Below are 72,089 nucleotides of genomic sequence, written 5' to 3' on the forward strand. Positions count from 1 at the left end.
AGTGTGTCAAAAATCTATCTCAGAGAGCAACATTCCTTAAAAATCCAAAATGGCAGAAAGTGAATTTTGGAGCATAGGTATGGCTAAGTCCACCCACTGGTGTGCCTAATCTCTCTTAACATGCCCTTCTCCAGCCCTCTCCTTATCTAATCAGGGGGGCACCTGGTTGTCTGGGTTTGCAGGAAATGGGGGAGGTCCTGAGCTGCTCCAAATGTCCTTCACTCCTTTGAAGATCAGTTTGGCTGCTCTCCCCCATCCTGTTTTACCATCTGCTGAGGCATATCTCCTCCCCCAGGCACTTCCTTTGTCTTCAGCCCAGGCCACTTCACAACTCATCAAGGCAGCCTCACCAGGCTCCCAGAGTCTGGCCTATCAGAAAAGGGCACTACAGAACTGATGTTGTCAACTTTCAGGTAGCGTTCTAAAACTCTTTCCCTGACCTAGTTATATTAAATCCAACAAAGACAAGTTGCTGGATTTATTATAACAATAAGTATGATACCAAACTTGATATATCTAGGTCCCTTGGAGACTTTATTAATTAAAATAAAGTATCCCCATTTTAGCCTATGGAGCCTATTCACTACAATGAGGGGAAAACTATTTTGCATTTGTTTCCTCACCAGGGTTTAAAAAACAATTTTATAAGGTCCCTACTTATAGTTACATAGCACATAGCCCTATGGGAACTTAGGGTACACCTTAGGGGTGACTTATATGTAAAAATAAGGTAGTTTAAGACTTTAGAAGTACTTTTAATTCCAAAGCCGTATTTGCATATACCTTTAGTTTTAAAGCAGCCAGCAAGGCGGGCATGCCTTTAAAATGACACTGGGCACCTCACCAGTGCATCTATGGGTGCACCGCCTATGCTGGGGTCCCTAAACCTACATGCCCGACCATATAGTAGGGGGACTTATAGGTAGGTTGACATAGCCAATTACAATTAGCCTAATTTTCATACTCTTTTACCCAGAGCACAACAGTACCCATAGAACCATCAGAGCCAGGAAAACACCAGCAAAAGGTGACAAATGGGGGCAAAAAGTTAGGGGCCTCTGCAATTAGCCCAGTTTACTCACAAGACTGATCAGGATAGTTGGTCAAGATATTACGACTATGGGTTTTCACTGCTGAAAGGAGCTAATTTCCACAGAATTGTGTTCTTTAAAGGCTGTAGGTGTTATTATACCTCAGACAGGCTTAACAAAAAGTTCAGAACTATCAACAAAAAATGTTCTAGATGCAATGAGCTACGAGATTGGGAACAAACATTTTGTCCATACGGGGCAGTCACCGAATACTGGGTAGAAGTTTTTGGACAGATCTCACTAAAAGTGGGGTACACTGATAAGTTTGGAAACAGTAATGCAAAGGTCGCTCGATCCATTATTGCACAACATTGGAAATGATCAGTTTACCCTGCTCTGGGGAATAGTTTAGCAAGATAAAGAAGGTTAGCATGAGAGAAAATTGGTATCATGCTCCAGTTAACTATAGCACAGAGTTATAGGGAACTATGGGGAAATTCTGCAATGGAAGCAATCCCATAGGAGGAAGGGTCATCCTCGTACTCTACTCCAGTAGTACCAGTAGGAGACATTGGCACTGTTTAACCTTGGTTGATGTTGAGCAATACGCACTTTTAACGCACAGTCACTTTGGTAGTATTTAGTGGGATAGTCTATGATTTTGTATGTAAATATTACTTTATAATGATATATAAAGTAAGAACTATAAATGAATGGTTGTAATTAAAGCATTGCAAGAAATTAGGATATTGCTTAGAATAAATTATGCATACCTAACAGCAGGAGCAGCTCACAGTACTAAAAATGGCCAGGGCAGCACTTGTGTGGGTGGGTGTGGGGAGGAGCGTGGGGGGAAATTAATACAAAAAAATAAACTTGACTGTGCCTCCGCCGTCACCAGCAGTGTTAGGATTGGCTGGGAGCACCCAGCCAGGGTGCTCCCAGGCAGAGTGTGAGACTGTGCTTGCTCTCTCCAGCCCGTCATCTGTGTTGCTGGGATGGAGAGAGCCTACTGCGCATGTGTATTTGGCCAGCCCGAGACAGAGGGCCAAACATATATTTATAGTGAGGGGAAGTACCGTCTACTCCCCCTCAGTGCTAGTCACAGCCTGTGGCCTCGCCCTTTTTGCCCAAAAATGATAATAAAAATGGTTTATTATTGTTTTTTGGTAAAAGGTTTGCAGCTGCTGCTGCTGGTTGGGGGGAGGGAAGACGCTCCTCCATTCCAGCGGAGGAGCCGCGCCTGCCTAACAGCACTTGTATTTTTGGAAGGTAAGCTTCTTATTTGAGACTTAAGGTCGCACGGAATATAGGCACATATTTGCACTTTAGGGAATAAGCAACGGGCCAACGAACAATTGTTTAATTTGCTGTTTTCTCTTTTGTATTGTACTATGGCAGGAAAAATATGTATGAAATTAAATACATTTACGATGTATCCAAAGAATACCAAACAAATAAGATGTTTACATAATGTCTTGGTGGTGAGTTCATAGAAGAACTTTATGTTCCTATTACAAGAGCAGGTGACATGCTTCATAATATCTTTGGTAAGTAAGTACAATGTTAATTTTGTTTCATTGGAAGTAGAAAACAGGATGTACTTCAGGATGTACTTCATTTGAAGTGTGTTTTTTCAGCTGTAATAGAAAACGGGATGTGCTTCATTGAAAAGGAGAGTTTTATAACACGTGTTTGTTAGAACATGTGCTGCATATAGTTGATTCAACTGCAAACTCAGGTTAAAAGCCATTTTCATTTAATGTAAAATAATTACATTTCACATTTTATTTAGTATCGTTTAGACGACCCTGGAGGTACATATATTGATACGCTTGAGAATTAAGCTATTGAGATTTGCTATTTGTTTTATTAATACAATTTATGGAGCAGTTCTTTGACCCCAAAAAGCTGCCAGAAGTTCTACAATTCAGTTATGCCTGCAGGTTTTTGGAAACAAATGAAAATTAAAAAAAATTGTAACAAAATAGCTGCATTCTGAAAATGGTTGCACAAAATCAATCCGGGTCTGTTTAAAAAAATCATACAACATAAAAATCATAAGCAAAATAAATCCATTTTCAAAGGAGTTTTTCAAAAATCTAAAAGCACTCCTTTTTAAAGGAGTTCTTGAACCGCGTTTGCAGCTGTTGAAAAGGCATGCCTAGAGTATTTAGAATGTTTATTTCTTTTAATCTCTAATTGAAATTAAACAAAATTCTCACCATGTGGTGTGCCACCCAGCACCTATGCATCAATCCCGTACACGCGCCCATGCACTCCTCGCCTGACAAATGGGATAAACTAAGGGGATCAGCAGCGCCTGAGCTCAATCCCTACCACTCAGCTCGGAGTACTCCTGGTGTACGTCTGTGACCGCTATCCTGCACCGCATGCGCTGCCGAAAGTGAGTGCCAATGACGTTCCTATGGCGTAAACCAGCACAGCAGCCTCGACAGACGCATTCAAGCGTTCACGCGCACAAACTCCTTCCCTAAGTGAGAAGCACAGGTCATTATTAGTCATTCAGGTAAATTGCACAACATACCTGCTACATGAAGCAACAGGGAAACAAGCAAGAAGTAATGTAGACCTGTATGACCTGTATGACACGCAACTGCATAAAACATAAGAAGCTGTGACCAGCCTGCGACAAATAGGTACCATCCAACATAACCTCTTCAAACCGGAGCAATTATGGATGAAATTAACAAAGGGAGAAGACCCTACAGGCAGCTCAGAGCCGATATTAATCATGTGAAATCCACAATGAACACTCTGCCACCCTTCAGCAAAGTAGCTCGCACTAGCAACATCTCCACCACGTTTGAGTATTTATGTTGATGTCCAGTTGTTTCAAATCGTCCTTAAAGATTAACAGTGGAGTGAAACACTCCTTGTTTCTGCGCTGCACCATGTAAGAACGTTTCAAGCTGTGTCAAAACCTTTTCAACACAAAAGGAGAACAAGACTATGATAGGGCACCAACCGCACTATAAACTCACGTCAATCCAAACAAAACCATGATTAGGAGAAAGTTAGATTAAGACAAGTTTAGCAACCAAAACACAAACCCATTGACTGCTTCTACATCAAACCTCGCGTGCACACAAGATGACCCAAGGAAAGAGGTCTGTTCAAAACGTATTCAAGGTTGTACTTCGTCGGTACTGTGAAACCTGATACAAAGGCAAGCAAGATGACGTTAAATACTGATACTTGGAAGGTTCCATGAGTTATCATATGTCCGAGCTGATCAAGTGGTATGCACACTTGCAAAGATGTCCATAAAAGCGGGGCCAGTTGAACCCGAAGCCATAAAATCTGAAACCAATAAAGCTATAAAAAACAGATTTCACAGAGGCAATACACAAACTCAAAACTGTTATTAAAAAGACAATTACAACTTTAAATTTTATTGTACAGAACTCAAAATTAATGACTAACAAAAGCTAAAACATTTTGCAAATGTGGCAAGTCAAACTACTTTATGAGAGTCTGTTGCGGAGGATAAAGAGGTCAAAACACTCAAATGCTGTCGTCGGTACCAAATTCTCCGCCTATCACAGCCAATGCCTACCACCGACCCTGAGGATGACAATAAAGAGAACGTAGTCCTCATACCTTTCTCAGATCTAATGTCAAAGACAAGGTGACCACAACCATAGTGCAGAAATTCACATATAAGTTCTACCCAAAACAATTTTAATTGGCAAAGGGCCATGCATGAAGTTTATGGATGAAAAGAAGTTCTAAGAGTTAAAATCTCCTATCAAACTATGACACACATTTATGTCAAGCGATGCTGACACCTCTCCCTCTACAGGCACCTTTATATTCAAAATTAGTAATTGGATGACATCAACATATTGATAACTGAAACTGGGCCAGGCACACTAATCAGAAGTACAGGACTCCACACAGAAATCACCACTTAACTTCCAAAGAGACTCCAGATGTTACACCTTTATATTCAAAATTACTAATTGGATGACATCAACATATTCATAACTGAAACTGGCATAGGCACACTGATCAGAAGTACAAGACTCTACACAGAAATCTCCTCTCAACTTCCGAAGAGACTCCAGATGTTACAGAACTCAGCTGTTAGACTCATCCTTAACCTCCCTAAACAGACCCACATCACCCCCACCCACCTCAAGAACCTCCACTGGCTTCCCGTCCAGAAAAGATGCCAATTCAAAATGCTGCTGGGACAAAGGATCATCATATATCAACCACTGCCTGAACTTCCACAAATCTTCCAGACACCTGAGCTCTGTCTCCCTTGCCCTCATGCCCACTCCCTGTATCCAGTAAAGAAACAACTGGAGGACTCTTCTTCCTCACCATCAAGTCCTGGAATGACCTTCCCCTTCTCCTCTGAACCTCACTCTCTCTCCAAGAATTCAGAGACGGACTCAAGACTTTGCTTTTCAACCTTCAGCAGTAGGAGACAAGCACCTGGATACCCTCATGGATGATTAGCCGCGCTCTACAAATCTTGACTGATTGACCGATTAATACGACGTCCTGAAAGAATCCAACTAGCTATTTCAAGGACTTGGGTGACTCAGGGCTCAACCCTTCAGACTGCATATTGAGCATACTGTCAAGTCTGCTGTCCTGAGGCACGGAAGAGAACCTTTTCATCTGAGATACGGTGTTATAGCCTATCTACAAAACCCAGGAGCATTTGAATTATGGTGTCTGGACCCACACCAAAAGTGTCACTAATGGGTCTCACACTAAATGCCAATCAACTTGGTGAAATATAAATCTGAACTGGCAAACAGTTGATTAATAAAGCCATTAAGAGGGAGAAACACCTCGCCCCCATGAAAGACAATATCCTGACAGATTGGAGTAGGGAGAAAAGGCTTTCAAAGCTAAACCTAAATTCAGAAAACCTCCACCAACAAGGAATTTTCCAAATGAAAAATGTATTAATGCAGAACACTGTTTTGAAGTATTTTGATCTTAGCTTGCAATCTGAACTGGCTATCGATTCCAGCCACATGGGTCTATGTGTAGTACCTTTGAGGCATAACAGAAGAATGCCTTAGTGCCTGTGGCAGTCATGAGCAGAGTCTTGCCGAGACAGAGGCCATATATTTGCAGAACAAAATGAAATTGTTTGCCATCAAATTGAAGAATTCAATATGGTTAATGAACAAAAATCACAGATATAGCTATTTTCAGGGTTTCCCTCAGCCCTGTCAAACATTGGGAAATAGGCACTGCAACTTCACATAAACAGGTTAATGATGCAACTACTTGTTAGGGCTGAATCCAGAAAACAGTTTCATCCTCAAACAAATTCCCCAGCTTACAGCCCACAAATTGAAAACAACACAACCAGCAAACTGCTTTAACACACAGGTAAGCTAAGAAGGGCTAATGTATGGTTCAGTGTGCATTATATATTTATGTACTTGAATATATATATCAGTTATGGCCCACAATAATACTAAGACCATGTTGGGATGGAAAAGTTCTGTAAATGGTAATATACCTGGACTCCTGTCCTGAGTGCCCAACTGTACTAATGTCTGGATCCCTAATGATGACTTTTGTTGTCGTAGGCAAACATGGATCATGCACATATACCGTGACTTAGGCCTGTCTCACAAACTGTGGTCTTGTTAGACCGGAGAGGCATCTGAAGTACTACCCTCTATTTGGGGAAGGTGACTAGCTTCACCAGAAGTTAAGCAGCACAAGCACAGTGGCGGCAGCATACTGTATAGTTCTAAGTAGAGAGATCAGGTCCTTTGTAACCTGTCTCATTGGAGTCAGGCCTACAAGCTCAAATTCTGCTTTTGTGTGCTTAATTCATCCTTGGCCTACATCAGGTTGGTGTGAAGTGCTGCAAGCACTGAAGTGGTGTATCTGCACTGGGTGTATGTGTGCCTTAGAAAGGTATAATACAGGGATAATGCAGTGCATGGCAGTGTGTGCGTGGTGTGTGCATGGGCTGGATGTGCCTGTGTCTTTGAATGGCATAGTACCTGAAGGATGTAGGGCTGTGCAGTGCATTCCAAATAAATGCATGTGCTGGGTGCATGTGTTCCTGTGAGCAGTGCAATACATGAAGGGCACAGGGCATGCATGTTGAATGCATACTCTTGATGTATGTGTGCCTCTGAGTGGTGCAGTATATAAAGGATACAGTACTGAGCAGTGCATGCATGCTGTGTACATGCACTTGTTGTATGTGTGTCTGTGGATGGTGCAATACATGGAAGGTCCTGGATTCCATTTTGGGAGCCCCAGGCCTGCATGGTGTAACATGGAGAAAGAGATCCACAGATAGTGTTGTGTAATCCTGTAAGCTATGTAGGACCCACACTCAGGAGGGGAGGACAAGGTCTCTCCTGTACACTCAAAAGGGTGTTCTGTGATTCAGTGAGAGGTTAAAGGTAAAGGGCCAGGACACATATCAGGAAGGCAATAAGGCTGATTAGATATTCATAAAGAGTAAGGCTGCTGTGCTAAGTTAACCTTTTGATGCACCTATCACTGTGGCTGACATACGGGTGAGAGCTCTAGTCACCCAAAAGGCATATGTTATTGGATTATCAGCTTTGGCGACACATCTGCTGTGACAGACTGTTTCCAAGAGGAAGAGGGAGAAGAGCAGTGGGTATTTCAAAAGAAACAGAACCCCAAACATAAAACTTCAAAGTCTCAGACCCTAAATCACATTTGATGTCCGGAAAAGGAGTATAAGAAGGGGAGGATAAGACCCCAAAAATTGTCTTCTGCCAAGCAGATAGATATGCTGAATGAGGAGGGGAAGCTCTGCAAAACTTCAGCCTTTCACACAGAGAATGGAAGATCACCTGCCCTGGAGCCTGGATTCACCAGCTCCTGCCTTCTTGCCAAGACCAGCATGCCCTGTGGGGAAGAGGAGAACATTGGAGGGAGTGAGGTCCAGTGTGGAGCCCTTTTGAGTCGACTCATTGTGTGTGGTGCGAAGAAATGGCTGCTGCACTAATTGGATTGCTGCCTGTGTGAAGGACAGAGTGAGCTACCCCCGTGTGCCAGAAGAGAGTTGCTATGAACATAGTGTGAAGTGCTGCACCAATCAGGCTGGAGCCCATGCATGGTAGCAGAGTGCTGACAATGTATGCAAGGATGAGGAGCTGGAGAAAGACTGCTGTGCAGAAAGGGGCATAGCCCTGTGCGGTAGCGGAGCAGTAAACCCATTTGTCAGGAGGGCCATTGGAGAAAGACTAACACTTGGAAAAGGGCCATAGCCCTGTGTGATAGTGAAGCAGTGACTGGTGTATGCCTAGAGGGATCACCATGGAGAGGATCACTTTGTTCATTAGGCCAAAGAACTTAAACCATGAGTTGCAGTGACTGGTAGCAGCAGGAACTGTGACCTATTCTGCCCTGCTGGAGGAAGTGAGGATGCTGTGGGTGCACCGTCACCCAGATGAGAACCCTGGACAGAATTGTCATAGCCACTCTGATCAAACACTTATCTGACAGGAGGAGCCGTAGGAAACCTTCAGAAGGAGCCCACGAATGAGAGATTCTGTACCTGCTGGATGCAGCCACCGGTTTGGATAGCCAAATTTCCTAGAGTTGGCTACAGCTACTGTGAGTGCCTGTGGATGAGGCACACGTACGAACTCTAAACTCTTCACTCTTGCTGATGTAGGTAACACTGGTTTGGGGCCAGGAACCTGATGCTAGTAGCACTGTGGCACTAGAACACTGCTGACTTAAATTTAAAGTTAAAGAGAATTCTTGAGAATTGGATTCCTAGTATGCCATATCCTGGGTGGTACCAATAGTAAATGTGGAATAACCACTATTGCTAACTTTGGGAGGGAGTGGGAATGGGAATAGCCATTGAAACACTAGAGCCTCAACCTCCAGAGTGAATATGTAGTTGTTTGTGTATGTTATACATTCCCTTTGTGTGTGTGGCGTCAGAAAAAAAAAATCTTTGTTATATTGAAAGTGAGCATTTAGCTGGACAGAGATTTATTGCTGCTGTTTTGTGTATTTTAAGTTGTGAGCATGTGTTCACTCCCCTGTATCCACACCTCTGCCCTCCCTTGAGGGAGCCTTCAACTGTTCAGACCATGCTTACCCTGACAGTTAAGTGCAGAAGAGATACTTAGCCCAGTTACTCAGAATCCATAGTAGGTCAGGCTCCGGGACATCAGTCGTAAAGGCCTCAGGGCCCATGGTTATTCTCAGTAGCCCCTGTGTTTCCTGTAGCCATCTGAAAGGGGTTTTGACAGATCATATTATGCAGTGGTAAGGGATGGGATGATAACAACAATGCCCATTCCAATAGATCTCTACACTTCTCTCTCCTTAAAACCATGCAAGCTCAGGACCACAGCTAAACACAAAATCACAAATTGGACAACCCAGCGCAGTAACCAGCTAAGTAGGCTATATCATAAGAAATTCCAAAGCGGGACCTGTAGAGCTGTTCAATGCTACCAGAATACTGAAAACCATAAAACTGCGCACATGTCTCCAAAACCTCATCATACACCACATCGCTACATGCTGCATCCCAAAAAACAAGAACCACACCTCAGTTGCCATCATGCACAACATGGAAACACTTCCAACTTAGGATTAAAACGAAGACAATATCCTTCCAACCATACAACCTAAAGGTTATAGAGTGATACTTATGTAGGCAAGCACTTCCATGTCCCATGGGGTTAGTAAGCACTATATAAAGTAAGCGCTATTCAAATTCTGGAATACAAAAGAATACAATGTTGTCTAACTCTCAAGTGTACGACAAAACGTACCTGTGTGTAAAGTGGATTATTGGTAAGGACAGGTAAGTACCTACACTTAGCAATGGGCCACTAACACCCACGAGGTTCAGTTAGGTCTCAATAAATTAACCCCAGCTCAACCCTTGGTAGCTTGGTAACGAGTGACAAAGCTTAACTTAGGAGACAAAGTGTAAAGTATTCAAGTATTCAAGTATCACAAAACAGTAATTAAATAAAACACAGGAAAGAGGTTAAAAATACAAAACCATTTTATAAAAATAGGAAATATTTTTAGCTTTAAAATGAGACCACAACAAAATTGGATAAAGGAAACCGGAGATATGAATTTTTAAAGAATGAGTCCCTCATTACAACCCTGGCAGTCAAAGACCGCCAGGGTTGAAGTGGCGATTGTACCGCCAACAGACTGGTGGTACAATTCGCCATATTTTGACCGTGGCGCTGCCCTGGGGATTTTGACTCCCCTTCCCGCCAGCCTGCTGCACCCACCGAACCGCCACATTGCCGCCGGCTCCATTAGGAGCTGGCTGCAATGTTACGGCTAACATCCCCACTGGGCCGGCAGGTGGAAACTCTGTTTCCGCCCGCCTGCCCAGCAGGGATGTCCAAATGCGGCTGGCGGGTTTCCTGCCGCATGGGCGGCCGTCTGGTGGTACAACCTTGGCGGTCAGCCACGTCCGACTGCCAAGGTTGTAATGACGCTCTTAGTGTTTTTTAGTGCTTAAAATGAATAGCGCCAATCTGGTCATCTGCTCACACTTTGACCGGGGCGGAGTCAAAGTTTAAGGATGACCGCAATGGAGCCCTGCTCGGCTACAGCAAGAGGGAGGCTACGGTCAAAAGTGTATCTTCGGACTTAGTTGTTTTCTTGAATATTTTCCTTCAGCGGTACGAAGTCGGCAGTCCAATCCAACCTCCCTTGAGCTCTTCCTCGGATATGCATCACGGGAGCCCTCAGTGAAGATTTCTACATTCGGACTTAGGTGACTTTTTGAGATGAAACTCCTTCGACTGGGGCAAACTTGAATCCTTTTCCGACGTCCCTGGAGCCCTCTTCGGATACACTGTGCGGGAGGTACCGATCAACTTCTACATTCGGAATGAGTCACTTTTTAGAGATTTTCTTTAGCGAGACGAACCTGCAAGTCAGGCCAGGTAGTGGTTGAGGCAAGCCGGCTAGAGTTGCCGTGGCAGGTCTGTCCCTTTATGGAGCTTTATCTAAAACGTTCTCCAATCTTCTCCAAACATCTGGATCTTCGTCCAGAAGTTCTTTTAAGGTTCTTTTGGAGTCCAAAGCTCTCTCCAAGGTTCCAGAAGCTCTAAACTGCTCCTTGAGGGTGTGGACTACAACTCCCAGAATGCACCTGGCCTGGCTCAAACTCCAAATTGGCCACTGGACAGTGATCAGCTGGTCAGTTTCTTCAGCATCTGAGAGAGGGGACTCTGGTTAGCAATTATTTACCTGGTTAGCAATTTTTCACCTGTAGAAAACTGGGAGTCCCTCCTTGAACCAGTTGAAGCCAGGCAAAGTCCTTCTTGTGGTGAAGCCCAAGTGTGCAGCTGGTGTAGTCCTTCAAAGTGCAGTGTCCAGGTGCAGGTCAGGGGTCCAGCAGGGCAGTCCTTCTTCTCCTGATGTTCTTTCTTGGAGGGATCTGAGGTGTGGGTGCAGCTCTGCCATATTTATCCTTGCTCATGGGTGAAAAACAAGGGGGTCCTGGTTCTCCAATCAGATGCAGGGCCCTTCCCCCTCTGATGACCACTTCCTGGGAAGTGTGGCAAAAATCAATCCAAGGGAGCAACATTCTTCAAAAATCCATCATGGCTGAAACTGATTTTTGGAAGCTACATATGGCTGAGACCACCCACTTGTGTAGCTAAAATCCTAAACACTCCCCTCTCCTAATCTAATCAAGAGGGCACCTAATTGTCTCAGGTTGCAGGGTATGAGGGAGGTGCTGGGTTGCTTCAAATGTCCCTCCTTGCCCCTGAGACCAGCTTGGCAGCCCTCCTCCTTCCTGGGTCCCCATCTGCTGCAGTAGTTCTCCTCCCCCAGGCACATCCTTTGTGTTCAGCCCAGGCCACTTCACACCTCATCAAGGTAGTGTGGCCAGGCTGCCAGGGGCTGGCCAATCAGAGAAGGGCACTACAGAGCTGAAGTTGGCAACATTTTAGGTACAGTTTAAAACTCTTTACCTGAACTAGTTGTATTAAATCTAACAATTGTAAGTTGTGGGATTTTTATGACAATTAATTTGATTCCAAACTCAAGGCATCTGACACTTAAGGGGACTTTGTTAATTAAAAGAAAGTCTCCCCATTTTTGCCTATGGAGGCCATTCACTATAATGAGGGAAAAATTAATTTGGCTGTTTTACCTCACCAGGGTTTTATAAAACTATTTTTATAAGGTCCCTGCTTATAGGTACATGGCACCCAGCCCTAGGGGCACATAGGACACACCTTAGGGGAGACGTATATGTAATAAATAAGATAGTTTACGACTTTGGAGGTACTTTTAATTCCAAAGTCAAATTTACATATAACTTTAGCTCAAAAGCAGCCAGCAAGGCAGGTTAAATGACACTGGGCACCTCAGTAGTGCACCTATGGGTGCACTATGCCTATACTGGGGTCTCTAAACCTACATGCCCTACCATATAGTAGGGACTTATAGGTAGGTTAATACTGCCAATTATATTAGCCTAATTTGCATTTCCACTTTACACAGAGCACTAGCCCTGGGACTGGTAAGCAGTACCCAGGGCACAGCCAAGAGGCAGTAACCATCAGTATCTGTCCAAAATGTTTTGGGGGGACGACCAAGGCAAAAAGGAGGACTTTCCTACACTGCCCCCCCAGATGAAAGATGATGGGTACTAACCTACACCCTGGTAGTCCTCATCAGCTAAGTGGGAAAATCTGGAAAGGTCATCTGGTTAGCATGGGCACTCCCAGGTCTATGTTCCACTGTGAAGTCCATCCACTGTAGGGAAATGAACCACCTTAACAGTTTTGGGTCCTCCCCCCTCAATTGCATCAACCATTTCAGATGTCTGTGGTCATTTTGCACATGGAAGTAAGTGTCAAACAGGTATGGCCTCAAATTCTTCAAGGACCAGACCACAGTAAAGGCCTCCCTCTCAATTAATTCCATGTTTTCTCTCTAAGGAGTAGTCACCTGTTAAAGAAGGCAAATGGCTGATCTTGGCCCTCTTCATTAACTTGTGCTAACACTGCCCCAATCCCTTCTTTGGAAGTATCTGTTTGCACTATAAACTCTTTGATATAATCAGGGGCCAGTAACACTGGTGCTGAACACATAGCCTGCTTCAGAGTATCAAAGGCATTTGACACCCTGGTGTCCAAATGACTTCCTTGGGCTGTTTCCTTGAGGTGAGTTCTGTCAGAGGAGCCACTATGGTCCCATAATTTTGAACAAACCTCCTGTAATACCAGTCAGGCCAAGAAAGTTCCTGACCTGACTCTGGGTTTTAGGGGCCTCCCAATCCAGGATGGGTTGGGCTGGAGATGCTGTACATGGCATCCACCAACAAGGAGGCATAGGTATACAACTGAACTTTGCCCTATCTGGCACTTGCTTCCCTTGATAGTCAGGCTTGCTTGAAGCAGGGCCTGAAGATCTTCCTTCAGGTGGACCAGGTAGTCCTCCCAGGAATACAGCTATATCACCCAGATAAGCTGCACTGAAAGATTCCAACCCAGACAGGACTCTATTCACCAACAGTTGGAAGGTGGCAGGAGCATGTTTCAGGACAAAGGGCATCACTTTGAACTGGAAGTAGCCCTCTGGTATGGAAAATGCTGTTCTCTCCTTAGCTCCTGGACTTAAGGCAATCTGCCAGTATCCTGAGGTCAGATCAAATGTGCTTAGGAATTTGGCAGCCCTCAACCTATCAATGAGCTCATCAGCTCTAGGTATTGGGTGCACATCTGTCTTAGTGACTGCATTTAGGCCTCTGTAGTCTACACAGAATCCTAATTCCTTTTTCACACCATGGGGAGTGGGTTTGGGTACTATTACCACTGGACTGACCCAGCCCAGGGACTATCAGAGGGCTCAATTACCTTTAGGTCCAACATCTTAGCCACTTCAGCTTTGATGTTGGCCTTGACCTGGTCAGACAGCCTGTACTGCTTGTTCTTGACAGGTAAGCTGTCACCAGTGTCAATATCATGGACACACCAATTGATGAGTACAGGCGTCAAAGAAAACAGACCATCAAACTGCTCCAATGCGTGTTTGCAGTCTTTCTGCTGCTGGCCTGTCAACTTAGGAGATAGGACCACTCCCTCCATGGACTTACTTTGTGCATTTGTGGAAAGGAGGTCTGGCAGAGGTTCACTCTCTTCCTCCTTCCCTCCATCTGTGACCATCAGCATGGTCATGTCGGCCCTGTCCCGGTGGGGTTTCAGTCTGTTTATATGTAGGTTCCCGTGGGGATTCCTGGGGGTGCCAAGGTCCACCAGGTAGGTGACTTCACCCTTTTTATCTAAAATTGGATAGGGCCCTGTCCTTTTGGCCTGAAGTGCTCTAGAAGCCAAAGACTCCAAAACCCACACAAGCTGACCTGGGTGATACTCAGGTATGGTAGACTCCTGGTCATGCCAGAGCTTCATGAGCTCTTGGCTGGCCTCCAGGTTGCTGCTTGCCTTCTTCATTTACTCTGCCATGCGCGACCGCAGGCTCAGAACATATCTAGCACATTTTCCTTGTCTTCTTTCAGAGGCTTCTCCCAGGACTCTCTCACCAAGCATAATTACCCTCTTACAGGGTGCCCAAACAGTAACTCAAAGGGGATGAATCCAACCCCTTTCTGTGGCACTTCTCTGTATGCAAACAGCAGGCATGGGAGGAGAACATCCCATCTCCTCCTGAGTTTGTCAGACAAACCCATGATCACGCCCTTCAGGGTCTTATTAAATCTTTCCACCAGACCATTGGTCAGGGGATGATAGGGGTGGTGAATTTATAAGTAACACCACATTCATCCCACATTGCTTTCAGATAGGCTGACATAAAACTTGTGCCCCTATCTGAGACCACCTCCTTTGGAACTCCCACTCTGGTAAACACATCAAGTAGAGCCCTATCTACTGTGGGAGCAGTGACTGTTCTGAAAGGTATTGGCTCTGGGTACCTGATGACATTGTCCACAACCACCAAAATATACCTGTTGCCTGAGGCAGTTAGTGGGTCTAGGGTATCACCAATGTCAATCCTCGCCCTCTCAAAGTGAGTCCCAACCACTGGCAGTGGTATCAAGGGAGCCTTTGGCTTGCCCCCTGCCTTGCCACTGGCCTGGCAGGTGACACGGGGGCTGCAAAACTCCTTGACTTTCTCTGACATGTGGGGGCAGTAGAAATGACTGACCAGCCTGTTCCAGGTCTTGGTCTGCCCCAAATGTCCAGCTAAGGGAATATCATGGCTCTATGTAAGGAGGAATTCTCTATACTTCTGGGGGACCACCACTCTCCTGGTTGCCCCTGGTTTGGGGTCTCTGGCCTCCATGTAGAGAACTCCATCCTCCCAATAAACCTTGTGGGTCCCACTTGTACCCCCTAGTTCTTGCCTGGCAGCAGTCTGCTTTAGGCCCTCAAGAGTGGGACACTCTCTTTGTCCCTAGCACAATTCTCCTCTGGTTGGCCCACCTGTCCCTTGCAGTTCTGACAAGTCCAGCAGAGCATGCAGGGGAAGGGGCCCTCCCTCAGAGGTCAGATCCTCCCCCTCAGGTTTGGGTTCCTTGTGACTCTCTGTACTTGTTGGGACTGGCAAGTCAGACCCTGTGCCCTTCCTGTTCTTCCTGGAGGCTTGGCCCATTGTTCCAAGGTTCAAGTGTACAGCACTTCCCTGTTGTGCTGCCTGTGACCTGGTTACAGCACACGCCCATTCAGGGAGGTCCATCATCTGTGCATGGACCCTTCTTTCCACCTCTGACCATTCAGATGCTTCCAGATCATTTTCCAGCAGACATTCTACTGAGAGGGCAGGAGCTACAGCTACCTTCTTAGGGCCAGTCACAGCTCCCCATTCCATGCTCACCATGACCATGGGATGGAGTTTGGTTCTGTTATCTGCGTTTGTTACTTGGTGGAATATACCAGGTAAGACCTGCTTTGGAGAAAACAGCTTCTCTGTGACCATTTTCACACTGGCTCCTGTATCTCTCTGAGCTTCCACCTTCAACTGGGGCAAACCTGAATCTTGATCCAACGTCTCTGGAGCCCTATTTGGATACACTGTGCGGAAGGACCAGGTCAACTTTCTACATTCGGACTTAGTCACTTTTTTGTAGATTTTCTTCCGCATGACGAAGCTGTAAGCCAGGCTGGGTCGCGGTTAAAGCAAGCCGGCTAGAGTTGCCGTGGCGGGTCGGTCCCTTTATGGAGCTTTTTCAAAAAAGTTCTCCAATCTTCTCCAAACTTTTGGATCTTCTTCCAGAAGGTCTTTTAAGGTCCTTTTGGAGCCCACAACTCACCCCAAGTTCCCAGAAACTCTGAGTTGTTCCTTGAAGGTGTGCACTACAACTCGCAGAATGCACCTGGCTCAAACTCTAAATTGGCAACTGGGCAGTGATCAGCTGGTCAGTTTCTTCAGGATCTGATACAGGGGACTCTGATTAGCAGCAATTTTTCACCTATAGGAAACAGGGAGTCCCTCCTTGAACCAGTTGAATCCAGGCAAAGTCCTTCTTGTGGTGAAGCCTAAGTATGCAGCTGGTACAGTCCTTCAGTGCGCAGTGTCCTGGTGCAAGTCGGGGTTCCAGCAGGGTAGTTCTTCTTTTCCTGATATTCTTCTTTGTAGGGATCTGAAATGTGGGTGCAGCTCTGCCATATTTACCCTTGCTCCTGGGTAAAAAACAGGGGGGGGGGGGGCTGGTTCTCCAATCAGATGCAAGATCCTCCCCCCTGTGATGACCACTTCCTGGGAAGTGCGGCAAAAATAAATCCCAGGGAGCAACATTCTTCAAACATCTATCATGGAGGTTACATGTGGCTGAGCCCACCCACTGGTGTGGCTAAAAATCCTAAACACACCCCTCTCCTGCCCTCTTCTAATCTAATTAAGAGAGCACCTAATGGTCTGGAGTTGCAGGATGTGAGGGAGCTGCTGGGTTGCTCCAAATGTCCTTCCATGCCTCTGAAGACCAGTTTGGCAGCACTCCCACCTCCTGCTTCCCCATCTGCTGGGGTAGTTCTCCTCCCCAGGCAATCCTTTGTTTTCAGCCCAGGCCACTTCATACCTCACCAAGGCAGCATGGCCAGGCTGCCAGAGGCTGACCAATCAGAGAAGGGCACTACAGAGCTGAAGTTAGCAACATTTTAGGTAGAGTTTAAAACTCTTTACCTGAACTAGTTATATTAAATCCAACAAATGTAAGTTGTGGGTTTTATGATAACAATTTATCTGATACCAAGAGGTATACCAGAGGTATCTGACACTTAAGGGGACTTTGTTAATTAAAATAAAGTCTCCCCATTTTAGCCTATGGAGGCCATTCACTACAGTGAGGGAAAAGCGAATTTGGCTATTTTACCTCACCAGGGCTTATAAAACAATTTTTATAACGTCCCTGCTTATAGTTACATGGCACCAGGCCCTAGGGGAACATAGGGCACACGTTAGAGGTGACATATGTAAAAATAAGGGAGTTTAAAACTTTGAAAGTACATTTAATTCCAAAGTCGAATTTGTGTATAACTTTAGTTTAAAAACAATCAATAGGCAGGCAGGCCTTTAACTGGTAGGGTGCCTGGGATGAGACCAGCTCCTCCGGCACCCAGCCCCATTGGCCTCCCTCCCACACCCCCAGTTGGGGATGGAAGGGGAATCGCCTCCCCTTCCACCTCTGACCCCACCGATCCCTCCCAAGTGACGTCTGATTACATCAGCACGCGATTGGGTGCTGACCTCTTTAGAGGTAACCTCCCGCGGAAGAGAAATGCTCAGCATTTCTCTTTCACTCGGGAGGAGGGGGCAGGCAGAGGCATGAAAGGAAAGAAAAGGCCTTTTCTTTCCTTTCTTGTCTCTGCAAACATTTCTGCGATGCGATCGGGCAGCAGAAATGCCCACTAGACACCAGGGATTTTTATTTTTGTGTGTCAATTTCACGTAAGGTGAGTGACCCCTTAGGCAAGGGTACTTCCCTAGGGGGCAAATTTATTTTAGGCCATTTCTGACCCCCTTTGGGGCAGATCGGCCTATTTTTATGTTTGTCAGAAACCACTAGACACCTGGGAATTCTTTTTATTTTTATACTTACGCATAAGGGGAGCGGCCCCTTGGGCAAGGGCTGCTCCCCAGGAGGGCAAAATATTTTTAGGCTTTTTCTGCCCCCCGAGGGCAGATCGGCCTATTATAATTAGGCTGATCTGCCCCCAGCAAGGTAAGGATCGCTCCCCTGGGGGAGCAAATTTATTTTAGGCCATTTCTGCTCCCCTTGGGGGCAGATCGCCCTATTTCTATTGGGCCGATCTGCCCCCGGGGAGGCATAAACCACTTAGGCACCAGGGAGTGGTGTGTGTATGTGTGGCTCACCAGAGACCAGGGAAGATTTTTTTTTTCTTCAAAAGAAGAGGGTGGGTGTATGGCCATATACCCATCAATGACACCCCACCACTATTCTCTAGCGAAACCTCTACCTACGCTAATCGCTCTAACTTGCCCTGCACGTCAAATAAATGGGGCCAAAGTTTTCCTGCCCACCAGTAGGCAGATGGGGCAATTACCCTCGATCCACACCCGGGGGGGGCAGAAAGTCTACTAGATGCCAGGGAATAAAAAAAATAAAAAAATTTGTGGTGGTGGCTACTAACCAGTATGGGCATGGTTATGCCCCCACCCCAACTGAAGGGGGTAACTGTCTTTCAGCTCTCCCCCCACCCACTAAAACATGTTATCCCACAGCAAGCAAGAGGATATTTGATTATTTTGGGTTTTAGATTTATATTTGGGCCATGAGAGCTTGGTTAACTCTCAAAATCGTCCCACTTGGAATGGTGAGGGCTGAACGTTTTGGACTTTGGGAAGCTGCCATGTAGAAAAATCCACAAGACCTAGACACATCTGAAAACTAAACAGCTGCATGAGACCAGGGTGGTGTGCTTCACATGCACCTGCACCATTTTCTAACCCACAATGCCCTGCAAACCTCCAACTTTGCTGGAAATCACACATTTTTTCCACATGTTTGTGATGGTACCTTCCAGAATGTGCAGGAATCCGCAAAATTACTACCACCCAGCATTGTCTCATCTATACCGATAAAAATGTAGCTCCACTTGTCAGCCTAAATATGTTTTTTTTTCAAACTGCCCTTTTGGACCCGCTTTGGTTCCCCCTCAATTTCGACATGTTTTTGGCTCTTCCCTGTCACAGGCACTCGGCCCACTTATACAAGTGAGGTACGATTTTTACCAGGAGACTGAGGGGAACGTTGGGTGGTACGAAATTTGTCACGGTGCGGTGATCCCACACAGAAATGTGGGAAAAAATTCGATTTTTTAGCTAAATTTAGGGTTTGCTGAGGATTCAGGGTAAGAACACATTAGGGGATCCATGCAAGTCACACCTCACTGGATCCCCTCGGGTTTCTGGTTTTCAGAAATGTTTGGGTTTGGTAGGTCCGACTCTATGGCTTCTGAGCCCAGGACCAAAAACGCAGGTCCAATGCCCCTGCAAAAACAGGCAGTTTAGTATTTGATCATTTTGATGTGTCACATAGTGTTTTGGGGCATTTCCTTTCACAGGCACTAGGCCTACCCACACAAGTGAGTTACCTTTTTCATCGGGAGACTTGGGGGAATGCTGGGTTGAAGGAAATTTGTGGCTCCTCTCAGATTCCAGAACTTTCTGTCACCGAAATATGAGGAAAAAGTATTTTTGGGGCAAATTTTAAGGTTTGCAAAGGATTCTGGGTAACAGAATCTGTTGAGATCCCCACAACTCACCCCAAATTGGATTCCCCTAGGTGTCTACTTTTAAAAAATGAACAGGTTTGGTAGGTTTCCCTAGGTGCCGGCTGAGCTAGAGGCCAAAATCCACAGCTTGGCACTGTGCAGAAAATAGCCCTGTTTTCTTTGGGAAAATGTGATGTGCCCACATTGTGTTTTGGGGCATTTCCTGTCACGGGCGCTAGGCCTACCCACACAAGTGAGGTACCATTTTTATCGGGAGACTTAGGGGAACCCTGGCTGTAAGGACATTTGTGGCTCCTCTAGGATTCCAGAACGTTCTGTTACCGAAATGTGAGGAAAAAGTTTTTTCGTGGCTAAATTTTGAGGTTTGCAAAGGATTCTGGGTAACAGAACCTGGTGAGATCCCCACAAGTTACACTATCTTGGATTCCCCTAGGATTCTAGTTTTCAAAAATGTGCAGGTTTGATAGGTTTCCCTAGTTGCCGGCTGAGCTAGGGGCCAAAATCCACAGCTGGGCTCTTTGCAAAAAACAGGTCTGTTTCCTTTGGGAAAATGTGATGTGTCCACGTTGTATTTTGGGGCATTTCCTGTCGCGGGCACTAGGCCTACGCACACAAGTGAGGTACCATTTTTATTGGGAGACTAGGAGAAACCCTGGGTAGAAGGAAATTTGTGACTCCTCTCCGATTCCAGAACTTTCTGTCACCGAAATGTGAGGAAAAAGTGTTTTTTTGGGGCAGATTTTGAGGTTTGCAAAGGATTCTGGGTAACAGAACCTGGTGGAAGCCCTACACGTCACCCCATCCTGGATTCCCCTAGGTGTGTAGTTTTCAAAATGCACAGGTTTGGTAGATTTACCTAGGTGCCAGCTGAGCTAGAGATCAAAATCCACAGCTAGGCGCTTTCCAAAAAACACGTCAGTTTTCAATGTAAAAATGTAATGTGTCCATGTTGCATTTCGTGTTGCGGGCTTTAGGCCTACCTGCGCAAGTGAGGTACTATTTTTATTGGGAGACTTGGGGGAACACAGAATAGCAGCACAGGTGTTATTGTCCCTTGTCTTTCTCTGCATTTGTTCCTTCCAAATGTTACACAGTGTAAAAAAAAGATGTCTATTTGACAAATGCCCTGTAATTCACATGCTAGTATGGGGAGCCCGGGATTCAGAGATGTGCAAATAACCACTGCTTCTCAACACCTTATCTTGTGCCCATTTTGGAAATACAAAAGGTTTCCTTGATACCTATTTTTCAGTCTTTATATTTCACCTAATGAATTATTGTATATCCGGTATAGAATGAAAACCCATTGCAAGGTGCAGCTCATTTATTGGCTCTGGGTATCTAGGGGTCTTGATGAACCTACAAGCCCTATATATACCGCAACCAGAAGAGTCCAGCAGATGTAACAGTATATTGCTTTCAAGAATCTGACATCGCAGGAAAAAGTTACAGAGTAAAACGTGGAGAAAAATTGCTGTTTTTTTACCTCAATTTCAATATGTTTTTTATTTCAGCTGTTATTTTCTGTAGGAAACTCTTGTAGGATTTACACAAATTACCCCTTGCTGAATTCATAATGTTGTCTACTTTTCAGAAATGTTTAGCCTTCTGGGATGTAGCATTGGTTTCACACCCATTTCTGTCACTAACTGGAAGGAGTCTGAAAGCACAAAAAAATAGTAAAAATGGGGTATGTCCCAGTAAAATGCCAACACTGTGTTGAAAAATGTGGTTTTCTGATTCAAGTCTGCCTGTTCCTGAAGATGGTGATTTTAGCACCACAAACCCTTTGCTGATGCCATTTTCAAGGAAAAAACTACAAGCCTTGTTCTACAGCCCTTTTTTCCCATGTTGTTTAAAAAAATGAAATTTTCTATGTATTTTGGCTAATTTCTTGGTCTCCTTCAGGCGAACCCACAAACTCTGGGTACCTGTAGAATCCCTAGGATGTTGGAATAAAGGGCACATATTTGGTATGGGTAGCTTATGTGGACAAAAAGTTATGAGGGCCTAAGTGCGAACTGCCCCAAATAGCCAAAACAAGGCTTGGCACCTGAGGGGGAAAAGGCCTGGCAGTGAATGGGTTAAAATGACACTGGGCACCTCAGCAGTGCACCTATGGGTGTACTACCTATGCTGGGGTCCTAAAACCTACATGCCCTACCATATACTAGGTAGGTTATTACTGCCAATTATAATTAACCTATTTGGCAAATTCACATTACACAGAGCACTGGCCCTGGGCCTGGTAAGCAGTACCCAGGGCACAGCCAAGAGTCAGTAACCACCAGTATCTGTCCAAAAAGTTTGGGGGTGACCAAGGCAAAAAGGTGGACTTTCCTACACTGTGCAACTTTGCTATTCAAAACACTAGTAAATAATGTCATGTTGGCCGAACCTTAATAGGCCCTAGAATATCCAGATGTTTTCCTCAGTAGAGATTGGCTAAGAGCAATAAATATGTTAATCATTGGATGAGAGAGAGACCTAATCATAGCAAGATAGGAGAAAAGTGTGGGTCTGAGACTGACAATCTGGTGAAAATTTAGAACACTGGGGCATATTTATGAGAGGCTTGCACTGGTGTTGTGCCAAACCTTTTGATGCTACAGCAGCACATGCAGTGCTCCATATGTATGAGACAACATGTTTGCCCAAATGAATCATGTTTGAAGACTTGCATCAGGAAACAGCTGCACCCAAACCAGCTGTGCCACACAAATTAAAATATGCAAGGTAGGTCTTCTCCTGCAAAATCACCTGCAAATCTAAAACAGTGGGTTTGGCACTGTGTGGCGATTCATTTGAATGCTGCGCACACAGCCAGAAATGTGCCAAAAAATCTGTGCATTAGTAATCCAGGCATCTGAAATGACACTGTGGGTGTAGTATAAAAACCTGGACATTCAAAAACACTTTGGCATGCTCAACTACACTATGGAGATTACGATCGTGCAGCTCTGAGTCACAAGGAGACTACTACTACCACATAGTCAGTGATGGAGGAGGAAGCATGTGTTTCGGCAGCGCATCACTCACACTGATCACAGGGAGGATGAGGTGATCAAATTCTACAGACTTAGGATGGAGTCTATCATAAAATTGCTCCACAACATTGGGCCACGTCTCCTGCTACCAACTGCCAGGATCATTAACATTCCTCCACAGGTCAGACTGATGCTTGCATCTGGTTCCTTCGAGGTCACAACAGCCACAGTGGCAGGGCTATCACAGGCATCATTTTCCGACTTCATACTCTCTGTTCTGGATGCTATCATCTAGCCCAAACTCCATGACCTCCTCTTTCCCAAGACCCACCAACACCAGCTGGAGACCAAGCAAGTTTTCTATGCCATTGCAGAATTTTCCCATCTGTTATGTGCCATGGATTGCACAAATTTGCAATTGGTTCTCCCACCTGAAACATGTCAGCTGTACAGGAACTGGAAGCACACCTACTCTTTCAATGCCCAGGCCATTGTGGACCATCTAGAGATTTTCATCAATGGGCTGACCAAATACCCTTAAAGTGTGCATGATGCCTACATCTTCTGGCACAATATAATCAACAAGCACTTCCTGGCTGATATGGGAACGGCCTAATTGTTGATAAGTAAATCTGAAGTACACAAAATACCAACAAAAATGTAGAAATGCATGACATATAGACATCTTTGTATCTATTGATGGAGCTGGGGGCGTAGGTAGGAGAGAGGTGTGCCTCATACGTGCACCATGCATTTTGGTACATGTGTGATGCAAACCCTTAAGTCAGATATTTGAAAACATGCAAAGCCACTTTGTGTGGCTTGGTTTGGTGTCCAAAAATCCAGAGAAATGCAACACAGTACCAAATGCTGAGTTGCATTACTGTGTGTAAGAGGTGGTCCACGGATGTTCTGTGGGTATATCCATGCGTAGTTGATGATGCATGTCATGCATACAAAATTTGATAAACATGGGAATACATAAAACATTCTTCCCAGGTGATGCATAACAAGACTAAATGACGTAAATCATCCAAGTCACTTCCATTTCCTGTTGTGCTGCATTCTGTGATAGACATAGATAGATGCATATGCCTCTAAGGATTGTTTATGTGCCAGAAGGCGCCCCTTCCTGCACTAAAACACTCATGCATGAAACCCAGGCACACTTTCACCAGGGTGCAAGTTTGATTGTATTTGTGTTAGGCAGCCCATGGTGTGCCAATGCAGAGTGAAAGTATGGGGATGTGCTGTGTGGATTTAATACTGTGCATTCCTGCCCTTTCCCAGTGACACAGTGCAGCACAGCAAGATCACTTGCTGTGCTGCACTGTGTCACTTTGTCAAATATCTGGCCCCAGCGTCATGTGCACATAGTGGGATCAACTTACTGCAACATGTAGACAATGATTTCCCATTCTGTCATTTCCTCACTAAACCCGTAATGGAGGTAGCAGTAGAAAATCTGTGCATAGTATTGTCTCATTGCACACTGTCTGAATGCACTGAACCACATTATCTGGACTGATTAACTAATCAAGATAATAATCTTCTGATACACAAGACAACTTAATATGAGCACAAAGGGCACATGATATCTAAGTGTGACGTCTTCACATAAATGAATGATGTGTGAACTAATCCTGTGTTCATAAATAGGTGTGTCACACATGGCATAATATTAGTATGTTGAACAGAGTATCTTGGAAGATGTAATTGTAAATTCTATTTGGGTCATGCAATGTAAGTGTAGGCCCCATTCATGTGTAAAAGTCAATATAGTGTATCAATCAATTCAGCTCGATTCTACATTCGTCTGAATCAATATAAGCAAAGCATCAACAGAAAAACAATTAAAACATCAACAATTCAGCAAAGCCATAAACTCAATTCAAAGGAAAGTAAAGTGCTCATGTGTGGTTCAAGGATCATGTATATTGCAAAATATGTTTTTTTAAATCATATATTAATTTCTCAGTATTAAAAAAACTTGTTGACAAAATAAAAAAGAAAACCAGAGAGTTAACATTTTGGCAAAGGCATAAGCTCATCCAGCAGGGAATAAAGGTGTCCCAGTACAGTTTAAAGTCAATCTGTTTCACCTATTATAAGGAATTATATTGTTTTCTAACAATAAGAACCACTCTTATAAAATTTAATATCGCATAATAAATATTTGGTGCTCCTAAACAGTGCAAGAATACAAGCTTATCGTTGTAATGCCACCAATTTGTCTTTTGGAAAATGGGAACCAGAAAGAAGAACCTTTGGGCTGAATACAAAGTTCAAAATAGTGTAAAGTGTCTAGTACTTAACATAGAGACATTGACGCAGCAACATGGGGGTAAATCCAATTTCCAGGCTCCTGACATAGGAAAGCAAATTTAAAGTATAATGTGCAGAGCATAAACGTGTAAGATAATGGAGATGAGTATGATTTGTCATCAATCCTAAGTAGGGCTCTATGATCCTTGTTGTTGTCACTAATTAATATTTGACTATCGATTATTTGACCTGGGCCTTCTCTAGGCATAAGTTCAGACAATGGTCAGGCTGCATTGCTTGAACCGTTGTTTAGGTTCTGGTCCAGTTCTAAGGAGATTATTGTATAGTTCTTGAAGACTTATATTCTTAAAGGATTCCCTCAAGTACGAAAGCCAGGGTATCTGGTCTGCCCTGTCAAGTGACAAACAGACAGTAATACAGGTTCTAACACGGCCAGCCTCATGGGTTCCTCAAACTTTAATCCACAAGAGCAATGGAGCAAGTGTCAGGAACAATGGAATGCTCTTACCTGAAAAGAGAAGCCATTCCTTTTGGGTTGCAGGGACTATATGGACTCATCTCTTATCTCCTTGTTCTTTAGTTGTCCCTGTATCCAGATTTAGATTTTTTTGAGGGGGCGTGATGGAAACTTGTTCGATATTGTGGGAGTGATACGAAGAGTTGTGCTGGTAGTCATGAGGATGAGTTGTCTCTAGGGAGAGATACAGAATTCTGTTTTAGTACAAGAATTTATTATTCAAAACGAGTGTCAGTAAACTGACTATCCGCGTGAGAACATTTTCACACTGCTAACTTACTGGTGCACTGTGAAAAGAATATCACCTTTTAGCTTGAAGTGCCCCCTGATTTAACATGTATATGTAAATTGTGGCTGAGTCCATCTGGTTGTGGTATATTGTCGGCGCAATAGGTAACTTTTTAAAATTGGTTCCTTTCTGGAAAGCTCAGTGCCACCCTGATATTAGTGCAATCCAAGAGGGGGCGTGCTTGTGCTGATTTCTGTTTCTCATCAATGCATGCTGTGCAGTGCTGTGGTTAGTGTTTACCTTTTAATTTTGTCTTTTCTTGCTTCCCACAGGGGTCAAAATGTCCGGGAATTAAGGATGAAGGTTCCGGTCATTGGAAGAAACTACTCACAGTAAGTAAATGCTCTAAACTTAAGCTCTTTGAGGGTCTGAGGATGTTTGGCCAGACTCTGGATTCTCAACATGAAGCACTGGTTCGAGGATGGAACGGGTTTAAATAGTTTATGTCTTTGATCTGCGATGAGTCATTTAGAATGTTCGTGATTACTGAATATATCTGTACCATTTGGCAATGAATCATTTAGAACAACTTGGCTGATTGGTTTTATCACCTTACAATCAGTCATTCAGGATATGGTGAAAGTTGTTTTGTGTTTACATCATTATGATGAGTCATTTTGAAATGCTTGTGGGTGAGCTCATAGTGTCGGCTTGATTGGTTCTGCACATGTTTCTTTCATGAGTCATCAACGTGCTGTGAAACTGATCTAGCAAGTGTACTTTAATGAGGAAACTAGGAACGGACAAGTACAGGCATATTTATGTTCTGGAAAACAAACTCCAAGTGTCAAACAGAGTTGAAACCTGGGTGCCACGATAATCTGTATTCTGGTTATTACTGCTCACCATCATCTTTCGACAAAACGTTCAAGCATGATTCCTGACAGCGAGCCCAATCAGGCTTTCAGGTATGGCATCCCAATCTCCTAATGACTTCTAGGTGTAGCAGTGCCCCCAGAGAGTGCCAGTAATCTGCACATAAAGAGATTTTCAACCCACTGAAAGGTGCTTGCTTTACAACAGCCCCATAGCTTGACGTGATATACCCCAACCAAGGTGCATTTGCTTTTATAGACTCAACATTTATTTCCCATATGTGGCAAATCCTTTCCACTTCCACCAAATATTTTGTAATACCATCAATGTAAAGTAGGAAAAGGAAAGGGGCCAAGATATACCTGTGCCTGACTAACACCTCAGGTAGAGCTGTTGTTGGGGTGGGGGCTCATGTAATGTTTACACAAATCTTCTGTACATCTGTGAAATTTCTATTTTCCTGCACCAGGAGGCCTGTTCAATGAGATGTGGGTTTAATATTAGAAATATACATGCTTGTATTTGGAAACATGACCAGATTTCACATACGTATTTGTGCAGGGCATGATATAAACATTTTAAAACCTGGCACACGTGATGTGTAAGGAGGAATGTAATGTTCAGTATCCAATGTTGTTAACCTTCTTGTGTGTGCTGCATTGTTTATTTCACATAGACAGTTTAACATGGTGCTTGCAATTATAATAGTTTTTTTAGGTGGCCCATACAGGACAAATGTTGCAAGGTAGCATGATTTGCTGCTAGTCAGCACTCTGTGCACCAGTGACATGAATAATCTGATATGGTCCTTACGATGTGACATATGGGGTATACCTGTGCTTTTCCATCCCAGCACTACTTTGAACTCTCTCAGGCCAATGGTTTTGCCCATTTGTACCATAGTGCAAGGGTCCCTGAGATGATGGTGCCCAGTGGTACACAAAACATTCACATGCCTGAGGCATGCTTCTGGCATGTGATGTGAGATATGTCTGAGCGTCAAATTCCAGCCACCTCTGCCATGCAAGGTGATAGCTGTATCACACATCTCAAGGCAATGTATACAAATGTGTTTAATATGTTGAAAATGCCAAATCACTGGGATGTCATAGTACTTGTCATGATTTACAAAACTATTTACAAAGCAATGTTCCAATTGTTATCTTGTATGTAGACCAGCACCTTACACCCGTGGGGAAGTTTCGACCTTCCAGGATCCCAATGCTACCAGAAAGTGCAATAAATACACAGTTGTAGATCTGTAAGGTTTGTGTGTGATTGCTGCATCATTGTAATGTGTATGGGAATGTATTTACTACAAGTAACCATTTTGCACTGAGTATACCTGCACAACAAACAGGACTTGTAAACAGAATAATGTTAAGTAGATAAGGACTTATGTCTATATGCGTGTAGGGACAATTTATGCAGGGCCATAGGAATCATATGTCTTTCTTTGCTCACCTCCTGGTTAGTTAGCTATGGCACATATACCGTCATCTGGCACTAAATCTGCTGATGGTCCAAAGAAGCAAAATGTGACATCCAACACATGGCACAAACATTACAAACAGGAAAGCTGAATATAAGGAATCTATAGTTCAAACAAACTCCCCTTTCAAACAGTGGACCTCTTTTTCTTGCTAAATCATTTGGGAATTTCAAGCTATTTGTCTGCCATGCACTAAGTTGTACGATGCTCCATCTTCGAAATTTAAAATGACGGAGTTCTTGAAAGCTTTGAAACGTGAAGTTAACTGCAAAATACGAACGCTGGCAAATCAACATCTTCACTAATTGCAAAACTCAATCTAAGCAAAAAAAAGGTGTCTTTTTAGGAGAGCAATCTGGCTCACAAAAAAGGAAAGAAATGACGTCTTCTGGGCCCGACTGTTGTTCGCGAGCAAGGAAAAGAACCCAAAAAGATTCTGTTCATTGATTAATCAAGTTACAATGGGGGAATAAGAGGGGCTCCAATGCAAATATCACAGAATCTGCTTGGGTCTCATTTCTGACGGCTCACTTTCAATTACATGCTGACTGCCTGCTCATCGAACCTGCTACAGTCTCACAGCTGTCTTCTCTGCCACTCTGGAGGCCACAAAAATGTCAGCAATGGACCTGCTCAAAGTGGGCTCCCCAACCATCCTTATATACTCAGTCAAACAGAGCAACGCTGTGCATTGAAGTTGACAAGGCTGTGGTAAGATGGGGCCCCTGGCCTTCATGAGCTCACTACTGCTGTGTTTACATCGGACCCAGATGTTTGGGGTAAGGTGCTAACTCCCCTGTTTAATTGCTGCTTTGCTACCAATAACATCCCACATTCTTGAAGATGGTCCATTATTCAGGCTACTTTTAAAGGGGCCTTGAAATCTGTCCCCTGCCATCATCGTTTCATGACCTAACTGACATTGACACAAAACTCTACACAAGCTTGTCATTTGACGATGTCAGAACCTGGACAGAGGATCATCAGACCATCGTAAGGAATCAATGCAGCTTTAGAGATAAATGTGATACCATCTGAAATCTAATGGCATTGGCCCTCATGTACAATAAAGCAATCAGGAATACACGGGTGCTTCACTCTTGCTTCGTGGACTTCAAAGCTGCTTTTAACAACAATACTGAGAGGTGCCCTATGTTCTAAACTGTGGGACTGGGGCGTGCCAGGAGTGCTGCTGAGAGCAATTGAACAGCTGTATACAGACACCTGGGTGTGTGTCAAATTAGGAGACGGCTCTCACATTGTGAGGAAGAGTCCTACAAAATTAGGATTGAAGCAAGGCTGCATGCTTGCTCCCTTGCTTTTCAGTTTATACATATCTAACACGTCGAAAGTCCTTGATGAAGTAAATTGTCACCCACCTAAACTGGGAGGTTACCCTAGGGCCCACTTGTCATACACTGATGATCTTGCACTTCTTAGCCAGACAAATATTGGCCTGCAGCAGCTACTCTCCATCCTTCATGCTTATACTGTCAAGGATGGGTTGGAAATCAACCAAGCAAAAATCATGTTGGTTACATTCAGACCAAAAACAAGCAGGCATAACAGGTGGCAGCTTATGTATGGCTCTGCCATAGCAATGACTACCAATATCTAGGCATTCGCTTGGACAGCAAAGGTTAATTTACACCCCACTTGCACTATGTGAACAACAAAGGATCTAGATTAATGTTTGCTGTTTCGAATGACGCCCTGAAACTACAAGGTCCAAGCCTCGCCCCTCTTATTCAGGTGATGAAGGTAAAGGTTATCCCAGTGCTAACCTATGGAAGTTAAATTACCTTGGGCAGGGAAGCTAGGACGGCTGACAAACTGATCACCTGAATATACAAAACCCCCCATCAGCTACCAAAGAGAGTGTCCCCAGCACAAGTGAGACTTGAGTATAACATCATAAAACAGACCTAGGCAAGAGGCAGTTGTTTTCTGAATTTATGACACAGGCTTATATCTGCACCGGAAGCGTCAATGCATGGCCAAATTTGGCATGAACTAGAGGGCTCCGGCCTAACATCGTCATATAGGCCTTCATCAAATGACAAACTGTCTGAATTCTCACTATCTAAGGCTTGTAGTAAACATCTGCCACTTCAGACTTTCAAGAAATTAACATAATTTACAGCAAAAAAGTAACAACTGGAGAATCCTGCAGTTTTAAGCAAACACTCTCATGCATGGTCAGTTATCAACTTCTACACCTCCAATAAGCATCAGAACTACATCCCGTGAACATATCCTGTGTATATTAAGGTTAGGCTCATAGCAGAAAGGCTGGGTGAGTGGAATCTGCGCACTCATCTTCCGGCACGGCGCTGTTCAGAGTCTCATGACTTAATATGCCGTCTTAATATGCAGTCAAGAAAAAGAAACGCTAATCCACATCCTATGTATCTGTTCTGCAGTGCTGCAGCAAAGAGACTCTTTCTACGCCTCAAATTTATTCGTCTTCTAGTCCGCATGTGCTGCCAGGCAGTAATTGCTAGTCTTGATCCCACTATCAATCTTCTAAATGTTAAAACCGTTATTTATCTCCAGATAGTTGTGATCAAACTGGACAAAGTCAATTCGTCCAGCCCCATGATAGCACACTTCTAATGTGGCATTCTATATATTTTATACTGTGCATTTCTTATGCAGCTGTCCTATGAGCAATTTCATTGCTGTTTGCCTTGTATGCAGCAAATGGGCCAGGTGCACCCATCCCTTCGGCATACTCTGCACCTTACAACTAAACGGAAGCTGCCTATTGTTTAGTCCTTAACGGTCATTTTCTGTGCTGTTTACTTCTTCCAAACAATTAGTTTAAGATAGTATGCTGCAGATGGGCTGGGACTATTTATATTTCTAAATCACCCTGCACACCGTACCTCCGTCTTTAATGGCCAGATCTGTGTGCTGTATACTGCTTTTAAGCAAACAGTTTATAATGGTAGGCTGTAAACGGGCTGGGTCTATTTACACCTCCAACTTACCCTGCACCTTGTACCTCCGTTTTCATAGATGGTGCTTACTGACGGTTCTTCTACTGTTAGAACTGTGCACTGCACATGCTTGGTTGTATAGACCAGTCACTAGAGCACGTCGACAACGTGCTAGGCCCACTTATGCCTCAGCACATCTTACACTTTTGTTCCTAAGGGATTATAGAAGTTATTTTCTGTCCGGCTCCCTATGGCCTAAATTTCACATTGCACTTTGTATAACATGCTAACATTTTTTATGCTTGTCTTATATCTGGAGCTGGATTCCATTTCCCTCTGGTCTTATTATTTGTACCTTTTAAATTGCACTACTTAGCTCTGCATCAGGGTTATCGGGAGCGAGACACCTCTGTAACTTGTCCTTTCTCTTGTTCTGTTTATGGACCTGCCTTCACCACAATAGGACCAGACCATGTAGAGTTGTCGTTTGGAAACCTTAACCTGAGGTATGGCTGCTGTAATCTGGCCTCAGGGGGTACTTGGGCATCCCTCAAATTAGTCCATGTCATCCATAAATGGAGCAACAGAGAAACAATTAGGCAGATGCCATTGGGGCTGTAAGAATGTAGGCCTGCAACTGTATATAACTATGGCATTTGACAAATCATTAACAGTCTGCCTGACTGATGCACATTGTGAGTGTGCATGTCCACAAGGAAGGGTAAAGACATGTGGTTTGGCAGGTTGTGACAAGATGTCAAGAATCCTACCTTGGTGTGAACAAAATGTTTGGAGCACATTGGGCATGTGTCACTAGTCTGCACATGGAATTGCATAGAGATGGCAAACTCAGGCCTTATATACTCTATGTCCAATTTCCGGCAGACACTCTTACAGTGCAAGATAGTTAATGGCTTTGCAGCAATGTGTACAAGTCCACATGCAGGAATGCAAGGTGTCAGCAGCATACAGCCTATTATACTGCTCGTGTACTGGTGGGTTAATATACTGGCCATCATCAATGCTGTCACCCTGACTCATAGTGCAAGGTTTCCTGCATTATACATCACACATCACTTGTACAGATAAGAATTTCAGCATGCATGCACACACACCTGACATGCATTGCCTAAATCATTTTGTGTGGTGAGGAAGAAGCCCTAGGAAAATATGCGTACAGACATTTGTATAGGTAAAGGACAACATGGTATTGCTACAGCTGTATACCAGACATTTTATGTTAGATTTTCATTGAATGTGCCTGAGTCTGTATTGATAAAGTGGACAACAGTTATGTCATGCAGGAGGTAGCCACACCTATGTTTTGACTACCTGGCTCTGAGTCAGTTAAGACAGCAAAGTGTGTTGCCTGGTGTTGGACCTGGCCCTTTTTGTAGGGTCATCCCCAAACTTTTTGCCACCCTTCTATTTTTTCTGACCTGTTTTTATTGGCTTTAGGACTCTGGGCACTTTACCACAGCTTACCAGTGCTAAAGTGTTAATGTTCTCTGTGTAAACTGTAATAGTAATTGGTTTATCCCTAATTGGCACATTTGATTTACCAGTAATCGCCTAGCAGAGTGCACTAGAGGTGCCCAGGGCTTGTAAGTCAAGTGCTACTAGTGGGCCTGCTACTATTGTGCCACCCTGATGAGTAACCCTGTATACATGGCTCAGACCTGCCACAGCAGTGTTCAGTGTGTGCACTTTCAAACTGCCAATTCGACCTGACAAGTGTACCCACTTGCTAGGCCTAAACCTTCCCTTTTTATATACGTAAGGCACCCCCAAGTAGCCCCATGGGCAGGGTGTAGTGTTAAAGGTGGGACATGTACTAACAGTGTAATGCTGCCAAATTTGGTTTATACTATTGCAAGGCCTATCTCTTTCGTAGGTTAACATGGGGGCTGTCTATAAATATCTTTTAAGGGAATTTTCCCTTTGGGAGCAGATGGAGAAGTGGAGTTTGGGGTCTCTGAACTCACAATTAAAAAAAACCTTTAGGTAAAGTTGGTTTATAAATTGTCTATTTGTAAATGCCACTTTTAGAAAGGGGGCATTTTCTTGCTTAAATCATACTTTGACCCTGCCTACTGGTGTATTCCCTGTCAGTTGGGCTCTTTATGAATCTCCACTAGACAGTGACACAAAGGGAGCCGGGTGTAACCTACTGATCCTGATGGGCCATCTGAGCTACAGCAGAGAGAGGAGTGGTCACTTACATCTGAATAGGCTGTGCGACCCCTACACAATGCAGTCTTCAACCCCCTAGTGTGTGTCTGGGGCCTGGCCTGGGCATGGCAGGATCTTGTGAGCAACGGAGACTTTCCTTTGAAGTTTGCCTACTTCAAAGGCAGAAAGGGGTATAAGTAGTGTACCCAAAACCCCACATTTTCAGATTACTTCTGGAACCAAGAGGAACATCTGCCAAGGAGAAGAGCTGAAGAGCTGGAGGAGATGTACTGCCCCTTTGCCTGTGACTGTGCTTTGCTGGGCTGGCCTGCAGTTGCTGCTTCTGCCTGAAGGAAGACAAAGACTGGACTGTGTGGTATATTCCTGCTTGTGAACTGTCTACAAGGACTTGGATTGAGCTTTCTTCCTGTTTTGAAGTTCTCAGGGCCATCAGATACTTCTTCTGCCAGCATCTGGACTCCCTGCTGAGACTCCTACCCTGCCAAGTGGTGCCCTATCAAGCTCCTAGGCCCTTGAAAGATGAAGCTGGTAGAACCAATGTGGAAATCCACACACAGGAGCAGTGCAGAGAAAGTTTTGACGCACCACCTGCAATGCGGCTGTAAAAATGACGTGCCAACCACCTCGCGGCTGAAATCGACACACCACATGCATTGTGGCTGGGAAATTGATGCATCACCTGTATCGTGGCTGGAGAAACAACTAAACACCAGCTTGCAGCTGCTAAAATCGAGCGCGGTTTTCATTACCGTGTGGCCGGATTTCACATGCATCATCCCTGGGCATCAAAATCAATGTAAACCTCTGCGGACCCAAAGTGCCCCATCCAGAAATTGATGCATCGCTCTCTTGCAGGAAAGTAAAACTATGCATCACCTACCCGACCAGAGAAGAAATGATGCACGGCCTCACATGCCAGTAAGGAATTGACGCATCGCTGACTTTTACTGATGCATGCTCACCAATGCAGCTTTATTTTTGACAGAAACCAGGTACTTTGTGTAAAAAAATGCCATTGTTTTCTATGGAATAAGACTCTTTTCAATATTGAAAATTCGTATCTTGACATGTGTATGATAGAGTAATGTTGTTTTGGTCTTGTTTGATTTAGATCAGTAATGGTTATTTTTCTAAAGTGGTGTGGTATTCATATTGTAGTGTTTTCACTGTATTACTGTGTATTACTGTGTGTGTTGGAACACATACTTTACACATTGCCTTTGAGATAAGCCTGAGTGCTTGTGCCAAGCTACCAAGGGGGTGAGCAGGGGTTATCCAAGTGTGTATCTCCATTGTCCTGACTAGAGTGAGGGTCCCTGATTGGACAGAGTGCAAACTGACTTCCAACAAGAGATCCCATTCTAACACCTTGTTTATTTCCAGGTGCAGTAATGCAATGCAGGGACACATTAACTTGATTTGCTTAACTTAACACATTTGAAGTATGTAAATGAGCAAATGACAAACCCAGTTTCATGATACAACTCCAGCACCAAAGTAGCCATATCTGAACCATGCTTCCTGTTCCATATGGAAACATCATCATGCTTGCAACACAGTGCTGGCAATGATATAGTTATGAGTAGAGTTGTGACTACATTTCCATATTGTATACCTACACTGCCAGCACTTGAGTCAATTTGTCTTGTTTGATTAATAGACGTATTTGTACATAAGGCATGTTGTTCATATCTCTTTCTCAATAATTGGTCCTGGCCTGCCACACGTAATAGTATGACAATGTAAGTCTATTATTGCAGACATCATGTACATTTCCAAATTTAGCTGGTATGTTATTCCTTTACCCCTCTAGACAACATGACAGATTAGGAGGATTTTACATCCATTTGGAGTGCTACCGCCATATATGTCATGTCACCAAGGCGTACAAGAAGATGCAGATCATGTGTGAAGAGGGGATGTCTGCAGGAACCTGGATTGCAGGCAGGAGGGAACAACAAAGACATTGTAAGTCCAAAAAAAGACAGGAGGGAGTCCAAAAGCAGCAGGACGTTCCTCAGGCTATTCCAGGTCCATCGTCTGCACATCAGGCGCCAGCCACCTGGGCCATACAAACAGCCAGTGCCACAGGATTGTTATTTGAGGCCTGGGCCTTGAAAGACCTTCAAAAACTTAAAATCTATGCAGCAGGCATTGAAGGTGAGCTGGCAAGTCTCCGTGCCCTCATGCTGACTCTACAGGAGGCCATAAGTTGCACCAGTGCGCAAATTGGACTCTCCCATGAACATTTCCCTTTCCACACTATTTTATATCTTGCTTAATAGTTATAGTTATTTAGGCATAGTGTAGATTAGGATTTAGTAGCGGAATAGTGTAGGTTACTGTTAGTTTTTTATATATTGCATTAGGTAGTATTTTTTTAAAGTGTTTTTAGACTGGTAGATTTTTTGGTAATGGGGGTTGATGTTTAGTGTGTGTTATAAAAATATGTAAAAACGAAAATTTAAATATATATATTTGTTTACATTTACATGTATAGGTAGTGTATGTTTGTTTTCTGTATTGTGCTGTATTGTGTATTAAGAGAAGTAGGGAGTTTACCTTATCATTTGTATATAGTAAGTAAGATAGCTTAGGATTTGTTAAGATATTAGTGTTAAGGTTAGTTAGGTTAGGCTAGATAGGTGTAGGTAGGTTAAATAGTTTTCATAAATACAACTTTTTTTCACTTTCACTACTTTGTCATCATTTGATTTTTCTGAGTTGCTAGCGTGGAGTAATTTGAGTTGAGTACGTGATGTGGCTATTGATCTGCAGGATTTGTAGGTCAAAATTGTTTTGTTGGAGGCCTACGGTGAACTGATAGTCTACCTGACAATTGAGTCAAGTGTGGAGCCTTTTTCAAATGTAGCCTCTGTTGAAAATATTATTCACAGCACAAAACAGGCACCATAGTACACTCTGTGTGAAGGTGATAGTTCAAATATAGATGGTACAGTTTTAGGATAAAATATTACAGATTCCAGGCTATGCTGGGACACATTGGTGCCTGCTAGTACCACACACACCCTTGCAGTATTGTGCAAGTGGGTCTTTGGTGGTGTCTGGATACAATCTATGGATGCATCCACAACTGTCTGAAGCACCTCCAACAACATTGTCATTGCCTACTTGCTAAATTCGGCACTTCATGCATGTCACTTTGTTTAACTACTTGCTAAGTTGCAAGCATGTGATTTTTCATATCTTCTTCTCCGGGGGAAGTTTTGCTTTGTTCCTGTTTCTGTGGTCTGGCCCCTATGCAGTAATGTTTGTTTACATTGTACAATAGATCTCATGTGAGCTTACACTCACCCCCAAAACACGTGAGGTCTCTCATGGGGCCTCTGTTCATCCTACATATCCCAGTGTTGCTTTTTAAACCACTTATCAGTTGACACAGAAACCCAACAATCATCCCTTGCTTTTCTTTCATACTGACATCCACGGTATAGGACTGGCTCAATACACTCTAGTGTGGCACAGCTATGATGCAAATTCAGAAAGTATCTGGGCATGAGTAGCTATATATTATCAGTGCAAGCATGATAATGTATGCATTTTAGGATCTCTTTAGTGTAAGCATTGCCTATATGTGTTTGATCACATGGTCATGTTCACTGAGCTAGATATGTGGATGGGTGAAATAATCTTATCGGTTCACATTTTTCACAGGCCACATTTTTAGCAGGTAGGCATTTGTGTGTTTAGTAAGGTAGTTTCACTGTGTGCCAGTCTGTAACTGCACCTCATTGTCACATCCTGACTTTCCAGTGGGAGATAACACATTCCTCATTATTCCAGCAGGTGCTAGTGACTTTAGCTCACTCTTCTTGAAATGTGTAGAAGTAGGCTGTGATAATACCCATCTACCATGGTATAGTTAGTCCTTTCTGCAACAGACTTACAACACTCTGGTTTATAGGAGTGCATCTCTTTTTGCAAATGTGGATGCCTCAGTATGAACAATTTAGCAGTGTTTGAGGCAACAATACCAACAATACCAACATTGATAGTGAGCAAAGGGATGTCCAGACAGAGCCCATTTAGGAGACATGTCATGTGACATGCAGCTGCGAGGAGAATTTGTGTAAGGAGGCACAAATTGCCATTAGGGAAGGTAGGCCTCTTCAACAGTCCACAAGTGGATACGTTTAAAAGGTGTACAAACAAAAAAGTGCAGTATTGGGTGACAAAGAAGGTGGCATTATGATAGACACAGGACCACTGGGGAACTGGCCAGGGGGCACAGACAAATGTGACCTGGTAATTCTCCTAAGGAATTTGGATAAGTATACATCATCCTCCTATGATGGGTGTTGTGTCTCCCATGCAGTTGGTGGTATTCGAAAGAGTGCAAGTTACACTGTTGTTGCCTTGCACATGGCAAAATCTCTGCATTGTTCACTCAACCACTGTGTGACAAAGGGGCCCATTTTGTGTCATACCTCACATTGCAAGTCAGTTACACAGATTACTGGCCTGCCCTGGCTGAAAGGGTGAGTGCATGTAAGGGTCCAATTTACCATGTTGCTTGTTTTTTTTCATATCATAGCTCTATTGATGTAAGGTTCACTTATTGACACTACTACTGAGAACATTATACCATGTGACTAGGGTGCCTTCATTAGCTCTAGCCATTATTTAGCCCACAGATCCTGATAAAGTGATGCTTGTTTTGTCATCTATTAGTTTTGGTCCAGCACTCTGTCTTTCACACAGTACACCATGTCAATCTGCCTTGCAGTGCTGTATTGACTCCAATGTGTGCATTCATATAGCCAAGGGCTCATATGTGACACACATCCACACACCTCTACACAGCAAGCAGCATTGCTACACTGCAGGAATGGGTAAAGGCATTTACTTACCATGGTTTACATTTTTTTGTGTACTCCTGAGGTTTCCTTGCACACAGAGTCATCTCCAGAGTCAACAGCAACAGGCACTGTGAACCATCTCTGAAGGGGATAAGCACTGTCACACTTGGAAATATGCAACCACTGAAGCGCGCCTTATTTTATCATTACCAAGTTGTTCATCTGCAGAGTATCACAAATGTATCACTCAGCCCGCTCACTTGTACCTGTACATGACTCCTCTGGCAATCATCATTTGGACCCAGGGCCAGAACTTACTCTCACACACTGATGACACCCAGATCAAACATTGACTCTCATGAGACACCTACACCATCCAACATTTGTTATAATATGTAAGTGCCTATGTGTTAGAGCAATGGCTCATGCTGAACCGCACAAGATAGTAATGATGATATCAGTCAATCAATCAAATAATTTAGTAAGCGCACTACTCACCTGTTAGGGTCTCAAGGCACTGGGGGGTTGCCGATTACTGCTCAAAAAGCCATGTTTTAAGGTGCTTTCTGAAGGTTAGGAGGTCCTGGGTATTGTGTAGGTTGGTGTGGAGGGAGTTCCAGGTCTTGGCGGCGAGGTGGGAGAAGGATCTGCCGCCAGAGGTGGTGCGTTGGATGGGGTGGTCTGTAGTGAGGTCGGAGGAGTTGGTATGTGGAAGTTTACTCGTTCGTTGAGGTAGGCCGGTCCAGTGTCGTGGAGGGCTTTGTGAGGGTGGACGAGGACTTTGAAGATGATCCTTTTTTGATGGGCAGCCAACGTAGGGATCTGAGGTGGGTGGATATGTGTTTGTGGCAAGGGAGGTTGAGGATGAGACGTGTGGCTGCGTTTTGAATTTGCTGGAGTTTTCTTTGAAGCTTGGCTGTGGTCCCTGCATAGAGGGCGTTGCAGTAGTCCAGTCTGCTGCTGATGAGGGCGTGGGTGACCGTTCTTCTTGTTTCTAAAGGAATCCATTTGAAAGTCTTGCATAGCATGCGAAGGGTGTTGAAGCCGGAGGATTATATGGCATTGATTTGCTGGGTCATGGAGAGAGATTAGTCTAGAACGATGCCATGGTTGCGTGCGCGGGCGGTGGGTGTTGGGGGTGGTCTGAGGGTGGTGGGCCACCAGGAGTCGTTCCATGCCATCATGTTGGGGCCAAAGATGATGATTTCTGTTTTGTTTGAGTTTAGCTTGAGGTGGCTTGCTGTCATCCATTTGACGATGTTGAGGAGTCCGGCATGCAGGTTTACCTTGGAGGTGGCTGGGTTCCTGGTGAGGGAGATGATGAGCTGGGTGTCGTCTGTGTATGAGATGATGGTGATTCCGTGGGGGGGGGGGCGGAGGATGTTGGCGAGAGGGGCCATGTAGATGTTGAAGAGGGTGGGGCTGAGGGAGGATCCTTGGTGGACCCCGCAGATGATCTTGGTGGCTGGAGCCTGGAAAGGAGGGAGGCAAACTCTTTGGGTTCTTTCGGCGAGGAAGGAGGTGAGCCAGTCCAGGGCCTTGTGTCAAATTCCGGCATCAAAAAGGCGTGCGCAGAGGGTTTGGTGGCACATAGTGCTGAATACTGCGACAAGGTCTAGGAGGATTAGGGCGACGGTCTCGCCCTTGTCCACTCTGGTCCTGATGTCGTCTGTGCAGGCGATGAGGGTGGTCTCAGTGCTGTGGTTCTTGCAGAATCCAGACTCGGAGGCGTTGAGTATGTTGTTTTCTTCTAAGAAGTGAGACAGTTGGGCGTTGACTATCTTCGCAGTGACTTTTGAGGGGAAGGAGAGAAGAGAGACTGGGCGGTAATTCGTGAAGTCTTCCGGGTCTGCTTTGGGTTTTTTGAGGAGAGCGTTGACTTCAGCGTGCTTTCAAACGTCTGGGAAGGGTGCGATGTCGAAGGAACTGTTGATGACGGCACGGAGCTGGGGAGCGATGATTTGGCTTGCCTTGTTGAAAATGTGGTGGGGGCAAGGGTCTGCAGGGGAGCCTGACTGGATGGAGTTCATGGTGTTTCCGATTTCTTCATTGTTGGTGGGGTCCAGGTGTGTAGTTGGTTGGTGTGGGAGTGTATTGTGTTGTTGGTTGTGTCAGTGGTGGTGATGGTGATGGTGGGTGCTGATGCTGTGAACCTGTTGTGTATGTCTGCGATTTTGCGGTGAAAGTAGTTGGAGAGGGAGTTGCAGAGATTTTGGACTTGTAGAGGGTCGATGGTGCTAGATTTGGGTTTGGGGAGTTCTTTGACGTTGGCAAAGAGTTCCATGCTGTTGTGTGTGTTGTTGCCTATGCGTTCTTTGTAGAAGGACCGCTTGGTGGTCCGGATGAGTTGGTGGTGTTTGCGCATGGCTGTTTTGAGGGCGGAGAAGTTGCTCATTGAGGGTTCTTGGTGCCAGGCTTTCTCAATTCTACGGCATTCTCACTCAGAAGACTGAAGTTCTGTGGTGAACCAGGGGGCGGTCTTGACAGTGCGGGTGTTGTTGTTTGTTTTCTATGGGGCAAGGCGGTCTGCGCAGGTTGTTAGCCACTGTGTGAGGTTGTGTGTGGCGGTGTTGGGGTCATTGGTGATGGGAGGTGGAGCTTGTGTGAGGTTGGCAATCAGGTGTTCTTTGGAGATCTTGCTCCACTTGCGGTAGGGTGTATTGTTTGTTGGTGGTGGGTGGGGGATTTCATGAAGGATGAGTGGACGCAGTGGTGGTCAGTCCAGTGGAGCTCGGTGGTGTGAGTGAAGGTGATGTGGCTGCTGAAGGTGAAGATCATGTACCATGCATTTACAATGGTTGTCCACATGACGAGGCCCAGGTAAGGAGCCCTGAGATTTTTCTGGGTAAATAGTATTATATGTTAAAAAGTGTTTATTTCAGCTACCTGTGTCTGTTTTTCTGTGGACTCTCTGTGTTTCAGGCAGCCAGGCCTCTTTTAAAGTGGTGTTTTAAAAAAAACATAAACAAAATCCGTGACTGTGTGAATTGCCTTGCTAGTTTGTGGCAACCCCCCCCCCCTTTTTCTCTTCTAAGTAAAAAAGCTACATACATCTTGCAGAGTGTGTTTTTAGGAGACTGTTTTAATCTGTTTCTGTGATTTAAATTGTGCTTAAAAACTGTCTGCCCCCCTGTATTTTTTCCTTTCAAAAGCCTGATTTCAGAGTGCGCGCCCAGCAGTATTCCAGTGTTTGTTTCTTAAAGAATCTCTCCCTTACCTGGAAAGTAGACTCTGCTAGCTTGAAAGTGTGGATTCAGCCTGTCTGTATCCAAGGAGGTTCTGAATAGAGCAGCAGTTGCCTTTCCCCCTGACTACAGGGACTGGACTTAGCTGATTGGCTCCCTGAGTCCCTGCTGCACCTGAGACCCGCCCCCCACACCTGCTCTGACCCCTTTAGTTTGTGGAGGGAAGCCCAAGACAGCCACCTCTATTTTGTGAGCCTCTGTGCATCTCCCCTGTGTCCTGATACAGCCCAGTGTTCAAGGATTTCAAAAAGACCTAGGTAAGGAGCCCTGAGATTTATCTGGGTAAATAGTATTATTTGTTCAAAAGTGTTTATTTCAGCTACCTGTGACTGTTTTACTGTGGACTCTCTGTGTTTCAGGCAGCATGACCTCTTCTAAAGTGGTGTTTTTTTTTCAATTTGTTTTTGCTGTGACTGTGTGAATTGCCTTGCTAGTTTGTGGCACACCCCCCCTTTTTCTCTTCTAAGTAAAAAGGCTACATACATCTTGCAGAGTGTGTTTTTAGGAGACTGTTTTAATCTGTTTGTGTGATTTAAATTGTGCTTAAAAACTGTCTGCCCCCCTGTATTTTTGCCTTTAAAAAAGCCAGATTTTAGAGTTTGCGCCCAGCACTATTGCAGTGTTTGTCTCTTAAACAATCTCCCCCTTACCTGGAAAGTAGACTCTGCTAGCTTGGAAGTGTGGATTCAGCCTGTCTGTATCCAAGGAGATTCTGAATAGAGCAGCAGTTGCCTTTCCCCCTGACCACAGGGACTGGACTTCAGTTAACTTGCTCCTTCTATAAGTTCCTATTGGTTGTTGCATATGTTGTTGTGATAGGTTGTTGGGAGATGGTCTTTCATTGGTTTCTGGCTCCAGGGTTGGGGTTATGATTGGTGGATAGGGCTGGGAATCTGATTGGCTGTTGGTTCTAGGGCTGAGATTATGATTGGCTGTTGGTTCTAGGGCTGTGATTGGTGGATAGGGCTGAGATTCTGATTGGCTGTTGGTTCTAGGGCTGTGATTGGTGGATAGGGCTGCAAATCTGATTGGCTGTTGGTTCTAGGACTGTGATTGGTGGATAGGGCTGAGAATCTGATTGGCTGTTGGTTCTAGGACTGTGATTGTTGGATAGGGCTAGGTCTCCCATTAGTTGTTTGAATTAGGGCTTGAAATTGGATTGGCTAGGACCAGCTCCTTATTGGCCAGTAGGGCTATTTAAGCCTAGGATTCAGGGTGTCTCAGCCCGGGCGTCAAGGCAAAGGGCGGAGAGTACAAGGGCAGTTGCCTGTTTGGGCCTGTTCGGGACAGGTAGGGACTAGGGCCTAGGGCCAGAAATGCTGCCCAATTCTCAATGGACCAAGAATGGTTCCAGCACCTACAAATACCTCAACATGCAAAAACATATTCTACAAAGGCATCCAACTCATGCATCACAAACAGACCACAGACAGATTGCATTGTCCCATCACCCAACACAATACCCATTATACAACACATATACACATATCCCCCACAACTACTACAGTCAAACACCTGTCTTCTCACAGCAAACACTACTCTGTCCACTCCCACTAACACAACCTTCCATCACCCACACAACACAAAACTACAGTATACATTTCTCTCAGTCTCAGCCTTCCAGATACACACGCTCTGCTCATACTAACCAACAACACTATCCGCTGTTTGCTCCACACAGACCACCTGTCATCATAACAATGCCCAAACCCTGCCTTCAAACACACCATCTACAAACACTCTTCCCCTCTCTTCACCAATTACACACAACCATACAATCCCCACATTTCACTCCACCACACATATTACCTCTTCCAGTCATCGCAACTAACACTAACTCCCCTGACACACATCCATCACCTCATACATTCATCTCCAAAACACATCAACACCCCATCTAACACTCAAATTCCACTCACCAGCACTGACTAACATACAAATCCCTCACCAAAAACAACTACACCAATGTCCCCTCTCACTATTCCACAAAAACAATACAGACCACAAACATCAGCACATCAAATCAACACAAACTTACATTACACTTCTCGTCATACTCACTCCCACCCTCAGGACTACACAAAGAATACAAATTCCATCCAATCTCCACCCCTACTTTCTCACTCTTCAGAAACACCTACCACAAGCACCCCAACCCAGCAACTTTCATTCACTAGCCTCTCCTCCATTGCACAATTTAGAGCCTTACATCATGATCCACATGTTCCTCCACCACCCCTAACCCATACTCCATCCACACTAAATAAACGCAAACACATTAAAAAACATGCCACTCATAGCAACCTCACATCCCCTTGTCTATTACATAATAAAACTACCCTACAAAAAACAGTATACTCCTCATGGCTCTCTCAGCCACCAAGTCCACCACCCACACACACAGGCCCAACAAAATGCCTCCTTAACCTGCTGGAAGAGGAACACTATATTGAAAAGTAAGACTATTGTGAGCCTCAAACAGTTACCACAACTAGCAACACTCCTGCTTCAAGCTCACATTATACTACTTACCCTTCTCCTAAACAAAACAACAATACCACTAACACACCTTTTCTAAACTGCCAGCTCAAAAATGCTCGATCACTCTAAAAAAACAAGCACCACATCTACGACCTGCTCACAGACACACAACCTGACTTACTATTCATAACTGAATCCTGGTTGGGAGATGACATGGCCCCATTGTTGCACGAAGCCATTCCTCCGGGCTATCAAACCATCACACAAAACCGCATAGGCAAGAGAGGAGGTGGACTAGCTATTATATTCAAACAGGCATTGAACCTCAGTAAAACAGACAACATCTCCATACAAGGTTGTGAAACCCTCCTTACCAGATGTCACCCTATTCCAACTTCCTCCTGTAACTTTCTCCTCCTTTACAGACCTCCACCTAACAACTCCACATTCCCAGATGCTTTTCTAGACACAGTCTCAAACCTTATTACACTATACTCCAACCTATGCATTCTTGGGGGTCTAAACATTTGGTTTGACAAACCCAATATGCCCTATCCAAACGCTATCACCACTGGCCTAGTCGCATTGAACCTACATCAGATTGTACACAATCCCACACACATCGCTAGTCACATCCATTTTTGCTAAGCCTGAACTATTTACTATTTATAGCATCACGCCAATCACTTGGTCAGACCACCATTTGATAACTTTCCGACATACAACTCCACAAATCAACACACCTCACAACTACTTACATACATACACCTATCGACCATGGAGCAAACTCAATTTGGATGACTTAGAAACACAACTAACAGCCAACACAGATCTAGATACAATTAATTCTGTGCCAAAACTTTATGAGTGGCTATAGGAAGCTTTTGATATCCTAATACCACTCAGAAAAACTAAACACAACAAAAGAAAACCAACACCTTGGAGAAACACAGAACTTAAAAAGATAAAGCAACACATCAGAAAGTTGCAGCGGACCTGGCTCAAAACAAACAACATTCAAGACAAACTGCAGCTTCACAAACTTAACAGGATATACAAATCATTATTCAAAAAGCTAAAAAAAGGTACTACTCAGACAGAATTCAAAATGCTCAATCTATTCGAAAACCTACATGCATGGAAGAAAGTCATCCCACTACTCAAGATTTTACAAACAAATTGGCAACTCACTACACAACCAAGGCAGACACATTGGACTCCTATTTAAAACATAAGAAAAACATCAGCACCAACCCCTTTCCTAAAATACTCTCTAAGAATAAACCAACCCAACCTCTACAGTCCTTCAAACAAATATCCCAGGATGAATTTATGGATTTGATCAAAGCAAGCACACCTTCTGGTTGCCCTTCTGACCCTTGCCCACCACAAATCTTCAAGAACATTCTTTTATCTACTTCTGCTTCTACACCTGTAAGAAGAATCATCAACAACTCTTTAACTTCAGGAACTTTTCCAGTAGACCTGAAAAAGGCATACATTCGACCTTTATTAAAGGAAACAAACCTAGACCCGCAAGACCCCAACAACTATAAACCAATCACAAATGGACCTTTCCTGGGCAAATTGATAGAAAGAGCAGCATTCGCCCAGATGTCACAATTCATTGAAGACAATTCTATACTTTCAGACTTCCAAACTTGATTCCGCCCAGGAAGAAGCACTGAATCGGCACTCATAGCAATCTGGTATGATCTTAAAAACATAGTCGACCGCAATGGAGTTGCTGCACTACTTCTCTTGGACCTCTCAGCTGCCTTTGTTACGGTTGACCATGACACCCTAACTCAAAGACTCCACTAAGCCGGCATACAAGGGATTGCTCTCGACTGGATTACTTCCTATCTTCAAAAAAGAGCGAATATCATCCACTCGCCCCCCTTCTTGTCCGAACCCTACCTCACAAAAGCAGGAGTCCCCCAAGGGTCAATCATCTCACCTTTGCTTTTCAACATCTACATGATATCTTTACCAGAACTGATCAATGATTTCCATCTCACATGCTACAACTATGCAGAAGACACACAAATACTACTTAAATTGGAATGCCCCAAAAACATTGAAAACTCACAAATCTTCAGTTGCCTCAGAGCCGTTGATCGGTGGATGACCTGGAGCCATCTCAAACTAAATACCTCCCAAACAGAAATACTCACTGGACTGAGTGACTGTAAAAATTATGACCCTCTGAGCGTCTGGCCTGATGATCTCGGACCACCTCCTCAATTATCCAAGGAAGTTAAAAACCTAGGAATCACCATGGATTCCAAGTTAACTATGAATGCCCAAGTGGACAAATTAGCACAAACAAGCTTCATCACCTTGAAGACTTTACAACGCATCTTCCCCCACCTCCGATTTCCACACAAGGTGCAAGCTACTATCTCGCTTGTACTATCCAACTGGATTATGCCAATGGCCTCTATCATGGATCATCTCGATCTATTATGAAAAAACTACAACGTATCCAGAATTCCGCAGCCAGGCTACCATTACATGTAAAGCCGCAAGCCCACGTCTCCCCTGCCTTGAGAGCACTACACTGGTTACACGTTGCCAGAAGGTGCACTTTCAAGCTGCTTTGTATCACCCACAAAGCTATACATGAACAGGACCGCTTTTTATCAGAAAAAAAATAACCAAATACATACAACAAAGAAACCTCCGCTCAAGATTGGCACCCCACCTTAGAACACCACCATACAAGAAAAAGACTATAGGTGGTACATCCTTCTTCGTTCAAGCAGCCAAACTATGGAATTCATTACCCCCAACTATAAGAGCCACCGATAACTTTCTTGTCTTCAGAAAACTATTCAAGAGTTGACTCTTTCCTTCATAATCACCATATTCAAACAACTATGGACTGCATATGCCTATGTTGCTAAATATTTTTTTATGATTATGTGTATATTTCTAGTTATGCATAGTTTCTTTAGAAAATATGTATCACTACTATGTCAAAACAATAAAATACACACACACTCTTTAAACCTGTTTGACTAAGTATATTTTACCCATGGTTCTAATTATGTATTGTATGTGCATATGTGTGTGTATTCATGTGTGTGTGTATGTGTGAGTCAAGAGTCACACAAGTGTCCGGGGGGCAGGAGCCCACTAAACCCCGGATGAAGGTGCAAAATGGCTGCCTCCGGATGGAAGAAGTTGAAGATTCTGCAACAACAAAAGGTGCTAGGAACTTCTCATTCGTGCACAAGATGTCCCACAGAGTGTTGGAGGATGCAGAGTTGTTTCCTTGGCAAAATACTACAAACAAGCCTTGCTAGCTGCAAGAGTAGCTGTTGAAAAAAAAGTGTGCTGCCTAGGCCCAGGAAGGACCAGGATGTCGCCACTTGGAGAGGAGACAGAGAGGGCCCTCAGTAATGTAGAAAGCCCATGCACAAGAAGGTAGCACCCACATGGGTTCAAGAAGTCTGAACACGGTGGTCATCTCAACACTGAAAAAGAGGGTCCCAAGAAGCCGTAGATCAACTCAGGGAGCTGAGCAGCGCACGACAGAGTGCTGGGGACCTAGGCTTGGCTGTGCATGAAGGATTTTGTGGAAATATGCACAGAAGCCCTTGTAGGTGCAGTTCACGCAGTGCACAGGATTACTGTCTCAAGAGGGGAATCATGGACTTACTTCCTCTAAATTTGGACAGTTGGACCACTGGACAGTCTGGGCCCCTTTGGTCCACCACCTGTGTTACAGGGGCCACGCTCGTCAGGATGAGAGGGGTCCCAGAGTACCAGTGATGCTGAAGTTGGGTGCCTGCTGAAGCAGGGGGAAGATTCCGTCGACCCACAGGAGATTTCTTCATGGCTTCCAGTGCTGGATGAAGGAAGGCAGCCCCCAAACCATGCACCACCAGGAAACAGTCGAGAAAGCAGGCAGGATTAGGTTCTACAATGTCACTGGTAGTCTTCTTGCTACTTTGTTGCAGTTTTGCAGGCGTCCTGGAGCAGTCAGCGGTCGATCCTTGGAAGAGAGAGGTATAGAGGAACTCTAGTGAATTCTTGCAAGTTGTTATCTGAGGAAAAGCCCACTCGAGAGACCCTAAATAGCCCTCAGAGGAGGATTGGCCACCTAGTCAGGTAAGCACCTATCAGGAGGGATCTCTGACCCTGTTGCACTGGCCACTCTGCGGCCCTCACACCTCTGGATCCAAGATGGCAGAGGTCTGGGACACACTGCAGGAGCTCTGGGCACCACCCCTGGAGTGGTGATGGACAGGGGAGTAGTCACTCCCCTTTCCTTTTCCAGTTTCACGCCAGAGCAGGGACTTGGGGTTCCCTAAACCCATGTAGACTGGCTTATGCAAGGAGGGCACCATCTGTGCCCTTCAAAGCATTTCCAGAGGCTGGGAGAGGCTACCCCTCCTCAGCCTTTTACACCTATCTACAAAGAGAGATGGTGTAACACCCTCTCTCAGAGGAAATTCTTTGTGCTGCCTTCCTGGGACTGGGCTGCCCAGACCCCCAGGAGGGCAGAACCCTGTCTGTGGAGTGGCAGCAGCTGTAGCTGCAGAGAAAACCCCAGCGATCTGGTTTGGAAGTCCCCGGGGTCCATAGTGGAGCCCCGGGGATGAATGGGATTGTCACCCCAATACCAGATTTGGCATGGGGGGACAATTCCATGATCTTAGACATGCTACATGGCCATATTCGGAGTTACCATTGTGAAGCTACATATAGGTATTGACCTTTATGTAGTGCACACGTTTAATGGTGTCCCCGCACTCACAAATTCTGGGGAAATGGCCCTGAACTATGTGGGGGCACCTTTGCTAGTGCAAGGGTGCCCTCATACTTAGTAACTTTGCACCTATCCTTCAGCAAGTGAAGGTTAGACATATAGGTGACTTATAAATTACTTAAGTGCAGTGAAAATAGCTGTGAAATAACGTCTGCGTTATTTCACTTAAGCTGCAGTGGCAGTCCTGTGTAAAAGTTTGTCTGAGCTCCCTATCGGTGGCAAAATGAATGCTGCAGCTCATTGGGTTCTCCTGGAACCCCAATACCCTGGGTACCTAGGTACCATATACAAGGAAATTATAAGGGTGTTCCAGTGTGGCAATTGAAATTGGTAAAAATGGTCACTAGCCTATAATGACACATTTAAAGGCAGAGAGAGCATAAGCACTGAGGTTCTGGTTAGCAGAACCTCAGTGACACAGTTAGTCACTACACAGGTACACAAATTCAGGCCACAAACTATGAGCACTAGGGTCCTGGCTAGCAGGATCCCAGTGAGACAGGCAAAAACAAACGTGCATACATGTAAAAATGGGGGTAACATGCCAGGCAAGATGGTACTTTCCTACACCCATCATCCTGGACACCTAGCTCATCTTGTCACTTTACGGTTCCCTGTTCACATCCTCCTGTTTTGACATATATGGCATAGTGTGACTTTCCTTCTTATGCCTCCCTCCTGACACCTGCTGCAGCTTCAGCCAAGCCCACATCACATGTTGAGTGTTATGCACTAATACCCTTCTCTACGCCATCCCTTCACAGCTGCTACACAGGTGTGACACTAACAAACACAGCAGTGAAATACTATCGCTCAGGCTACTTTGCAGCTCGCACATCCCCTCCTTGAGATACAATGGCTCCCATTCAGACATGCTGGCTTTTGAATGTGGTTAGCCATACCAACATTACACTACACTACTGGGGGCCCACCAAGCTCACACAACAGCTATACTTTAAACAAACAATCATGGACCTCTGGTGTGAATCACTTCGATTCACCCCCACCCCAAGCATTCAGTTGAGAAGAAAGGAGGTAGTGTTGCCTCAAACATGGCAGGAAACACCTATGAAAGCTCACCCATAAGGACAGCTGGGTAGAATGCTAGTGACTGTGTGAATAGCTCTTCACAGGATCCTACTTTGGGATACTCCACATACTCAACACCTGGATCCTCTCTCAGGTGAGAAGTTAAACCTCTGGCAGCCCTATTCTATTCCATTACTTTATACTCCACTTTCGGCTGCATAGTCCAAAGACAAGCTCATTTTCCTAATAGTGCAAAGGAGCCTACATTGTCACAGTCAGGTTTGGCAGGTTTCTAAGGTCTAGGCATGATGTTCTGCTCCAGTCCAGGCTTTGTAGTGTGGGACTTGTAGCCCTAATCACTCATGTTCGTGGACTGGGGCAGCACATCACGCATGGATCTGATAAACTTAGCAGGGCTGAACTGGGCTGGACATATTGTCACTGAGCAAGAAACGTACATTTATGTGATGTATGAGTTATCATTTGAGAGACCCCTGCCGTTTCCCTTGCACACAGTGCAGCACAGCAAAGTGTCTTACTGCACTGCTCTGAATGACACTTTTAACCATATTGTCCCTTGCATACACTTACCCTGTAATTTTCCTGGTCTTCAATGGTCACACTGTCCTGTCCTTCCACTCCTGCCACCAACTCTGTTGGGATGACTGGCTCCATCTGCTACGCCAATGTGTCCAACTCCTCCTGGTCCTCAGGTCCTACTCCAGTCTGCATGGCTGCCCTAAGGTTCTTGTCTAGTTTCTTTTTGTTCCTGCACTTGTAGTAGTGCCACCTCTTCAACTATGACACTGTCCCTTTTGTTTGGCCTACACTGTTTACCTTACCAACTATGGACTGCTAAATGGCTTCCTTCTTACGCAATGGCATTTTGGAGGTGAGAAAGAGAAGGTGTTCATTTTATGTCATCTCAGCTATTAATATTTGGTTCTCCTCCTGACTGAAATTGCTCTTCCACTTCCCCTGGACTTCTATTTGGACGTCTTGGCTTCCGTTTGGGTTGTTGCCCATACTACCTGTGCATGCTGCTTCCTCCATCTCTTGCTTCTAATTAATTGCAAAACTTTTTTGTTTGTAATGCATCGTTTTCTTAGGCTTTCTGATGCACTCCTATGTGATGCAAATCTGACTACCGGCATGTAAAAGTTGCTTTACATGCCGCAAATAATTTAGAGAAGATGCAATACAACACTTTTGGTATCCTTCCTACCAATTGTGACCTTGAAAACATTGTGTGCTGTAACATAAATACAGCACATTCATGTTGCTTCAAACTGTTGTACCCCAGCAAAATAACCAAGTTCACCCCTGAGTGTGGCCTTGAGGTCATCAGTTGTAACATGTCCATGTTCAAGAGGTTGACGGTACCAATGTAAAGTTAAATCTACCCTTTGAGAGATGAAGGGCAATCTGCCACCCAGGAATACCTATTAGAATGGAATAACCTCAGTTACACAAGTGCTGATCAGGCCCCAACACCCTCACCTACTTAATAAAGTCATGCACAGTCAGCAAGCGATGGCACCCCACCCAGCAATGAAAGGAACAGTCTGAGGTGAGTAGAAAAAAGATGTAATCCAAGACAAACTGCCTTCCATTTCAAAGTCTTAGAGAATGCATTTGATGATTTAGACCATCATAGGTAAATCTGTTGGGAACATCGGCTGCAGTATGTCAACCAACAACAAGCACCTCAATGCCAGGCTCAGCAAATGGTATTTATTTTGTGTGTACACTCATCACCACTATCTGCCGACACTATGGGCCATATTTATACTTTTTGACGCAAAACTGCGCTAACGCAGTTTTGCGCCAAAAAAATTAGCGCCGGCTAACGCCATTCTGATGCGCCATGTGGGCGCCGTATTTATTGAATGGCGTTAGCCGGCGTTAGCCGACCGGCGCTGCCTGGTGTGCGTGAAAAAAAAACACGTACACCAGGCAGCGCCGGCGTAGGGAAAAATGGCGTTTGGGTGTCCAAAAATGGGGCAAGTCAGGCTATTTAGTGTTGGGAACAAATACTCAAAGAACTGTAAGGACCTAATCTAATAAAACCCATTGATACACACTTAGATCTTCCACTGCAAAAAGTACAAAGATCAAGCTAGGACTGGCCAGTCTATCCTCCTAGGTCATAAATAATGAAATGGAGAACTTTATGGCTGGTACTGTTGAAAGTTGCAGAATCCTCTAGCACAGGCATCCCTGCCAAGAAGATTGCAGGTCATGGCATTTCCCAAAGCATCAACTGTACTGATGGCCCCCACTGGCATACAGGGTGACCCAACCCCGCCAGTACAGGCTTAGCAAGAACAGCATGGCACTCAACACACAGGTCAGCCTACGACAGCCTTCTCCTGGCATACAAGGGTTACCGATAGAACACTGCACATAGGCAATGACCCAGTTGGTGCAGAGCCAAATCCTCACACCTTGCACAAAGAGCTCTAATGGTAGGACTCCCCACTAGACTTCGCTCCTGCCAGTGCTTTCCTCTTCTTCACAGGGCACTCTGGTTTTGGCATGCAGGCAGGAACTGGTGTTTAAGGTTCCACTGCAGATGGTCTTTGTTTCGCCAGGTGATGTCCCCTCACCCAGCAGGGAGACTAGCAGGCCTTTGTCCTCAGTTCTGATCACAGGAAGAAGTCTTGTAGAACTTTCCCTTCTAACATGGCCGGCCTGTCGGTGTGGCAGAAGACAATGTTTGGGGTCTCAACCTCCCCTTCTTATAGTCCATTTCCAGACATCAAAAGGCAATTTAGATTCTGAGTCTTTGAAGTTTTCTGTTGGGTCTCTGCTTCTTTTAAATTGGACGCTTTCTTTTTCCTCGTCCTTCATGAATGATTGTCTCTTGCAGCAGGCAAGTCTCTGAAGCTAATTGTCCCACAACCAATTCATGAGGGTGAGCAGAGTTTACAACTGGATGTCAGCCACAGTAATATATGCATCAATAGGTTAATCTCAGACTCACTACTCTTTGTGAAGGGAATCTTTTCCTTTTCTCCTCCAGTATGTGGCCCTCCCAGATCACAGAAATCAGCAATACACCAACCTGCCTTTGGGGATTCCTCTCCTCATGTCTTCACCAGACAGGCCTGGACTTCAAAAAATGGTACCCAGTGTCCTCTATTTAATGTATTATCGCAGGCACACTTAACCAGTGTAGATTCACAGCACACATACTGTACACCACTGTTACCTCCATGCATTGTACCAGTAGAAGTACACATGCATTCAGCACACACAGTCTGCTAGCACTATTCAGCAGTGAAGTTTTTTCTATTTTTAACCAGGGTGTGCTATTTACAGACACACACTGTGTGTGCACACACTGGCTATGAGTAAGATGCACAACACTTCAGCCTTCATGTATTGTACTTCACACAAGCACACATACAGCCAGCATAAGCTTTCATTGTGCACACACTGAACAACACTACATTTCTCATGTAATATATTCTTCACAGGCACACATACACCCAATACAGGCAGTAATCACACATGCACTGCACAGTACTGCTGAGAATCACTATTAGTAAAATTGAACTCATAAACGTGTACTTTTACCTTTGTGAATCAGGCCCTACATTTTTTAGGGGTTCACTGTAAAGGGGCAAAGACACTTCCAATCACATCCAGCCAAAAAGTAAAGGAGACTCCAAGACGTAACTTTGAATTACCAGAATGAGGGTAGAACCAGGGATCTCCATTTTGCTCCATCCCCTTGTATTTATTGTTGAAAAAAATACTCAAAGAACTGTATGATATATTGATCCAACCTAATAAAACCCATTGATACACATACGCTTACCAGGTACACATACGTCCAGTGCAGAGTCTCTACTTCTGTGCTGCACAGCACTCCAGATCTACCTGATGTGGGCCAAGGAGTTCTAATATTGGATTTATGTGGTGTTGTCTCTTAGTTGGTATGCTCTAATTTGACACAATTACGCACCAATTACGCATCTACGTCATTAGGTTTTGGTTCTTTGGTTTTCTCAGTGGCTCAGCACAGTGATTTGCTCGGCAATAACAAAACTAAGTGAATATTTCAAACATGATTAAAATGTGGTTTTAGGTCGGGTGTTGTGTTCTGCCTAAAAATCTCTAAAACTAAGTTTAGTTCAATTGAGTTATGAATGGCATGAAAAAGTGGTAATATATCTATTGATCCCTAGTAATATTCGGTAATCACAAGTACTGCAGGACTGATTTTTCTTGTTCCAGTACTTACTGTGCTCCCTCCCTATGGAAAAAGGCGTCATCAATTATATTGTCTTCTAGCCTACCTCCTTTAAATGTATTCTGGAAAAATGTCTCTTTTACACCACATTCCCGATGGAAGAGGGAAGAGAAACAGGTTAAAGAAAGGAAGATACTTTTAGTTTTGACTTTTATGGCAGCTAGTGTCTGATGCACCTCTCTGTATGAGCATTTGAACGAAACATAGAAGCTGGTCATGGAAACCTGTAGATATGTGGGTAGTATTTGTATAAAGTGAACATCGCCAAAAGGCAGTGGAGCATGGTATAGTTCAACCATTCTGTGAAAGGAGTGGAAGCTAGCTTCAGAGAATAGAGGTGAACTGTTTATTGTGATGTAGTGTCATTTAAATAGGTGTGCTTTCAGCTCTCTTTAAGTACAGCAGGATTGGGACAGTCCTAATGGATACAGTGATATTGGTTTTGATACTTAGTGCACCACGGGAGATGGTGAACTTGTCAGCCAATATGTTATTGCGCCAGTCTTGAAGGCTTCATAGATGATTTTGATGATCGCACAGGATTGCAAGGGAAACCAGATGCGTTTCATTGCAGCGAGAGTGACGGAGATAGTTTACTGGCAACTAATAAAAACATTTGCTGAACCATGTATCATCTCTTGTAAATTTGTGTTTAGGACACAGGTATATTCCTGAAGTGAGTTGCTGTGCAATGGCTTTTACGAAAACCCTTGTTCCATGCATGTCCATTTTGTGCCACTGCTTTTGCAAATCTTATGCCCTGTTTTAGTTTCTGTAAGTCTTAGTGTTAAATGTGTTCATATTTTGTTTAGGTAGTTGCAGTAGGTGAATATGCATGGGCACCAGTCCCTTTTTGCCTGGAAATCAGGGGTTAATCCCATCCACACTGCTGCTGTTATTTTGGGCGACTCCCTAGCTGATTTAGGTTCAACAAGGAGATATAAAATTCGTCTTTTTATCTGATTATCGCTTTGCTGGATCCGGTCCCTAATGGTCTGCCACAACACATAAACTCTTTCGATGCACCTCACACTTATGAATCACAAACTACTTACATAGTAACCCCGTCTGGGAAAGATGAAGGTTTATAAATTAAAACTGTAGAAAAAAAAAAAAAAGGGTTTATTTCATTTTATTTGGCGTATTCCCAATAAATATATCCCATCGTTAGGCAGGCATATTGTTTCATTTATAAAGTAATCCTAAAATAAACCTCGAAAGATGGGATGCAGTTCTTTCAACTAAAGCACTTTTGACATTCATTGTGAAACTTGGATATTTTGCCTCCTACTTTTAGTACATATTGTGTAATCTTCTGTGTAATTCACATCATATTTTACATTTGTATAAAAGACACTGACATTTTTCTCTGTTGCAGAAAAGTAAATTTCAAAGGTTTAGTTTCATTGGGTTTAGCTCATAACTCTTTACTTGAGGGATGGTCGCAACACAAATGGGATCTATCATCGCCAATGGAATGAAACTCAGTATGAACAGGAGGTTGGCAAGCAAGAAGGTTTAGAAGTTAATATTCTAACCTTTTCACACTGAAGCTTGGTATTGAGGAAAACTAAAGTAAGTCTTATATCAGTCAATAAAACAGGCAAATGTAACTGAATGTAGTTCTGCTCAATTTAAGACGAGAAAAAATAAGTGTTGCATGTGGTAAACTCACCAGAATTACAAGAAAAGTATTTTCTATTCAAAGCTATGCTAATTTATCGTATGTTTATTTCATAACGATATTTTAGGCGGAACGTGCATCACAGAATGTACAGCGAAGGGAGCATGAAAGATGCTTTAGATCTAAAAGATAGTGAGAATGTGGGAGACCTGTAGGGGTAATATTGGATTTTGTTGTGTCGGGCAAATTTAGTTTTTTAAATATTTGGAAGTTTTGTAAATCTTGCAACAATTATGTACATTTTCCCGAAACAAACCGTAGGGAACAAAAACATTCAGTTGAAGAATTGTCTTGTGTTAAACATTCTGGCCCATATTTAGGAAAACTTAGCGCCACCTTTGTGTCATTTATTTTGATGCAAAAGCGGAGCTAACCTAGCACCATATTTGTATTTTGTCGCTAGACCCATCTAGCGACAAAATATTAAGAGTTAGCCTAATTTTTTTGGAAGTGCCACCCCACCTAGCTAGCCCTCCAGTGCCATATTTCCTGGGCGACGCAAAAACAACTCACATTAAGGAACCAGTCCCAAAAACTGATGCAAACTCCCATTATTGTCAAATGTTAACACCCGGTCCGACCAGGTGGTAAAATGAGACCCACATCATCCCACATGAGGAAAACACATAGAAGGAGTATTGTCAACCCCCTGGACAGCATGGAACTGTTAATGCTCCAGCTTAGGACACTCCGCAGACAACAGCTACTACAACAGGTTCTACCAGCACCACCTCAGAAACCTCATACTCCACCATAGCAGCCACAAAGGTAGCGCAGAAGGCGGGAGAGGATATTTCAGCAGCTCACAACCATCCTTGCGCTCATGGAACAAGATGTCATCAGAACCTACCGTCTGAAGCACGTGACCATTGTACGCCTGCTGCACCACATTGCGCCAGAGATCACTACAAGGGTAGAAGCTCCAACAGCTATTCCTCCCATGACCAAACTCCTGGTTGTCCTTCATATGCTGGCGTCAGGATCATTCCAGACAACTAGCGCACAAGTGGGTGGTATCTCCGAACCATCTCTCTCGTCCTTCCTTCCAAAGGTTCTGCATGCAATCATTCACCTCACACACCACCTCATCTGCTTCCCGAAAACCCAGCAACTGCAGAAGGAGATCAATCAAGATTTCTACCAAATTGCTGGATTCCCGCATGTGCAATAGGCTGCACCCATGTCCAACTTGTGCCAACTCCTGCAACGTAACACCTCTACAGCAACCGCAAACATATCCATTCTATAAATAAATATGCAGGCCATTGTGGACCACCGTCGCTCTTCACAAACATCCAAGCCAAATATCCTGGCAGCGTCCATGATGCCTACATATTCGGGCACTCCACTATCAATAAGCAGTTCCAGGATGGACAAAATGCAATGGCCTACTCGTAGGTAAATCACCATACCAATCATTACACAAACAACACACCAACCTTGACGGACAAACAATACATACACCACACTAAACACACAGGGACAGGGGAACACAGATATACAGACAACAACACATATGCCACATTCTGGCCCATATTTAGGAAAACGTAGCACCACCTTTGTGACATTTATTTTGATGCAAAATCGGAGCTAACCTAGCACCATATTTGTATTTTGTCGCTAGACCCATCTAGCGACAAAATATTAGAGTTAGCCTCATTTTTTTGGAAGTGCCACCCCACATTGCTAGCCCTCCAGCACCATATTTCCTGCCAACTCAAAAACAACTCACATTAAGGAACCGGTCCCAAAAACTGCTGCAAACTCCCATTAGTGTCAAATGTTAACACCCAGTCCGACCAGGTGGTAAAATGAGACCCACATCATACCACATACAGAAAACACATAGAAGGAGTATTTTCAACACCCTGGACAGCATGGAACTGTTAATGCTCCAGCTTAGGACACTCTGCAGACAACAGCTACGACAACAGGTCCTACCAGCACCACCTCAGCAAGCTCATACACCACCATAGCAGCCACAAAGGTAGCGCAGACGGCGGGAGAGGATATTTCAGCAGCGCACAACCATCCTTGCGCTCATGGAGCAAGATGTCATCAGAACCTACCGTCTGAAGCAGGCGAGCATTGTACGCCTGCTGCACCACATTGCGCCAGAGATCACTACAAGGGTAGGAGCTCCAACAACTATTCCTCCCATGACCAAACTCCTGGTTGTCCTTCATATGCTGGCTTCAGGATCATTCCAGACAACTAGCGCACAAGTGGGTGGTATCTCCCAACCATCTTTCTCAGCCTTCCTTCCAAAGGTTCTGGATGCAATCATCCACCTCACACCCCACCACATCTGCTTCCCGAAAACCCAGCAACTGCAGAAGGAGATCAAGCAAGATTTTTTACCAAATTGCTGGGTTCCCGCATGTGCAATAGGCTGCACCCATGTCCAACCTGTGCCACCTCCTGCAACGGAACACCTCTACAGCAACCGCAAACATATCCATTCTATAAATAAATATGCAGGCCATTGTGGACCACTGTCACTCTTCACAAACATCCAAGCCAAATATCCTGGCAGCGTCCATGATGCCTACATATTCGGACACTCCACTATCAATAAGGAGTTCCAGGATGGACAATATGTAATGGCCTACTCGTAGGTAGGCCACCATACCAATCATTACACAAACAACACACCAACCTTGTCGGACAAACAATACATACACCACACTAAACACACATGGACAGGGGAACACAGATGTACAGACAACAACATATATGCCACATTCCACACCATACTGCATTCATTGTACTTCACACACACACATACACCCATATGTACATAATACAGGCACAACTGACTGACTGGCACACCACGTGAAAGACAGGTGGAGCTAATTCCCCTTTGCATACAGAAGATGGGCCCAAACCTCTACAAGTGTCCACTGGTTGACAACTAAATAGAGATCCCACACACATAACACCAATTTATATTGAAAGCTCAGCGATGCGAATGGCATTTGCCATGTCAACTTAAAGAAAGTCATATATAGGCACAGCCCCACATAAGTCATGGTGTAGAGGCATCCGGCTGCACCAATATCAAATGCCTTCCAAGTGTTAACATCACCAACTACATTTCAGCTAAACATACCAGATGTACACCTTGTGTCCACCTTCACCTGGCTGGTGCATTATGCTGCTCACGTAGGAATACAACATCACCAGCCATGAAAGACCATGTGTAGGGATGGACACCTCACAGCACTCCTGCAATCATATCTGGTAATTCCACAACTTCCTAGCATGATACCAAGGTATGGTGGGAGCTAGGCTACTGAAAATGTACAGGGAGAGGCCAGAGATGCATGTGAGTGAGGAATTATAGGAATTAGCAGGACTTTTCATGCGATGCAGGGCATTGCAGAAAAACACATCATTACCTCTCCTGTCAAATTCATGCATACATCACTAAACAAATCATAAAACGGTGCCACACTGTGCCCAGGATCCACATGAAGATACGTATGGCAGCCGGCAATTGCCAACAACAAAACTTTGTGCATGGGAGCTTTTCCGACAGAAAAGGGGTGGCAATCACATGCTACGCACAGGGCACAACACTAATTGCACACAACACACAAAATAGGTTCAAAGTCCCAGAACATCACTCATCTGCAGGTCTAATGTGAAGGGATTGAGGGCCACATGACAGGAAAGTGATGCAGCATCAACACCAGCACAAACTGTAATTGTGTCCCTTTGCCGCATCCTACTGCTGCCATGTGGGCCCCGTATACAATAAATGGTGCACCATGGTGCAGAGTGGGTGCAATAGGGTCAAGATAATGGATGCCATAGTTGGACTCTGCAGGAGTATTTAGAACATACCTGACCATTTAATGCACAGTACATTGGGACCCATTCAAAACTATGGTGTGCCCCATCCTAACGCCTGCTCTGTGCAGGTGTTGAAAGTGTCTGTGATAAATCATGTTAGGAACCTTGGAGAATTCTCTGCACCAATTTTGCTAGTCCTCCTATTGTGTGAACCCCACCCTTGTACACATGATGGCTGGCACAAGCATAATCTGCTACAAAGGGTCACTACGTCTCACACTGCATGTGTAGTGCCACATGATAAGTTGGTGGCCTGAGTTTGGCCTTGTAGGACGACCATAGTGTCTATACAAATGACGCTATTGTGATGCAAGGAGGTAGTAGGTTCCACTAACATTATCACACAGACTCAAATATGGACCAACACAACACATAATTTGCATGGTCGAACTGTCAGTCCAGATTTAATTTTACAATCATCAGGTCCCTGGGCCACAACCCATGACAGCAATGTTCAACACCACACGCCAATGCAACCATTCAACCAAAAAGGAACACACAAAATACCAGATGCAAGTCGGAGTCACCACTCCACCTAAAACTAACATCTGCCATGGGGCATATGACAAAAGAAATATGCATAACAGACACATGTTCTCACATTCCTTTGCAGCCGGCCAAGGTTACGGCATCCAGCCATGCGTGATGACCCCTTTTGGCAACACGACAACAGAGGAAGAGGGGGGCATACAATGAAGGACACAGAAGGACATGAAATGTGGTGGAGAAAACATTTGGGCTCCTGAAGTCAAGGTTCAGGTGCCTGGCCCTGACAGGAGGAAGCCTGTTGTATGCACCACCCAGACTATTAAAGATGATTTTTGTATATGCAACCTTGCATAACATATATATTTAGAATAATGTCCCAAGGGATGAACTGTTAAATGTCACCAATGAGGAGAAGGATAGCAATAGTGCAGCACAGGTAGAGGGGAAACAACAAAACACTGCTGCAGGAGTTTGCAGGAGACAACAAATTGTACTGAACTTCTACACCTAAACACCGTACAACAAAAATCACTCTGTAAATATCACCATTAAATCACTTTGCACCAGATTTTCCATGGCGTAGTCATTCTCTGCTACATATACCATTGGAATGTTTCTCATACCTCAGTGAGCAGAAAAAACCACAACAGTTACATGGAATATTTGAACATAGGTTGTGATGTAAAAGGGTCTGGCACCCCCATGTTGCACATCAGTGACATGTGGCTCTTGAAGGCCTAGATACATCCACCAGAAATACTAAGTGGCATAATGTAGGCTTTGCCCACATTCCGACCTCTTGCACCACACCATGTCTAGAACCAGCAAGATGTATGCAAGGGGGGGCATACATGCAGTAGGGGCTGTTACCAAATGATGTACTTGACAATAAGCAACTACTCTGTGTTACATCTCAGGTGGGTAGCTGTAATGCCAGCACTGAGCACATGTGACAAGGGGGAACACCATTGGTATCAATGGACCATCATGGACCGGTCACGGTTAGGGACAACATTTTGACCCTAACTCTGCACTGCTGTATATCAATGGTGTTACCAAGTGTGAGCACTATTGGCCCCCAACCCTGCCACATGGTGTGCTGTCTCTCAAATACTGTATAGCACACACATGTTGGCTGTGGACTGCACTAAGGGTCACAAGACAAGTGGAGCAGCAAAGGGTGCTGATCTCCGCTCCACATATATGCCCCATAGCCAGGAATGATCAATAGAATGGAGAATGCACCACCATATGAATGTGTGAGTGGAATGTAGGCAGAGTCCACTTCCAATGTACATTATTAGACACATGTCACACAATTGTGTTGTCTTGACATATGCCTGCAGCTAATCTGGAAATACATGTGAAGACTGATGTACTGTGTATGGCATAGGTAGGAAAGGCTTAGCAATTACCTACAATAGTTGATATGTGTCTGCAAGGTAACACAATATATAACCTAAAATGCCTAAGTCTCCCACATGCTAATCTGGTTTAGGATGTGAATGTAAGTCTAGCAATGTCCAAACATGTCACAGACCCATCAAAAATTACATGGGTGTGTAAGGAGATAGAAATGTTGCATTTAGCAAATCACATATTTATAGCTGAGATGACTTAACACACTAACAAGATACACTGATTGTGAAAGTGACATAGGTTGTGGAATGCAGATGTGAGTGCATGCCGATGTACACCAAAGGATGTGGAAGAAAAGCTGAGAGACTCCATCGGACACTTGGAGATACAGCTTGGGGAGGTCACTTTGACACTATATAAGTGCTGTAGCTGGTGTACTGCCATGTGAATGTGGAAGTCATGTAATCTAGCGAAGCCTGGGAACAGGAGGGATACAATCACATAGCCAGTAGAACAAGATGTATACACACATAGCATCCTGTCCATGAATGACCGGACAATATTGCAGTAGAAGATGTGTACAAAGGGTAAACAGCCTAAAGAATGCCAACAATGTAGGACCACATCAATTACAAACAAGCTATGCCGTTAAGGTTGGACGAGGTACACACATAGACCAATACTGGCTGTGCAACACAACAATGTTACCATGTGATCACAAGACATATATTCAAAGAGGATGTCTAGGTCAGTAAAAAACCCATTCATGTTTACAACAGCAACAAGGATGTAGTTGACCATGGCATACTATTGTGACAGAAGGCAGTGACAGATGACATAATCTGTCCCCTGAGTCGGAAAACATAAATGAGTTACACTAGAGATACATGCCCTAACCAAGCTGCATATGCAAATTAAAAAAAAATATAACCATTTGTATCAGACCATGCAAAATGATGAGACAGGTCCTACATGACGAGCATCCAGTCCCCTGTAAATGATAGGGCAAGCCTGACATCAAGTACCCCAAAGGAAAACAAACATGCCAGGCCATCGGATCACATTTGTGCAGATGTCTGTCTGCAGGGGACTGTGCATTGCGCTGCTGAAGAGCTATCATGATGAAGGTAGATCTCTGCCCTACACCCCCTAACTCCCATGCTGAGGTTGCATTGATTTTTGACACAGTCAGTGGCCTGATGCTTGTGCAGAGTGGACTGAGCTGAGTAGAGTACCATCAACCTGTGTCAATACATGCAGCCATGGGTCTGCGTGGGCACACAAAGTGCCACAGGAGCAATGATGACAAGGGTATGATCACTGCCTGACTGCAACCTTGCAGTTCTATGTCAAAACAAATATGTTGTGGTCGATTGTATGTGCAAGTTAGTTCCTTGCACACATATGTCTGCATTCTCAGCACACATGTGCCACTTCAATGGTACAGGCATGGTACTGTGTATTGGAGTATGCACAGAAGTCAACTTTCCACTAATGCAAATGTATATGTATCAAATGATCATACAAAGACTTAAATGACCTTTAGATATGTTCCCATACAGGGAAACCTAGGTGGCACTGATATGAACGCACAAATGTGAAACTATGGCCAACATATGTCCAAGCTGGAAGATAGATTTGTGATGTTTCATATCCCATTAAAACTGCTTTGGCAATCATTACACATTTTTCACTACACATATTGCTCCACACACATGTCACATACAAACCTTCAATGACACATGTCGGTATACCAACTCCTGCATCATACATGCATGGGGAACCATATGTTACAATGTAGCATAGCATCATGAACCCTGAACCATACAATACACCACAGTGTGGATACACATGCATTCACATTGGAGATGAACTGGGAGGGTTCATCTGGCTGGTCAAACACTACCTCATCATGATGTTGAGTATAGGTGGCGGGATCACCCAGTGCCACCCAACAGAGGCACAGAAGCTGTGGTAGGGTAAGGTGCTCTACCATCTACGGCGGATCTTTGGTGTTGTGTGTACCGACCACCAAACCAAACACTGTTGGGCAGACCTCATTGCATGAGAGCGATATCTACTGTATCACCTAGTGATTCGGGTTGGTGGACAAGTTGGTAAGTACTCCTTTTGCATTTCAACATCGTCATTTGCATGTGCAAGACTGGTGAGAAATAAGGTTGACTGCAGTATGTTTTGTCAAGGGTCAGGACGGGAAGGTGTGTGTCTTAAGCAAACAGCGTTTAAGAGAGCTTATCTGTGCACCGGATGCAGACAAATTGCACATTCCTGTTTGTGTACATTGTGTATCACATAAACCCCATAAAGTGTCAAATATCAGACACACATGTGCAATGAGGCAAGGGTACATGTTTCATAAGCACAACAGTACGTGTTCATCATGGTCATTACAACTGTGTAAATGAGGTAAGTAAAGTTGAAGTGAAGGGAAACATGGCACAGGAGTATTGTCAGTCATGGATGTGTGTGTGCCGAGAGTTATGCATGTGCAGAGTGACTTGACAGTTACACAAATGTAAGCAGGAGTGATTGCCTCATGATTCTACATATGTGTCTAATTTCTTTAAAGGTAAGTTGCCAATAGAGGCAACTACTACGTAACCATATGTAAAACATTTGACAAGTGCAAGCATTGTGGCAGTGTGAAAAGCTGGTGCCACATGACGACAGAACCAGGTCGGAGGAATGGAAGCTGTGTATTCTTGCTGTAGCTGGCACCCAAAAAATATAGCCTCAACATCAACTTGGTTACACTGCTGTATATCCATTTTAGCTATAGCTCAATGCACATTTTTTTAACACACTAGGCCTGCCACTGTGCACTCTAACGTAGATATATTTTATTCGGCTTCATTTATTATTGTTACAATAGCCACTTTTACGGTCTTGTTATATTTTCTGTTTATCTAGCTGTTTAGCCTAGACCAGCACTCTGTTCTCAAACAAGACATTCTTGCTCACTCTGTACTTTTTCCAAGGCTACAGCAAGGTACATTGCCAGTGAACGTGGTATAAGTTTAATCTCTGACATTCGTAGAAAACATCTTTACGTAGGGACATTTTCTCAGAACATTAGCTGTTTTATTATAAAAACACTTCCCTGTCTCTTACACGGTAGAGGGAAATTCCAGCCACGACCATATGCTGAATGCCTCTCTACAGATGCTAACGCAGATTACAGGCCTTTGCTTAGGTATGGGGGATGATGTCTTCCAAGGGGAACCTGAAGGGCAGATTTAGAGCTTAACACACTGTGCTCTATTGAAACTTACGTGGGACTTTGTCTATTGATTGTAGTGACAGTATGGTAGCATTATTTTTTATGCTTTACTCTTTTCGTCACAATTCTAATCTTGTTCTGTTGTGTCGTCCTGGTTATTGCAGCTCATGCTTTTCCTATCTAAGATGCAGTGGCTTCATTAAAACCATTATTGAAACATATACTGCCTCTATTTGTCATTGTATATATGAGACTAATGTAACTGAGTGAAACGGATGAGACCTGAGTGGGCATGGCTTCCCTGAGAAACCATTTCTGTCATGTGCTCACCTGCCCAGTCATCCCTGCCCTTGGGTAGAGGTGAGGCACTGCTAGTTAGCCAGAACAGAACCTTGAATGAAGCGACACGTGTCACCTGCAGTGGGTCAGACTAAGGGGGTCATTCTGACCCTGGCGGTCACCGACAGCCAGGGCCAACGACCGCGGAAGCACCGCCAACAGGCTGGCGGTGCTTCCTGGGCCATTCTGACCGCGGCGGTAAAGCCGCGGTCAGAAAAGGGGAACCGCCGGTTTCCCGCCGGTTTACCCCTGGCCCAGGGAATCCGCCATGCCATGGGGATTCCGACCCCCTTCCCGCCAGCCTGTTTCTGGCAGTTTACACCGCCAGAACCAGGCTGGCGGGAACGGGTGTCAGTGGGCCCCTGGGGGCCCCTGCACTGCCCATGCCACTGGCATGGGCAGTGCAGGGGCCCCCTAACAGGGCCCCACAAAGATTTTCAGTGTCTGCGTTGCAGACACTGAAAATCGCAATGGGTGCCACTGCACCCGTCGCACCCCAGCAACTCCGCAGGCTCCATTCGGAGCCGGCTTCATCGTTGCTGGGGCTTTCCCGCTGGGCTGGCGGGCGGCCTTTTGGCGGTCGCCCGCCCACCCAGCGGGAAAGTCAGAATGACCGCCGCAGTCATTTGACCGCGGTACGGTCTTTTGGCGGTCTCCGCCCGGCGGGCACCGCCCGCCGCCCGCCGGGGTCGGAATGACCCCCTAAGTCTCCCAACACCCCGGGCAATTCTGCCACTCAACATCCAGTAGTCTCATTAGAATAATGACAGCCTACGTGACAACACTGTTCCTTTATTGGAGTCAACTTATACATCTGCCTAAGGCTGGTTGATTACATGACTGTTCCCTTGTCATCAAGAGGCCAATTTCCACTTTGTATGTGTAGCATATTCATGCATGGTGCTAAACTTGCCAAATGCAACCATACTGACAGGGTTCCCAACATCAGTGTCCTGGCATACACCACGGTTGTTACATATGGAAGCACACAATGGAGGGATGTGTTGGTACTCTGTGACTGAAAACAGGCAGGCATCTAAGTTGGCTGCTTCTTCACATAGATCAACCACAAGAGTCATTGCCTTAGCCAACAGCCAGTATCCTGTCCTCATATATTATTATCTTTGTACATATGTCTGCCACACCAATCTGTGCATGTTCTTGTGTGATAACTATGAGCCACATATGTGTGAAACAGGTGAAGCAAAGTGCTGTGCCAACATCAGAAGCACTGTGCTGTGCTGAATTCAAAACACAGACTTGCCCCGTATTACTGAGAGTACAGGGCAGGCCTGCATCTGCGCCTGCAATGGCACATAATTCAGCAGCCTGCGTCAACGTAGGCATACTTGGACCACAGCGCATGTCTGTCTGTGTTAAGGGGAGTGGTTCTGTGCAGGTAGGTATCCCTTCCTGGACATAAATAGTCTACAATGGCGATATGCCACTTCTATGTGTGCTGCAGAATGCAGCCCAGATAGTAGTTCCAAGACATCCATTATGTTATTTAGTAAATTTGTAGGAAGGGACACCTACATGCACAAAAGCAAAGATCCATGACATTTCATTTCGAATGTATGTGCCTTCAAATGGCACACACATATAAGAAGCAAGAAACAAGGAAGTATCAATGCCTTCCTCAACTCATGGCTATGCTTACACCACACCTGGGCTGTTATCAGCCTTTTGGTGCTTGCAACAAGTAATATATCTTCAACATCTGGGGCAGCATCAAAAGCATTGGGTGTTACAATGGGATGGCCACTGTAACAACCACTGCTTGCCCCACAGATGCAGAATACTGTGTCATGCTGCCCCATATGTAAGCGTTACGCTGCAAAAAGCTGTGTCACTGATCCTTGTACATATGGTGCAGTGAAAAGCATTACTGAAGCGTCAGGGAAAATGAGGCTATGGTGGTGCCAGGGCTTCTATAATCTGGCCCTTTGTCTTACAGACAGAAATGTAATGTTTGGCAGTTGTTCAGTCCTAACACAGAGTTGACTTGCTTACTCAGCTTAACAAGTTGAATGTGTAACAGTTGTCCATGCACATAAATGTTTAAAAATCATTCAGCTATGTGTTCCTGTCATGTCTTGCAAATGGGCCTCCAACCTACACAATTGGAGAAGTGTCCTAGTTTGAAGACCCCAATGCAGCCAGTAAGTGTCACCTTGTGCGTCATGTGTAATTCCACAGTTTTGTGTGAGAGGGTATGATGTGGGCAATGCAATGTTGAAATGTCATGTGTGATGACATCATCTGAGTTAGGACATTGTTAATGTACAGCCTCTCAACTTCTTCCCTTCTCCTGTTGCACATTGTAATAGATTTTAGGTGAGTAGTGATAGGTTAGTTAAATAGATTAGGTTAGTTGTAGGATAGACTAAGTATAGTTGGGGGTGGGTTTTAGTATTGTTTTTTGTTTTGCGGGTAGGTTGGGGAGTTATGTGTGGGGCTCTATGTTTATAAAAACTAAAAAAATAAATAAAAAAATAAAAAATTACAACAAATATATATATATATTTCTTTAGGATATAGGTTAAGTTAGAATATGTGTAGCTTTATATGATGTTCTCTGACTTGTATCTTATCAATTAAGGGGGAGTGGGGATAATGTTTAGTGTGTGGCATTAAATCTTTAAGATAATTTTAGATTAGGATTGATAGCTGTAGGGGTAAGTTTAGATAAGTTAGAATAGGTTAGTTTAGTGTAAAATAGTGTGAAGGTCAGGTTTTTAACAAGGTGTTGTTTTAAAGTTTCAATAAATCCTGTTAGTTTTAGACAATTAGGTGTCCATGTTGATTGAGTGTCTGCGTGTTCTCATGCGTGCACTGGTCAAGTAAGAGGAATGCCTTAGGGTAGGCTTTCTGTATTGATTTACATTCATGACTTTTAGACTTGGCATCCTTGGTGTGGTCTCCCCTAACTTTATGGCTCTGTTTCCCGGGTTGTTGATGTGTGCTGGAGTCAGTTTTCCCTGTTTTTGATACTCTGGGCACTTTACCAATGCTATCCAGGGCTAAAGTGCAAGTGCTCCTACATAACATGTATTTGTAATTGGCTTAACATGATTGGCATATCTGATATACTAGTAAGTCCCTAGTACAGTGCACTAGAGGTGCCCAGGGCCTGTAAATCAGATGCTACTAGTGGGCCTGCAGTACTGGAGTGTGTGTGTAGTTTTTAACTGTCAATTTGACTTGGCAAGTGTACCCATTTGCCAGGCCTAAACCTTCCCTTTTCTTACATGGAAGACACCCCTAAGGTAGGCCCTAGGTAGCCCCATGGGCAGGGTGCAGTGTATGTTTAAGGTAAGACACATGCAAATGTGTTCTATATGGCCTAACAGTAAAATACTGCCAAATTCGGTTTTCACTGTGCAAGGCCTATATCTCTCATAGGTTGACATGGGGGATGACTTTAAATATTATTAAAGTGTAGATTCCTTTTGGGAGCAGATAGAAATATAGGCTGGCGGTACCTTTTCCCAAATTATGATATTGGCGGTTTGGCTCAAGCCAAACTGCCAATGTACCACTCTGTTCGCCAGGGTGGTAACGGCCGCTGTCCTGGAGACTTCAGTATCCAGCCCAGCAGCCAACACAATCCCACTCTCAGGATTATGACCTTGTCTACCATCATGGTTTTCGTGGCAAGCATACCGCCACGAAAACCATGGCGGTAGGCACTATCATTGCCAGGGAATGCCTTACCTGGCACTGATAGGAGTCTCCTCTGCCCCCCTCCCCAGAGTCCTCCCCTACCCTCCCTCGCCTGCTCCTCTGCACATTTACACACCCACACGTGCAAACACATACACACACACATACCCACATCCACCCACGCATGCACACATACATACCCTCACACCGCAACACACACCAACATACTTTGCCGCACACATGCATTCACAACATACATGTACACTCACATTCAGGCATTCATGTACTCATTCAACGAGACTCACACCCGCATGCACGCATTCATAAACAGACCCCCACACACAACATCCCCACACACGCACAAAACACCCCCCACCAGGGGACCTCCGGCTGGAGAGGTGACGCTGTGCTGCTGTCAGCAGCAGCGTCCCCCAGCAAAACACTGCCAGCCCGTATCATTGCTCATGAGGGTGACAGCAGTGCCACTTTACCACCATCCGCAGCCATGACTATCGGTGGTATTCCGCCAGCCTTCTGGCGGAATTCCATCAAGGGTCATAATGCGGGTGGGCGGCTGGTAGCCATGGCGATGGTATGTTGGCGGCCGTCGCCATGGCGGTAAGCGACAGTTACCACAACAGTTACCGCCAATGTTGTAATGAGGGCCATAGAGTTTAAGGTCTCTCAACTCACAATACAAAAATACATCTTTTAGTAAAGGTTGTTTTTAAATTGTGTGTTTGAAAATGCCACTTTTAGAAAGTACGCATTTTCTTGCTTAAACCATTCTGTGACTCTGCCTGTTTGGGGACTCTCTGAATGGGTCAGTTTTACAGTTGGGGTGTTTGCACCTCTCCTCTAGACAGTGACACCAAGGGAGCCAGGGTGTAGCCTGCATATCCTGATGAGCCATCTGTGCTGGGAGGAAGGGGGAGGGTGATCACTCACACCTGATAGGGCTGTTTCTGCCCTCTCACAATGCAGTCTCTAACCCCCTGGTATGTATCTGGGGCATGGCCTGGGCAAGGCAGGATCTTACAAACTAGAAAGACTTTCCTTTGAAGTTTGCTTACTTCAAAGACAAAAACGGCTCTAAGTATTGGACACAAACACCCTGAAAATTAGATCACTTCTGGAATCAAGAGGAACCTCTGGCAAGGAGAAGAGCTGAGAAGTGCTGCCCGTGCCTGTGCTTTGTTGGGCTGTCCTGCAGTTGCTGCTTCTGCCTGTGAAAGGGGACAAAGACTAGACTTTGTTGTGCATTCCTGCTTGAGAAGAATCTCCAAGGGCTTGAACTAAGATTGTTGTTGAAGTCTCAGGGCCATCAAAGACTTCCCCCTGCCAGCACATGGACTCTGTGCTGAGACTCATGCCCTTTTAAGTCCGTGGGCCCTTGAAAGGTGAAGCTTGCAGACAAGAACTGAAAATCCATGCACAAAACATCATGCAGGTAAATTTATGATACACTTTCGGCAACACAGCTGATAAGCAACACGCTGCAGGCTTTGTGGCTGAAATCGACCCTCCACCTGCATCGTGGCTAGGATATCAACGCATCGCGGCTGGAGAAACAATGTGCAACACCCAATTATGGAGGCTGATAACGATTCGAACTCCATGCAGCACGTTTTTTTAACACTGTGTGACCGGATTTTCCACACATCATCCCTGGGTGACCAAGTCAACCCAACTCTGTGCAGATCCGAGGTGACCTGTCCAGAAATCAACACATCTCTCTCTTCCGAGGGAGAAAAATGACGCATCGCCAACCTGACAGGAGAAGGAAATGACGCACGGCCTCACTTGCAAGTAAGAAATTGACACATCGCTGACTTTTCCGATGCACGCTCATGTGTGCAGCTCTATTTCTGATGCTAACTAGGTACTTTGCCTAACAACAGCATTCTCACTGTTTTCTAAGGACTAAGGCCCTCATCATGGTATCTGGGGGTAATCATCGCTGATCGCCATTCTGACGGTGAACAATAGACCGCCAGTGGCAGTGGACAGCACACCGCTGAATAATGATGCCAAAAACAAAGTCTGCCCAAAAATTTACCACCTCCACTCACCGGCAGGGGCAAAGATGGCAGAAAGGTAAGACATAGCACCCCGCCACCACCATACCTACAAATCCCCTGACCACCAAATAATGATGCACAAATCAGCACGGCGGACTGTGGACATCGAACTGCAGAAACAGGAACCGCCAACAACAGAAGCATGCATTGGCAATGTTGAAAACCACACAGCTTACACACATCCACACCACTATAAAACACACTCACACACATCTACAATCCTTTCCAAAGCCAAAAGCACCACAGAAAACCATACCACACCACAACACACATACAACCAACCACCACACAAGTCACACACACAACACACCACCCACAACACACACCATGGCAGCCCATAAGAACTCCCACTTGAGGTAGCTGAGGACCATGGTTGATGAAATACTCAGGGTTGAGCCGCAGCTATTTGGGGGACAGGTGCACCAGAAGCCCATGGTCAAGAAGATGGAGCGATGGCAGAGGATAGTCAACAAGGTCAACACAGTAGGAATCCAGCCACACACAAGGGATGATATCAGTAAGAGATGGAACGACCTGTGGGTAAAGGTGCGTTCCATGGCATCACGACACATCGCCGTACAGAATACTGGCAGTGGGCCCCCACCTCCTCCCCCCGAATACACCGGTTGGAAGAAGAGGGTCATGGCCATCCTGCACCTGGAGGGCCTAACTGGACTCCCTGGAGGACTAGACTCGGGTAAGTCAACTACACATGCAATGCATGTATCACCCCATCCCTCTCACTACCACCATGCCCCATCCCCTACCCATCCCACAACACCCGCACATACCTACCCATGGCCCCTGCATGCCCACAACCCCCATACAACCCACTATCCAGCCCCCTGTGTAGAGTCACCAACCCATGCATGAAATGGCAGGAGCACCACAACACCCAGAATGCACCACTCCCACCTCACCAAATGCATCAAAAAGAACACCAAGTGACCCTGCATGCCTCATCATGGGAATGGAACCACCAATAACTCCTATGCAGAGCTTCAAGAGACATGAAATTGCAGGACACCCACATCTCTGTTCTCACACCCACAGGCACCATCACCCATGCCACCCCGACAGAGAATGCCAGTACTCCACCTGAAGACGAAGGCCCACTTAGGAAAGTGCAGAGGGATGTCTGGACACAGAGGAGAACCCTGGCCCATCCCACAGCCCTGGACACTCACCCCCCAGTAGCCCTACCCAGGACACCGCTGACATCCGTATCACTCAGCCCCCACCATCAGCTCTCACCCAGTGCCCCCACACCAGTGCCTCCAGGCCACGGACTGGCTGCTCACAAGTACAAAGTCCCAAGTCCCCACCCACCACCAGGCAGGATGATGATGGGCTTAGTGCAAGTGGGACTGCCAGACCTGTGCAGGGGCCACAGGTACCGGGGGCTAGGGCCATTGGGACAGCAGTAGTGGGTCAGGGCCAAGAAGGGATGCTGCTGCCCAGGAGGTCATTGCTGA

Source organism: Pleurodeles waltl, chromosome 1_1 (genome assembly GCF_031143425.1).
Source record: "Pleurodeles waltl isolate 20211129_DDA chromosome 1_1, aPleWal1.hap1.20221129, whole genome shotgun sequence".
NCBI lineage: Eukaryota > Metazoa > Chordata > Amphibia > Caudata > Salamandridae > Pleurodeles > Pleurodeles waltl.